Source organism: Erinaceus europaeus, chromosome 23, assembly GCF_950295315.1.
Source record: "Erinaceus europaeus chromosome 23, mEriEur2.1, whole genome shotgun sequence".
Classification (NCBI taxonomy): Eukaryota; Metazoa; Chordata; class Mammalia; order Eulipotyphla; family Erinaceidae; genus Erinaceus; species Erinaceus europaeus.
This window is the reverse complement of record NC_080184.1, coordinates 9110710-9181172: the sequence shown is the minus strand read 5'-3', so window position 1 is coordinate 9181172 and position 70463 is coordinate 9110710. Positions and strand designations below refer to the sequence as shown.

Here is a 70463-nt window from a genome sequence, read left to right as displayed (position 1 = left end):
AGTGTGGACACCATAGATAAGAAGCTAGCTCTGTTACATGTGTGACCAGGAAAGGCACCAAGCCTGCTTCTCCCCTATTAAGAAAAATGCCAGGCCTGCTATCAGGACCAATATGCCTAAGTGGTGGTCCTCTCATGACCCTCCCTCTGGAAACCCCAGACCACTCCTTGGAATTTCTCCATCAAAAATTAGTTAATTACTCCTGACATTCCCTTCTGTAATCAATGCTTACTGCAACCCCCATCCAGATTTAGGGCGTAAATCATCAGCAGGACCTCATACTTGAGAACCTGATGCCTTATTCACTGTGCCACCTCCCAGACCACAGTGACTTCTTCATAATGTTGTGAGAGCTAAAATAAGTTGAGGCTGGGCAGTGGAGCCCTTGGTATAGCACACACATTTATCATACACAAGGACCAAGCTCCAAATCCCTGATCCCTTCCTGCAGGATGGATACTTTATGAACAGTGAAATAATACTACTCTGGATACCTCTTATTTTATTTTATTTTATTTATTTAAGAAAGGAGACATTAACAAAACTGTAGGATAAGAGGGGTACAGCTCCACACATTTCCCACCACCTGATCTCCATATCCCATCCCCTCCCCTGATAGCATAGCTTTCCCATTCTCTATCCCTCTGGGAGTATGGACCCAGGGTCATTGTAGGTTGCAGAAGGTGGAAGGTCTGGCTTCTGTAATTGCTTCCCTGCTGAACATTGGCATTGACTGGTCAATCTATACTCCTAGTCTGCCTCTCTCTTTCCCTGGTAGGGTGAGTCTCTGGGGAAGTGGAGCTCCAGGACACATTGGTGGGGTCTTCAGTCCAGGGGAGTCTGGTCGGCATCATGCTGGCATCCGGAACCTGGTGGCTGAAAAGAGAGTTAACATACAAAGCCAAACAAATTGTAGAACAATCATGGACCTAAAGGCTGGAATAGTGCAGATGAAGTGTTTGGGGAGGGTACTCCCTGCAGACTCGTGTGTACTTCTGCTTTCAGGTATATATTTTTCCCTGGTTTATGGGCACATGTGAACATACGCTCTATCTCAGGGGACCTGGACTATATCTAGGTTTGGGGACTTTATTGGGGAGTGGACCACCTGGAATGGAATCAGAGAATACTATGAAAGGAAAGGTCTCACCCAAGTGATGAAGCTGAAGGGTTGTCATTCCACACCTGAAATCTCTGGACACAGTCTGAAGTGAAGCATGCTGGGGTGGCACTCATTGCGTTGATTAAGTTGTGATCCGCAGATACAATATTATTTGATTTGAATTGAGAGAAGCATGCAAGAAGGTGGGCCCCACCCTAAGGTTCCAGGACTGGGGGAAATATAGGCTCTATAGTGGAAATGCGAGGTTCCTGCTGTCTTAGGGTTCAAGAAGACAATGGATAGTTATTGTTATCATCACATTATTTGGTAATTGGGTTAACTTTGAAAAGTCCCTTTGTTAGGGTTTGCTGTATAATACCCAGCATCTTGTATATAGCTGTGCTTCTGTTCTCCCTGGTCTAGGCTTTTTTTTTTTTTTTTTAAGATTTTATTTATTTATTTATGAGAAAGGTAGGGGAGAGAGAGAAAGAACCAGACATCATTCTGGTACATGTGCTGCCAGGGACCGAACTCAGGACCTCATGCTTGAGAGTCTAGTGCCTTAGCCACTGCGCCACCTCCTGGACCACTGGTCTAGACTTTTGAGAGAGTCAACATATCAAAGACTCAGCCTATGTATTAAAAAGACTGTGTTTTAAAAAGTTCTAGACATATGATCAGATTTTCCCCTCTCATATTAATTAAATAGTGGTTTATATGACTACACTTTAATAGGAGTATACATAAACACCATTCCCACCACCAAAAGACTGTGTCCCATCCCACCCACACACACACCCACCCCCACGCCTGCTGCCCTGGGAAGCCGAATGTCCACCCTCCCCCTCATGACAGGGTTTTTACTTTGGTGCCCTATGGATACCTCTTTTTCTCTTTTCCTCTCTATCTCCCATTTTTCTCTCAATTTCTCTGACTCTATCCTAAACAGAAACAAGGAAGAAAAATAAAAGAAAATAAAATATCCACTCCTATTAGCTGATAACCTCATAAATCAATATTTAATCGATATGAAAGGCGGAAAATGGATCAAATGTCTCAAAATCTTTGATGCATAGGCCATGGCGTAAAAAGAAAACTTCTGGTCAACCTTGCAGAGCAAAGATGGAAACTTGGCTGATGGAGGTGAATGAGAAGGTCGTCATATTCCCAAGTAAATGAGAATGAGTAAAATGGGTAACTCAAATGAAAGGTTCAAAGGCCAAGGAGGAAGCCAGACCTTAAAAATGAAGTATGGGAAATTCTTTTTTTGCTAGATTATTTTTTGTCATTGCCAGGGTTTCACTGCTCCAGATGGGTTGCATTGGATCGACCTTCTCGTGGTGCATCCCGTGAGTACGCATTCATTGGGAAAACTGACGATCCTTCCTAGCCGACTGAATCCACATGGATCCCAGTCACTTTCAAAGCCAGCAACAAGCAGCTCCTGACAGCTTTGCTGTTGACTGGCTACGGAAGAAGGGCAAACGCTAGAAGAAGAAGAAACTGCTCCAGACTAAAATTCTCAGATACTGGGGCCGGGTGGTAGTGCAGTGGGTTAAGTGCACATGGCACGAAGCATAAGGACTGGCATAAGGATCCCAGTTCAAGCCCCCAGCTCTCCACCTACAGGGAGGTCACTTCACGGATGGTGAAGCAGGTCTTCAGGTGTCTGTCTTTCTCTCCTCCCTCTGTTTCCCCTCCTCTCTCCATTTCTCTCTGTCCTATCCAACAACAGTGGCAGCAATGACAATAACAATTCTGACAGGAGTGAAGTGGTATCTCATTGTTGTCTTTATTTGCATTTCTCTGACAATCAATGACTTGGAGCATTTTTTCATGTGTTTCTAGGCCTTTTGGATCTCTTCTGTGGTGAATATTCTGTCCATGTCCTCTTTGTGCTTTTGGATGAGGTCAAATGTTTTCTTGTTGTTGAGTTTGGCAAGCTCTTTATATATATATTTTAAAGATGTTCTTTTTAAAAAATCTTTATTTATTGGATAGACACAGAAATTGATAGGGAAGGGGGTTATAGAGAGGGAGAGCTATAGAGAGACACCTGCAGTCGTGCTTCACCACTTGTGAAACATTCCCTCTGCAGGTGGGGGCTGGGGACTGAAATCTGGCCCCTGGCACACTGTAACATGTGTGCCAAACCAGGTGTGCCACCATCCAGCCCCCCTTTTTTTAAACTTTTTTAAAAAATTATATTTATTTATTTATTTTCCCTTTTGTTGTCATTATTGTTGTAGTTACTACTGTTGTTATTGATGTCATTGTTGTTAGGACAGAGAGAAATGGAGAGAGGAGGGGAAGACAGAGGGGGAGAGAAAGATACACATGTAGATCTGTTTCACCACTTGTGAAACGACTCTCCTGCAGGTGGGGAGCTGGGGACTGGAACCGGGATCCTTAAGCCGGTCCTTGCACTTCGGGCCACACCACATGTGTTCAACCTGCTACACTATCGCCTGACTCCCCGCCTGGCCCCTCATTATATATTTTGGTTATTACAATCTTGTCTGATATATAATGTCTTTAAAATTTATGTGGAAAAGAATTCTGCCAATATTTTCCTCTAAGTATCTGATAGTTTCTGGTCTAACATCCAAGTCCTTGGTCCACTTAGAATTTGTTTGGTGAAATATAGGGGTACAATTTCATTCTTCTGCTTGTTTTGTGTTTGCATGTTTCAACCCATTTTTTCCAACATCATTTGTTGAAGAGACTGCTTTCCCATTTAATAGTCTCTGCTTCCCATTTAATACACTCTGCTTTCCCATTTAAAAAGGGCACCTTTGTCAAAGATTAGATGTCCATAGGTGTGTGGGCTTACTTCTGGGCTCTCAATTCTATTCCACTGGTCAGTGTGTCTATTCATGTTCCAGTAACAAGCAGTTTTGATTACAAATATAATACAATTTATAATACAATTTGAGGTCTGGGAGTGTGATGCCTCCAGTTTTGTTCTTTTTTCTCAAGATTGCTTTGGCAATTCTAGGTCTTTTCTGGTTCCAGATAAACATTTGTAGCATTTGTTCTATTCTGCTAAAAAGTGTGGTTGGGATCTTGATGGGTATAGCATTAAATTTGTATATGGCTCTGGGTAGTATATTATTTTTTTTCTTTTTAAAATTTTTTTTATCTTTTTAAATATTTATTTATTTCCTTTTGTTGCCCTTGTTTTTTATTGTTGTAGTTATTATTGTTGTTGTTCTTGATGTCATTGTTGTTGGATAGGACAGAGAGAAATGGAGAGAGGAAGGGAGACATAGAGGGGAGAGAAAGATAGACACCTGCAGACCTGTTTCACTGCAGATTCACAGATTTCAGTCCCCAGCCCCCACCTGCAGAGGGAATGTTTCACAAGTGGTGAAGCACGACTGCAGGTGTCTCTCTATAGCTCTCCCTCTCTATAACCCCCTTCCCTATCAATTTCTGTGTCTATCCAATAAATAAAGATTTTTTAAAAAGAACATCTTTAAAATATATATATAAAGAGCTTGCCAAACTCAACAACAAGAAAACATTTGACCTCATCCAAAAGCACAAAGAGGACATGGACAGAATATTCACCACAGAAGAGATCCAAAAGGCCTAGAAACACATGAAAAAATGCTCCAAGTCATTGATTGTCAGAGAAATGCAAATAAAGACAACAACAGGTGGGGAGCCAGGGGCTCAAACTGGGGTCCTTATGCCTGTCCATGGTAATAATTGATTCTTTCAACTGTTGCTTGTCTGAGAAGGTTTTTATGCCTCCATCTAGTCTGAATGACAGTCTAGCAGGATACAGTATTCTTGGTTGAAAGCCTTTTTCATTGAGCACTCAATAGATATCTTGCCATTCTCTTCTGGCCTGTCATGTTTGTGTGGAGAAGTCTGCTGCTAATCTTATGGGTTTTCCTCTGTAGGTGACTCTTTATTTTCCTCTTGCAGCCTTCAGGATCCTTTCTTTATCCCTATTCCTTTCCATTTTAAATATGATGTGTCTTGGTGTCTTTAAGTCTGGGTTAATTCTGTTTGGTACCCTCTGGGCTTCTTGAACCTTTATGTCTTTTTTTTTTTTTAGTTTCTTTTTTTTTTATAATAAATCACTTTTTTTATTGGGGAATTTATGTTTTACATTTAACAGTAGGTACAATAGTTTGTACATGCATAACATTCCCCAGTTTCCCATATAGCAATACAACCTTTATGTCTTTGATGTTGTCTAGATTAGAGAAGTTCTCGGCTATTTTGTCCTGAAGAATGCTTTCTTCCCCTCCCTCTCTTTCTTCCTCTGGTAAGCCAATAATGCATATATTGTTTATCTTGAAGTCATCCCATAGGTCTCTGTTATTGTTTTCAGAATCTTTTAATCTTTTCTTGAGATCGATTACTTTTCTTTCTCCTCCTATCTTTCTCATCAATCAATAAAGTCTTTTAAAAAGAGAAAGAAAGAAAGAAAGAAAGAAAGAAAGAAAGAAAGAAAGAAAGAAAAAAGGACGGACAGTAGTGCAGTAGACTAAGCGCCAGTGGCGCAAAGCACAAGAACCAGCATAAGGTTCCTGGTTCGAGCCCCCGGCTCCCCACCTACAGGGGAGTCTCTTAACAAGCAGTGAAGCAGGTCTGCAGGTGTCTATCTTTCTCTCCCCCTCTCTGTCTTCCCCTCCTCTCTCCATTTCTCTCTGTCCTATCCAACAATGACAACAACAAAAATAACTACAACAATAAAACAAGGTCAACAAAAGGGAATAAATAAATATATTTTTTAATTTCATGTCAGTATATGCAGCTAGTAGAAAGACCTTATAAGACAACATAAAGTTCATAATGAAATAGTGTCTTCTTAGACTTAGATATCCTCTTCACCTACTTCCTATTATACTTCCCTCAGTCACTCCAAAGCTAACATTATCAAAGTAAGAATTGGAAAAGTTGAATAAGAGCAAGAGACTGGCATATTCTAACGATGACTCTTTAGTCACTACCAGGCCACCCCATTAGCTGGTGCCCTAGTTGGGGAATCCTGAGATTCCCAAACAGACAGAATGAGCCTAGACCTTGAATAGATCCTTCTCTACATTGTTACTGGTCATCTCTATGAAGAACAACACAATAAACCCCTTTGTGGGCTCCCATAGGAGCTCCTTTGAGGGCAATGTGGATCAACAATGGTAGAGAATGTTCCATTCTTCATAGGGAGACTGGACAACATATTCTATGTTCCACCTGAGGAAGATAGGTTCTGATATTGGGGCAGCTTTAGAACGTTCCTACTCATGACCACAGAATGTGACGGATGCATAGGTCACATAGGCTCCTAAGCTGAATATGGACCCCAGATCACATCAAGTCAATGGGGGTTACAATCAACAATATTTATCCACCTTTCCTATTTGGGAGCTACTTTCTTCCCTGATCCAGCTTTCTGCTCCTTTTTCCAGCCGTCCTGTTTCCGACATTGTCTCCCTAGACAGTAACGTGGATCCACTTGCAGAACAGATTTCAGGCTCAGAAAAAAAAATAGTATAGTCATGGGCTCTTTGGAATATAACTAAAATAGGACTACTAACTATCTACAAAACAGAGACCCCCACCCCAATTCTTCATATGAACTACTCCAGCCTTTAGGTTCATTATTAGTCAACAGTTTGTTCGGCTTTCTATGTTAACTCTTTTTTCAACCACCAGGTTCCAGAGGCTAACATGATGCCAACCAGACTTCCCTGTACAGACAATTCCACCAATATGTCTTAGAGCTCTGCTTTTCCAGAGCCCTGCCCCACTAGGGAAAGAGAAAGACAGGCTGGGAGAATGGATTGACCTGTCAATGCCCATGTTGAGCAGGGAAGCAATTACAGAAGCCAGACCTTCAACCTTCTGCATCCCACAATGACCTTGGGTCCATACTCCCAGAGGGATAAAGAATAGGAAAGCTATCAAAGGAGGGCATGGGATGCAGAGTTCTGGTGGTGGAAATTGTGTGGAGTTGTACCCCTCTTATCCTATGGTTTTGTCAGTGTTTCTTTTTTATAAATAAAATTTTTAATTTATTAATTTATTTTTACCAGAGCACTGCTCAGCTCTGGCTTATGGCAGTGTGGGGGATTGAACCTAGGACTTGAGAGCCTCAAGTCTCTTTGTATACCCATTATGCTATACCCCCACCCAAATAAAAATTTTTAAAAATATATTTCATGTCATGGAAACAATGACAGATGGGAAAGAAACACAGTAGCATAAAATGTTTGATAAAGGAGGAACTAGGTGGTAGCACAGCAGGTTAAGCGCACATGGTGCAATGCACAAGGACCCGCACAAGGATCTCGATACCAACCCACGGCTCCCCACCTGCAAGGAGATTGCTTCACGAGAAGTGAAGCAGGCCTGCAGGTGTCTTTCTCTCCCCGTCTCTGTCTTCCCCTCCGCACTCGATTTCTCCAGTAAAAACAACAGGTAAACAAAAAGGACAAGGGAGTCAGGCGGTAGCACAGCAGGTTAAGCGTACATGGCACAAAGCGCAAGAACCGGTAAGGATCCCGGTTCCAGCCTCCAGCTCCCCACCTGCAGGGGAGTCGCGTCACAGGTGGTGAAGCAGGTCTGCAGGTGTCTGTCTTTCTCTCCCCCTCTCTCTTCCCCTCCTCTCTCCATTTCTCTCTGTCCTATCCAACAACAATGACAACAATAATAACTACAACAATAAAACAACAAGGGCAACAAAAAGGAAAATAAATAAATATAAAAAATTTTTTAAACCTATTTTTTTAAAAAAAAGGACAAAAGGGAAAAAAATAGCCTCCAGGAGCAGTGGATTCATAGTACAGGCACTGAGTATCAGTGATAACCTTGGAGGCCAAAATATATATACATGATAAGGAAAATGGTTCTTTTTTTGACACCACATTGCCATTTTATTAATATTAAAATAATATAAAAATATACTATAGCATATATTATTATATTATGATATTATATAATATAATTATATATAATATTTAATATAAAATAATAACTTGTATATAGGATAAGCCTTGCCAAGTCAAGTGTTTTATCCTGTAATGGTATATAAATATCTGTATGTGTCAAAGTTCCCTTGTTGAAAACATAAATGGATATATAAGTATGAAGATCTAGGGCTGGATCATCAAAAATCCAGCTCAATATGAATAGACCTAAAAACAAGTGTGTCCACTTGCAGTATATAGCCTTCTAAGGGATGTAGCCTTCTGTCTTGGGGTGTTTTTTTCCCTGTAACTATAGTCTTCTGGTTTTTCAGTCATTACAATTTTTAATATTTTGTTTATTTACTTATTTATTGATTGATTATAAAGAATTTATTTAGTCATGAGAGAGATAGGAGGAGAAAAAGAACCAGACATCACTCTGGTACATGCTGCCTGGGATAGAACTCAGGACCTTATGGTTGAGATTCCAATGCTTTATCCACTGTGCCACCTCCCGGACCACTATTTATTTATTAATGAGAAAGATAGGAGGAGAGAGAAAGAACCAGACATCACTCTGGCACATGTGCTGCCAGGGATCGAACTCAGGACCTCATGCTTGAGAGTCCAAAGCTTTATCACTGTGCCACCTCCCGGACCACTTTTACAATTTTTTTACTAAGTGAGTGATGTGAATTCATGCTACTAGCACATATGTGCAAGTGCCTATGGTGGTACATCATGAGTGACTCCAATATAGATAGCATCAGATAAAATAATATAATGGATTAATTTTTTTATTATTATTATTGGGGAAATAATGTTTTACATTCAACAGTAAGTACAATGGTTTGTACATGCATAACATTCCCCAGTTTCCCATATAACAATACAACCCCCACTAGGTCCTCTGAATCCTTCTTGGACCTGTATTCTTCCCACCCACCCACCCCAGAGTCATTTTACTTTGGTGCGATATGCCAATTCCATTTCAGGTTCTACCTCTGTTTTATTTTCTGATCTTTTTTTTCAACTTCTGCCTGAGGGTGAGATCATCCCATATTCATCTTTCTTTTTCTGATTTATTTCACTCAACATGATTTTTTCAAGGTCCATCCAAAATCAGCTGAAAACAGTGAAGTAACCATTGTTTACAGCTGAGTAGTATTCCATTGTGTATATATACCACAACTTGCTCAGCCACTCATCTGTTGTTGGACACCTGGGTTGCTTCCAGGTTTTGGCTATTACAAATTGTGCTACCAAGAACGTATGTGTACACAGATCTTTTTGGATGGATGTTTTGGGTTCCTTAGGATATATCCCCAGGAGAGGAATTGCAGGGTCATAGGGTAGGTCCATTTCTAGCCTTCTTAGAGTTCTCCAGTTCTCTTCTTAGAGTACACAGAGGCTGGACCAATTGACATTCCCACCAGCAGTGCAGGAGGGTTCCTTTGACCCCACACCCTCTCCAGCATTTGCTGCTCTTACCTTTTCTGATGTATGACATTGTCACAGGAGTGTTGTTGTCTTGATTTGCATTTCTCTGACAATCAGAGACTTGGAGCATTTTTTTATGTGTTTCTTCGCCTTTTGGATCTCTTCTGTGGTGAATATTCTGTCCATGTCCTCCCCCCATTTTTTCCCTTGCCTGGAGGCCATTTTCCCCCTTTTTGTTGCCCTTATTGTAGCCTCGTTGTGGTTATTATTATTGCCATTGTTGATGTTGTTCGTTGCTGGATAGGACAGAGAGAAATGGAGAGAGGAGGGGAAGACAGAGAAGGGGAGAGAAAGATAGACACCTGCAGACCTGCTTCACCGCCTGTGAATCCACTCCCCTGCAGGTGGGGAGCCGGGGGTCCCCCATTTTTAATGGGGTTATTTGTTGTCTTGTTGTTGAGTTTGGCAAGCTCTTTATATATATGTTGGTTATTAAATTCTTGTCTGATGTATGGCATGTAAAGATCTTCTCCCATTCTGTGAAGGGGTCTCTTGGTTTGGGTAGAGGATTCTCTTTTGCTATACAGAAGCTTTTTAATTTGATGTAGTCCCATAGGTTTATACTTGCCTTAGTCTTCTTTGTAATTGGATTCGTTTCATTGAAGATGTCTTTAAAATTTATGCAGAAAAGAGTTTTGCCAATATTTTCTTCTAAATATCTGATATTGGTCTAACATCCAAGTCCTTGATCCACTTGGAATTTACTTTTGTATTTGGTGAAATACAGTGGTTTAGTTTCATTCTTCTGCATGTTTCAACCCATTGTTTCCAACACCATTTGTTGAAGAGACTCTGCTTTCCCCATTTTATAGTCTGAGCCCCTTTGTCAAAGATTAGATGTCCATAAATGTGGGGGCTAATGGATTAATTTTGATGCAGACACACACATTTTATTTTTTAATTATTTTAATTTTATTTATTTTTTATTTTTTTGAGAGAGATGCAGAGAGAGACACACAGAGAAATACCAGAGCACTGCTCAGCTCTGGTTTATGGTGGTACAGGGGATCGAACCTGGGATTTAGGAGCCTCAGGCATTAGAGTCTGTTTGCATAAGTATTATGCTGTCTCCCCTACCCCACACACACTTTCTTTTTTTTTTTTTAAAGATTTTATTTATTTATTAATGACAAAGATAGGAGGAGAGAGAAAGAACCAGACGTCACTCTGGCATATGTGCTGCCGGGGATCGAACTCAGGACCTCATGCTTAAGAGACCAAAGTTTTATTACTGCTCCACCTCCCGGACCACCCACACACACTTTCTTCATTTTTTTCAATCTTTATTTGTTGGATAGAGACAGTCAGAAATTGAGAGGGACGGGGGTGTTAGAGAAGGAGAGAGACAGAGAGAGACACCTGCAGCACTGCTTCACCACTTTACCCCTGCAGGTGGGGACCAGGGGCTCAAAAAAAACCTGGGTCTTTGTGCACTGTAACATGTGCACTCAACAAGGTGCACCACCACCTGGCCCCCGGACACACATTTTCTAACCCTGAAGACCCTCAGAGTTCTGGTGTGCCTCAAAACTCCCCAGCTCATTGCACAGACATACATGAGATTACAGAATCACTTTCCTCAGGGTGTAATGGTCCCCGGAGCCTTGTTGGACACTGAAACAGATGAGCTCATATGTGGCAAGAGAGGAGAATCCAAACATGTTTTTCTAAAGTGTTTTTAACCAGGCTGAACATGGACAGGGGCAGGTGTAGAGCCCCAGGGCAGAGGGGATTCCCTAGAGTTTCTTAGTGGGATAATGCTGAGGCTATAAAAAGGTGGATAATTGAAAGTTCCTTTATCATAGTCACAGTGGCTGAAGTCTCTGCATTATGACTCTCATACAAATACCTCCATTCTACACAGAGCTGCTATTAGCCATGTATTTGTCCTGGACATCAGTCTGGCTCATATTCTACTGGTTCCACTGGCTGAAGGCAGAACAATAGTGCCTTAAACCTATACCACACACAGGGAGAACTACCTCTTCTTAAATATTAAGCAGCAGGTCCCTCAACTCCCTCTATCTCTGTGGCTCACCACAGATACAGACACTTGTACCTCCAGAGACAAACTCTGCCATGTCTTCCTCTCTGAGTTACCTGTTTCTTTTCCTTCAAACTGTATCTGTCCTATGCAATGTGGATATTTCTCAATGCCCTCTATTCATGAAGCCCAGTGTCTCCAGTGATGGGGACTTGCAACTAGATGGATTTATCCCTCTCTACTACTTGCAATTAGAAACAGATATGCAGAGATTTTCTTTTCTGCACAAGCCAGTACGAAGGTCACCTGAGGAGTAAGTGATGCATGTGTATGTGTGAAATATGATTTGCAAGTGTTTACTCACTTTATGACTTTATGGCCACTTGCCCATTCTTGTGATGTCTTTCAATATAGAAGTTCTAAAGTTCTATGAAATTTAACTTTTTTCCTTTTATGAATAGATTTATGGTGCTATACCAAAGGGTAATTTCTATACAGTAGCTCTTCACATTTTTCTACAGTTTATTATAAATATTGATTTAATGTGTATGTATATATTGTCAAAAGTTTCCTTTTTTATTTCTTTATTGGGGGATTAATGGTTTACAGCTGACAGTAAAATACAATAGTTTATACATGCATGACATTTCTCAGTTTGCCACATAACAATACAACCCCCAATATGGGTTACATCATGTTCCAAGACCTGAGATTTCCCTCTCGCCCTAAAATCTTTTACTTTGGTGCAATACAACAACTCCAGTCCAAGTTCTGCTGAGTGTTTTCTCTTCTGTTTTTGTTTTTCAACTTCTACTATCAGTGAGATCATTCTATATTCATCCTTCTCTTTCTGACTTATCTCACTTAACATGACTCCTTCAAGTTCCATCCAAGATGGGGTGAAGAAGGTAAAATCACCATTTTAATAGCTGAATAATATTCCATTGTGTATAGAGACTACAACTTTCTCAGCCATTCATCTGTTGTTGGACATATGGGTTGCTTACAGGTCTTGGATACTACAAATTGTACTACTATGAACATAGGTATACACAAATCTTTTTGGGTGGGTGTGTATGGTTCCTTAGGATAGCCCCCAGATAGGAATTACAGGGTTATATAGTAGGTCCACTTCTAGCCTTCTGAGAGTTCTCAGACTACTCTTTACATGGGTTGGATCTATTTACATTCCCACCGGTAGTGCAAAAGGGTTCCTTTGTCCCCAAAACTTCTCCTGCATTTGTTGCCGCTACTTTTTCTGATGTATGGCACTGTCACAGTAGTGAAGTTATATCTCATAGTTGTCTTTATTTACATTTCTCTGACAATGACTTGGAGTATTTTCTCCTATGTTTGTTGGTCTTTTGGATCTCTTCCTTGGTTAATATTCTGTTCATATCTTAGTCCCATTTTTGGATGGGGTCATTTGTTTTCTTGTTGCTGAGTCTGGTGAGTTCTTTATATATTTGATTATTAGCCTTCTGTCTGATATGTGGCATGTAAAGGTTTTCTCCCATTCTGTGAGGGGTCTCTTTGTTTGGGTGGTTGTTTCTTTTGCTGTGCAGAAGCTTTTCAATTTGATGTAGCCCCATTGGTTTATTCTTGCCTTAGTCTTCTTTGTAATTGGATTTGTATCATTAAAGATGCATTTAAAATTTATGTGGATAAGATTTTAGCCAATATTTTCCTCTAAGTTTTTGATAGTTTCCAGTCCTTGATTCATTTGGAATTTACTTTTGTATTTGGTGAAATATAGTGGTTTTTCTGCATGTTTCAACACAATTTTCCAACACCATTTGTTGAAGAGACTCTCCTTTCCCCCATTTAATAGTCTGGGCACTGTCATCAAAGATCAGATGTCCATAGGTGTGGGGGAAAAATGTGTATATATCAGTACACAGTATATTGGGAACACTGTTCAAATATTTCTTTTCTATGTTCACTAGATACTGCACTTTAGTCAAATGACAGTCATATGGGTATATTTGAGGACTTATTGTTCTCTTATATAAATCCATTTGTTTACCTTTATGAAAATTCTCTTCCATTATTATTGTGTATTTTTGTAACAATACTTTAATGACTATTAATGCCCACATTTGTTATTTTTCTCTAGTGCTCTAAGTTCTTCCAAATTTGATGTGAATGTTAAAACTGGATCATCAGTTTTCACTCCAGTAAAACTTGTTATTAAAGTGTCTACATATTCACTGAATTCATGAATAATTTTTTAATTTCTTTATTAGGGAATTAATGTTTTACATTTGACAGTAAATACAGTATTTTGAACATGCATAACATTTCCCAGTTTTCCATATAACAATATATCCCCCACTAGGTCCTCTGTCATCCTTTTTGGACCTATATTCTCCCCCTCACCCGCCCCAGAGTCTTTTACTTTGGTGCAATACACCAACTCATGAATACATTTTTTTTAAAGTGGCCTATTCAGAATTTTTAATTATTATGATATGAACAAAACATGCCAAATCTAGATTCCTTCATCTAGTTTGTGTTCTTAATTTGCATAACTTGAATATGTTTCAACATTTATGTTTGTTTTAATTTTGGTTGATAAATACAGATATTGGTACAGTGTAAAGTTTCTTATTTTTCTGCAAAACACTACTACCTCCAACCTAGATCCTCCTCCACCATCACACACCAAGATCTGAAAGCACATTTCCCACCCCCACCCCCCACCGAGTCTTTTACTTTGGTGCAATATACAAAACCCAGACCAAGATTTTTTTTTTTCCCTTTCTGTTCTTATTTCTCAATTTCTATCTAAAAATGAGATCATCCCATATTCATCCTTCACTTTATGGCTTATGTCACTTAACATGATTTCTTCAAACTTTATCCATCCACAATGAGCTGAAGGAGGTGAATTCATCATTCTTAATAGCTGGGTAGTATTACAACTTACTCAGTCACTCATATGTTGTTGAACACCTAGGTTACTTACTTACTTCCAGGTTTGGGCTATTAAAAATTGTGCTGTTATGAACATAGGTATATATAGATCCTTTTAGATGGGTGTTTTTTTGTTCCTTAGGCTATATCCCCATGAAAGAAATGGCTGGGCCATAAATTAGGTCCACTTCTAACCTTCTGAGAGTTCTCCAGACTGCTCTCCACAGGGGGTGTCACCAATTTACATTCCCACCAACAGTGCAGAAGGGTTCCTTTGCTCTCACAACCTCTCCAGCATTCATTGTCATTATGTTTTCTGATGTGGGACATTCTCCCAGGAGTGAAGTGGTATTTCATTGTTGTCCATAGTGATGACTGCCCCGGCCTACGGGGTTATCAACGGAAACCTAGGGTAGGGGACGAGAGAATGGAGGGGACAAGAGACACGAAGAATGAGAGCAAGTCATGAGATCCGATCAAGCTCTGAAAATTTTATTTTACAGCCGCATTTTAAGCACACACCATGAGGAAGTTCTGCTAAGGTAGTGGGGGCAGGGAGGTGGGTGAGCAACTTTCCAAACAGCTAGATGGTAATCTCAGTTCCAATGATCGGAATGTCCGCTCACCGGTTATGTGAGAGACTTAGATAATGTTTTGGCTCCCAGCAGATGACGGTTTATTTCTGGGCTCTCATTTCAATTCCACTGACGAATGTGTCTGTTTTTTTCCAGTATATATGGTATCTTATAACAATGGCCCTATAATATAGTTTAAGATGTGGAAGCATGATGTCTTCAGTTCTGCTCTTTTTTTCTCAAGATGGTATTAACAGTTCTAGGTATTTTCTGGTTCTGTATAAACCCTTTTAGCTTTTATTTCTGTTCTCTTAAGAGAAATTTGGGGGGGGGGGATTGAGTGGTAGGCAGTGGGTTAAGACCACGTGGCACCAAGTGCAAGGACAGGCATATGGATCCCATTTCGAACCCCCTTCCCACCTGCAGGGCATTCGCTTCGCAAGCAGTTCTTCTTCTAGTGTTTGCCCTTCTTCCATAGCCAGTCAACAGCGTCAGGTTGAGCCTGATGTAAAGTTTCGAGACCTCCTTTGAATCTGGAGAGGTGGCAGCAGTGAAGCAGGTCTTCAGGTGTTTCTCTCTCCCCAGCTCTGTCTCCCCTCCTCTCTCAATTTCTCTCTGTCCTATCCAACAACAACATCAATGGCAACAATAGTAACAAGGACAACAAAATGGGAGAAAAATGGTGGTGGGACCTCGGTGGGGACTGAATTAAATTTGTATAAATCTCTGGGATGAATAGTCATTTTGATTATGTTAATTTTTTCATTCCATGAACTTGGACTATCTTTACACTTCTTTGTATCATTTTTTTTATCTTCTTGAATAGTGACTCATAATTTTCATTCTATAAGGCTTTCACTTTTTAAAAACATTTATTATCTCTACTTATTGGACAGAAACATTCAGAAATCAAGAGGGTAAGGGGAATTACAGAGGGAGGGAGAGAAGGGAGGAGAGAGAGAGAGCCCACAAGATTTCTTTTTATTTGTATTTATTTACTTTTATCAGAGTACTATTCAGATCTGATTTATAGTGGTGCTAGGAATCAAACATTAAACATTGGAACCTCTACTTTAAAGACATTTTTGCATAATCATTGTGCTATCTCCCTATCCCACAATACAACTTTTTTAGCCACTCATCTGTTGTCGAACACCTGGATTTCTTCTAAGTTTGGGCTATTACAATTTGTGCTGCTACGGCCATTGGTTACATAGAACTCTTTAGATGGTTGTGTCTGTTTCCTTTGGCCATATTCCGAGGAGAATTTCCAGATCACATGGTATGTCCATTTGTAGCATTTGAATATTCTTCAGACTGCTCTCTTGTGAAGCAACCCCCCTGCAGGTGGTGAGCTGGGGCTTGAATCATGATCCTTATGCCTGTCCTTACACTTCGCACCACATATGCTTAACCCACTGTGCTACCACCTGGCCCCCATTTTGTGAAATCTTTAGAATAATTCTCCAGATTAACTCCCAGTTCACTACTAACCTCTCAGAGGTGTTATGGAAATTCTATCAGATAATAATCACAATAGTCAGCAAGATAATTAAATATTTACTTCAGTTTGTAATGTTAATCACCCTCAATTTCTTTTTAAAAATATTTTATTCATTTATTAATGAGAAAGATAGGAGGAGAAAGAGAATGAACCAGACAACACTCTGGTACATTGCTGCTGGGGATTGAACTCAGGACCTCATGCTCAGGAGTCCAATGCTTTGTCCACTGTGCCACCTCCAGGATAACAACCCTCAATTTCTTAAGACAACTAAGCAAGATTAATAAAGTGAGATCACAACAACTGTTAAGAATAAGTCATAAAAAAAGAAATAATGCTATGTGTAACTAATTATCCTAAGCTGTATTCACACAGGAATACGCTTATCTGGTTTGTGGCTCTTAAAATTTAAAACAAGTAAGATGTGTAGTACATTTTAAATGGCAGCTTAAAACATATCCCCGAGTTCAATGTCTTGATCAATGTCTCTAATACTGTGTCCTCTACTTAGGTGGGACTGGAGTAATTACCCATATGTTCTGGCCTTTCTCTTTGCCATTGAGGAGATCAACAAGAACACTCACCTGCTCCCCAATTTGACACTTGGTTTCAATATCTACAATGCCCTTCATTTACATCACAAAACCTTAGAGAACATCTTGTTTTGGTTCTCAGGAGGGAAACAAGCTGTCCCTAATTATCATTGCCAGAAACAGAAAAAATCTGTTGCCATTATTGCAGGAACCAGGATTGAATTTTTCACAGACATTGGACCACTTCTGGAACTCTACAAAACCCCACAGGTAAGAGAAGTGCACCATCTCCAGAGAGAACATTTAATATTTCCCCATAGATTTCCTTTTTTTTTTTAATATTTATTTATTCCCTTTTGTTACCTTTCTTGTTTTATTGTTGTACTTATTATTGATATCATTGTTGCTGGATAGGACAGAGAAATGGAGGGAGGAGGGGAAGACAGAGAGGGGGAGAGAAAGACACCTGTAGACCTGCTTCACTGCTTGTGAAGCGACTCCCGTGCAGGTGGGGAGCCGGGGGCTCGAACTGGGATCCTTCCACCGGTCCTTGTGCTTAGCACCACCTGCGCTAAACCCACTGCGCTACCGCCCGACTCACGATTTCTTTATTTTTTATCAAAGTGAACTTGTGAACATGGATAAGAGAAATTTCCTCAAGAAATTGTAAAAGTTCTCTGAGGATGATCTATACTTTTTTTAGTAAATTATGTAAGACAGAGAAAACAGAACACTGGTCAGTTCTGCCCCAGGGAGTACCTGGGATTAAATCTAGGGCTTTGGGAGTTGGGTGTTAGTGCAGCGGGTTAAGCGCAGGTGGTGCAAAGAACAAGGACCAGCATAAGGATCCCGGTGCCCCCTGCAGGAGAGTCGCTTCACAGGAGGTGAAGCAGGTCTGCGGGTATCTGTCTTTCTTTCTCTCTCTCTGTCTTCCCCTCCTAGAGAGGATCCAATTCTCTCTGTCCTATCCAACAACGATGACACAATAAAACAAGAGCAACAAAAGGGAATAAATAAATACTTTTTAAAAAGTCTAGGGCTTTGTGAATACAACAACTGAGACTATCTCAGATTAATATTAATATTGAATTTTTGCCTCCAGGTTTATTGCTAGGGCTTGGTACCTGCACTATGAATCCACTGCTCCTGTGGCCATTTTTAATTTTTTTGGGGGGCGGGCTAGGACAGAGAGAGATTGAGAGGGGAAGGGAAGATAGAGGAGAAAGACAAAAATAAGACTCATAAAATTATATGATTACAAGGCTAAACACACTGCGCCTACCAGCAAAGTTCTGTTAGATCTAATTTATATGATGTTGAATCAATAAAAATATTTTTATGATATTGAAAATCTTTGTAGTCCTTTCTGGCTGCTTGCATATGAAAATGTCTCCCCATTTTGGGCAGGGTGATTGGTGTGTTTTCTTCTTGTTCTTCTAAATATTTCTTCTTTTTAACATTTTTATTGTTCTGTTATCTTTATTTATTGATTAGAGACATCTAGAAATTGAAAGGAAGAGAGAGAGAGAGAGAGAGAGAGAGAGAGGCCTGCAGACCTGCACTCACGAAAGTTTTCCCCCTGCTCGTGTAGAAACATGGACTTGAACCCAGGTAACATGTGCAACATGTGTGCTCAATCAGGTGTGCCTCCACCCAGTCCCTTCTAAATATTTTCTTTAAATATTTTTCAAATGTTTTATTTATCTTTTTTAAGTTTTTATATTTATTTATTTTCCCTTTTGTTGCCCTTGTTTTTTAATTGTTGTTGTAGTTATTATTGTTGTTATTGATGTCGTCATTGTTGGATAGGACAGGGAGAAATGGAGAGAGGAGGGGAAGACAGAGAGGGGGAGAGAAAGACAGACACCTGCAGACCAGCTTTATCACCTGTGAAATGATCCCTCTGCGGGTGAGGAGCCGGGGGCTTGAACCAGGATCCTTATGCTGGTCCTTGTGCTTTGTGCTACATGCGCTTAACCCTGCCCGACTCCCTGTTCTATTTATCTTTTTAATTTTACTTATAAAATAAAAATATTGACAAGACTATAGGATAAGAGATAATTAGGATAAAAGATAAGAGATAATATAATAAGAGATAATTAGGATAAAAGATAAGAGATAATATAGGATAAAAGATAATTCCACACAATTTCCACCACCAGAGTCCCATATCCCATGCCCTCCACTGAAAGCTTCCCTATCCTTTCTCCGTCTGGGAGTATGGACCCAGGATCATTATGGGGTGCAGAAGGTGGAAGGTATGGTTTCTGTAATTGCTTCTCCACTGGACATGGGCATTAGAAGGTCAGTGCATACCCCCAGCCTGTCTCTATCTTTTCCTAGTGGGAGGACAGTGAAAAGGTAAGGTTCCAGGACACATTGGTTAGGTCATCTGCCCAAGGAAGTCAGGTTGGCATCATGGTAGCATCTGCAACTTGGTGGCTGAAAAGGCACTAATATATAAAGCAGAACAAATTGTTTAATAATCAGGAACCTAAATGCAAGAGTATAGCAGGTGAGATTTGGGGTCTCTGTTTTGGAAAAAGCTTGTAGGTCTATTTTAAGTATTTTCCAAGGGGCCCATAACTTTACTAATTTTTGCTTGATCCCAACAACTGTCATGCAGGTGGACCGAAGTTATTGTCTGGGGAGATGGTGTCAGAGTTGGGAATAGGACTAGAAAGCTGGATCAGGGCAGAGGGTAGCTCCCAAATATGGGGAAAGTATGTAAATATCGTTAACTCACTTACAAGATTCTAAGGGGCATAGTTGTAATAGGGAAATGTTTTTATTTCATTTCATTTTGGATAGAGGCAGAGAAATTGGGAAGGTAGAAAGTAGATAGAGTGATGAAAAAAGAAAAGAGAGAAAGGAGAGAGAGCAGCAGCAGCAGCACTGATTCACTGCTTGTGAAGCTTCCTCCTGAAGGCAGGGACCAAGAGTTTGAACCAAGGTCCTTGCACATTGTAACATGTGCAGACTCCCAAATGTGACAATACCAGGATCCTCCTCTAATTCTTTCTAACTACTCAAAGACTCTCAGATTTATGCTTGGCCTTTCTTAGTGTCCACCATGCTAGTAGTCAAATTTACCTCCTCAATATTCTCACTCTATGTGACGCATGATTAAACCCTGTAAATTTACCTTCAGATTTTTGTGTAATATCCACAGTCATCATTTTTAAAAATATTTATTGATTCCCTTTTGTTGCCCTTGTTGTTTTATTGTTGTAGTTATTATTGTTGTTTTGTCTTGTTGGATAGGACAGAAATGGAGAGATAAGGGGAAGACAGAGAGGGGGAGAGGAAGATAGACACCTGCAGACCTGCTTCACCACTTGTGAAGCGACCCCCCTGCAGGTGGGGAGCTGGGGGCTCGAACCGGGATCCTTATGCCGGTCCTTGTGCTTATGCACAGTCATCATATTTACACTTCAAAATATATTGTACTTATAACTTTTGTTTTGTTATGGTTTCACTGTTCCATAACTACTTTGTCAGATAGAAATAGTGAGATGGGGAGTTGGGCGGTAGTGCAGTGGGGTAAGCGCACATAGTGCCAAACTTAATGACCAATACAAGGATCCCCACCTGCTGGCGGGTCACTTCACAAGCGGTGAGGCAGGTCTGCAAATGTCTTTCTACCTCCTTTTCTGTCTTCCCCTCCTCTCTCAATTTCTCTGTATTATCCAACAAAAACAACAACAGCAGCAGCAGCAATAACAACAAAAGCAACAAAAATGGGGAAAATGGCCTCCAGGAGCAGTGGATTCATAGTGCAGGCACTGAGCCCCAGCAATAACCCTTGAGGGGAAAAATAAATAAATACATAAATAAAAATTAAAAAGAAAGAAAGAAATAAGAGAGACAGTAGGGCCAGCCAGTGTTGCACCTGGTTAAGTGCACACATCATAGTACGCAAAGACCCAAGTTCAAGCCCCTGGTCCCCACCTGCAGAGGGAAAGCTTCACAAGTGATGAAACGGTGCTGCAAATGTCTCTCTGCCTCTTTGCTCTCTCTCCTCAGTTTCTCTCTGTCTTTATCCAATAATAAATAAACATTTATATATATTTAAAAAGAAAGAGAGAGAAAGGCAGAAAAAGGCAAAGAAACCGTAGTACCTAATATTCAAAGTGATAGGAGCTGGTTTTAAACCCAGGTCTTGCACATGAGAAACAGCACATTATTCAAGTGAGTTACTTTATGACACTTGTATCTCCTCTTATGTAAAATGTTTGTTCATGTCCTTCTTCCCTAAAAGACTACATAAACTTTACCAGCCATAGTGGAAATTAAAACATTTGTATTTATAATTTAGGTCATATATGGTCCATTTGATTCTTTACTGAATGATAAAGATCACTTCCCATCAGTCTACCAAATGACTACTAAAGACAACTTCCTGGTCCCTGGAATGGTCTGGTTATTACAGCATTTTGACTGGACTTGGGTGGGGTTCATTGCCTCGGAAGGGATAAGAAGTAAGAAATTCTTCTTGGCATTGAAAGCACTGATGTTGAAGAAAGATATCTGTCTAGTCTTTACAATAATGCTATCGAACTCCTGGATAAGAAATGCAAATATATTTATACAGACAATAGACTGTCAAGCTATTTCAAAAGTAAATGTCACTATAGTATATGGTGATGCTGACATTTTTATGGGGATACACATCTTGGCAAAAACCTGTGGACTTTCAAGTAAGATGTGGATCATAGCTACAGAGGCATATATTGACTTGTATAAGATGAAGAATATAATGGATCTTTTCCATGGAAGTCTCTCATTTTCACCCACGAAGAGAGAACTGCCTGGCTTTGAAGACTTTGTGAGGACATTTAACCCTTCCAAATACCCAGAAGACTTTTATATCATTCAGCTGTGGCTTGACATGTTTAATTGTTCATTTGCTGGCTCACCGTGTGGGAATCTCAAAGTCTGTCCACCAAATTCTACATTAGAGTTTATACCGGGGACTATCGACCTGATGACCATGTCTGAATCCAGCTATATTATCTACAATGCTGTATATGTTGTTGTCCAAGCCCTCCATGAGATGTTCCTGGCAAAAATAGAAATAGAACTGACAAGTGAAGCAAAGCGACCAATGTTCCTCTCCTGGCAGGTAAATATCTAGATGAAGCATCTGTGCTGTGTTGAAAATCAGGACACACTAGAGAAAGATAGAAACAGGTTGTAGGTACAAATTGACCTGTAAATGTTTACATTTAGTGAAGAAGCATTTACATAAATGAGTCCTTCTACCTTCTGCACCCCTAAAAGAATTTTGGTTCATGCTCCCAGAGGGATAAAGAATAGGGAAGCTTTGGGAGTCAGGTGGTAGCACAGTGCAAAGTGCAAAGACCTAAGGATCCTAGTTTGAGCCCCTGGCTCCCCACCTGAGGCAGGGGAGTCGCTTTACAAGAGGTGAAGCAGGTCTGCAGGTGTCTATCTTTCTCTCCTCCTCTCTGTCTTCCCCTCCTCTCTCCATTTCTCTCTGTCCTATCTAACAATGATGACATCAATAACTATAATAACTACAACAATAATAAAAAACAAGGGCAACAAAAGGGAAAATAAATTTTAAAAATTAAAAAAAAAAGAATAGGAGGGAGTCCGGCGTTAGTGCAGTGGGTTAAGTGCACGTGGTGCAAAGTGCAAGGAGTGGCACAAGGATCTGGGTTCAAGCTCCCGGCTCCCCACCTCAGGGGAGTCGCTTTACAGATGGTGAAGCATGTCTGCAGGTGTCTCTCTTTCTCTCCTCCTGTCTGTCTTCCCCTCCTCTCTCCACTTCTCTCTGTCCTATCCAACAATGACAACATCAATAACAACAACAATAATAACTACAACAATAAAACAGCAAGGGCAACAAAAGGGAATAAATGAATAAATATTTTTTAAATAGGGAAACTTCATTGGAAGGGAATAAGATAACAGAACTCTGGTGGTGGGAACTGTAGGGAATTGTATTCCTGTTATCTTACCATCTTGTTAATCATTATTAAATCACTAATAAAGAAAAGAAAAACAGTACACATGAGGATTTTCTGTTGAAATATGGCATAATAAGTATAGCAATATCATCAGTCAAAATGAATGGAGAATTCATTTGTATTGCATGTCATTTGTGTTTAATTCAAGAATATCTACTTAGAAAACTATCTCCAGCAACATTTCAATTTCAGAATATTTATGTCTTTACATGACAATGTTTGGTTCAATGCCACTTTTCTTCACAGTGATGTGAAAAATAATGCTGAGGGGGCCAGGCGGTGGTGCACCTGGTTAAGTACACACCTTATAGTGCACACCAAAGATCCAGGTTCAAGCCTCTGGTCCCCACCTGCAGGCGGAAAGCTTCAGAAGTGGTGAAGCAGGGCTGCAGCTGTCTATCTCTCTCTCTCTCCCTCTCTGTCTCCCCCTTCCCTCTCAGTTTCTCTCTTTCTCTATCCAATAATAAATAAATAACTATTCAAAATAATGCTGAGTAACTGATCAAAATAACATTATTATAGAATATTTTCTAATTGGGAGTCGGCGTTAGTGCAGCGGGCTAAGTGCAGGTGTCACAAAGCACAAGGACCGGAGTAAGGATCCCGGTTCAAGCCCTCGGCTCCCCACCTGCAGAGGGTTCACTTCACAGGCGGTGAAGCAGGTCTGCAGGTGTCTCTTTCTCTCCCCCTCTCTGTCTTCCCCTCCTCTCTTCATTTCTCTCTGTCCTATGCAAAAACAACAACGTCAATAACAACAATAATAACTACACCAATAAAACCAGGGCAACAAAAGGGAATAAATAAATAAATAAATAAATACTTTAAAAGAATATTTTCTTATTATACATAACTTTGCTTAAACTCAGTTTCCATGAACATTTCAATGATGTTAAGTGATAAATATTTATCTGCTTTTTGAATTTGTAGTTTACTTTATCGCCATTGTAGGGTTTTCCCTAATGCCAGCTGATTTTTTTTTTAAATCAGATAGTGGGAAACAGATACATTCAAACAACACAGAGAGGAAAAGGTATCACAGCTTTGAAGCTTCCTCCAATGTTGCAGGGCCTGGATTTAATCCTGGGTCACACGCCTGGCAAAGAAGACACAGTAACCAGTTCAGTTACTTGCCACTCTTAACTGGGTGTATTTTTAAAAGTAATAGAAATGTTCTAAAAGTCTGAACAAAAGCTATAAGAGATGGCCAGACTGGAGCTAGGACCTGAGTCCAAACTCCAGTTGTAATAATGAAGTTTCACAAGTGGTGAATATTGCTATAGATGTCTCTCTCTCTCTCTTAGTTTTCCCTTCACCTAAGTTTTTCTTTGTCCTAGCACATGTAAGTAAATAAAAAATGGTCACCAGGACTGGGAGATTTGTAGCACAAGCACTGAGCCCAATAATATCCCTGGTGACAATACAGAAAAAAAAAAAAAAAAAGAAAGAAAGTGAGAGAGAAGGAAAGGAACCTAGCCAACACATGTCACAATATATATATAAAGAAAATGGATGGGGGAGGGCCAGGCGTTAGTGCAGTGGGTTAAACACAGGTGGCTGCAAAGCGCAAGGGCAGGAGTAAGGATCCCGGTGAGCCCCCAGCTCCCCACCTGCAGTGGGGTTGCTTCACAGGTGGTGAAGCCGGTCAGCAGGTGTCTTTATCTCCCCCTCTGTCTTCCCCTCCTCTCTCCATTTCTCTGTCCTATCCAACAACCACAATAACTACAACAACAATAAAAAAATAAAATAAAATAAAAATAAAAATAAAGAAAATGGATTGGGTGGGGTAGATAGCATAATGGTTATGCAAAGAGACTCTCATGCCGGGGGCTCTGAAGTCCCAGGTTCAATCCCCCGCACCATCATAAACCAGAGCTGAGCAGTGCTTTAGTTAAAATAAAATTAATTGTGGTCTGGGAGGTGGTGCAGTGCATAAAGCACTGGACTCTTAAGCATGAGGTCCTGAGTTCAATCCCCTGCTGCACATGTACCAGAGTGATGTCTGGTTCCTTCTCTCTCTTCTCCTATCTTTCTCATTAGTAAATAAGTAAAATATATATATAAAACAAAGACAAGGAGTCAGGTGGTAAGGCAGCTGGTTAAGCTCACGTGGCGCCACACAAAGCACAAGAACCAGTGTAAGGATCCTGGTTCAAGCCCCCCCCCCCACCATCTGCAGGGGAGTGGCTTCACAAGCGGTGAAGCAGGTCTGCAGATGTCTGTCTTTCTCACCCCCTCTCTGTCTTCCCCTCCTCTCTCCATTTTTCTCTGTCCTATACAGCAACAATGACATCAATAACAACAACAATAAAACAAGGGCAACAAAAAGGGAATAAATAAATAAATAATAATAAAGACAAGAGTTCATGCTAGCCAAAATTTAAATAAATTAAATTAAATTAAAAAAGAAAAAAATGGATCAAGGTTCAATCCCCTGCACCACCATATGCCAGAGCTAAAAAAAAAAAAACTAAAATATAAATAAAAATGTAAAATACTAAAAAATGGATCAAATCTCTATTCTTTTAAACTTCTACTCTATTCTATCCTAAGTTGGATTTATTTTTTTAATTTTAGTTTTTATTAGTGGTTTAACAATGATTAACAAACTGTAGGATAATAGGGGTACAATTCCATATAACTCCTACCACCAGAGTTCTGTATCCGATCCCCTCCATTGAATGCTTCCCTATTCTTTATCCATCTGGACCAAATATCTTTATGGAGTGCAGAAAGTGGGAGGTCTGGCTTCTATAATTGCTTCTTAGCTGGGCATGGATGTTGGCAGGTCAATCCATACCACCAGTCTGTTTATGTCTTTCCCTAGTGGGGTAGGGCTCTGGGGAGGTGATGTTTCAGGACACATTGGTCAGGTAGTCTGCCCAGGGAAATGAGGATGGTGTCATGGTAGTGTATGCAACTTGATGGTTATTTTTACTACTATTTTTGGAAGTTTGATAAGTACTTTACATATTTTAATGTTAATTTTTTATTGTTGTTGTAGTTATTATTATTGTTGTTATTGATGTCATCATTGTTGGATAAGATAGGGAGAAATGGAGAAAGGAGAAGACAGAGAGGGGGAGAGAAAGACAGACACCTGCAGACCTGCTTCACCGCCTGTGAAGCCACTCCCCTGCAGGTGGGGAGCCTGGGGCTTGAACCGGGATTCTTTTTTTTTTTTTTTAAAGGAGACATTAACAAAACCGTAGGATAAGAGGGGTACAACTCCACACAATTCCCACCACCAGATCTCTATATCCCATCCCCTCCCCTGATAGCTTTCCTATTCTTCATCCCTCTGGGAGTATGGACCCAAGGTCATTGTGGGTTGCAGAAGATGGAAGGTCTGGCTTCTGTAATTGCTTCCCGGCTGAACATGGCCGTTGACTGGTCGGTCCACACTCCCAGTCTGCCTCTCTCTTTCCCTAGTAGGGTGGGTCTCTGGGGAAGCGGAGCTCCAGGACACACTGGTGGGGTCGTCTGTCCAGGGAAGTCTGGTCGGCATCCTGCTGGCATCTGGAACCTGGTGGCTGAAAAGAGAGTTAACATACAAAGCCAGACAAATTGTTGAACAATGGAACCGGGATTCTTATGCTGGTCCTTACCCTTTTCGCCACGTGTGCTTAACCTGCTGCGCTACCGCCCAACTCATTTAAGTAATTTTATCACATCTTTTTTTTTAAAGATTTTATTTATTTATTAATGAGGAAGGAGGAGAGAGAGAAGGAACCAGACATCACTCTGGTACATGTGCTGCCGGGGATTGATGGACTCATGCTTGAGTCCAATGCTTGGGAGTCAGGTGGTAGTGCAGTGGTTTAAGCACACAGGGACCCGTGTAAGGGTCCCGGTTCAAGCCCCTTGCTCTCTACCTACATGGGTGTCGCTTCACTGGTGGTGAAGCAGGTCTACAGGTGTCTGTCTTTCTCTCCCCTTCTCTGTCTTCCCCTCCTCCATTTCTCTCTGTCCTACCCAACAACAACGACATCAATAATAACTATAACAATAAAAAACGGGCAACAAAAGGGAAAATAATTTTTTTTGAAAAAAGAGTCCAATGCTTTATCCACTGCACCACCTCCCAGACCACTCATATCTTTGTTTATTACTAATATTTTATTTCTTTATTTTGAGAGAGATAGCAGGAGAAAGAGAAAGAAAATCAGTCATCACTCTGGTACACGTGATGCCAAGGAGCAAAGTCAGCACCTCATGCTGAGAGTCCAATGCACAGTACCAGTTCCCATTTTTTGCATATGAGAATACTCATGATGAATGCAGCCTTCTCAAATCATACATGCTGGGAATTAACTGACTGGATCGTAAAATATCTGGATATTAGTTGTCTGGATCATCTATTGTATAAGGATTGGTTGCCAAATAGCCTGGCCTGATTTAATTGGTAAGTGTGCAAAAACCCATATCTAAGAAATGCCATAACTTCATTCATTAGTTGCTAGACTGATTTTATAGCTAGATAACAAATCCCTTCACTGGGACCCTAAGAGTTGAACAAAGAAAAGCTGAGACTGTAGAATTGGGAAGGGATATTGTGATGGGTATGAGACTTCCATTTCTAACTTGAATACACTCATCCTTTGCACACTTTCCTCTGTAGCTTCACCCCTTTCTGAGAAGTGTCGAATTCACTAACAACATGGGAGACCACATATACTTGGATGACAAAAGAAACACTGAAAAAAAGTATGATGTCTTGAACATTTCGCCATTTCCTGCAGCTCATGGTCTCCTGGTTAAAGTAGGAGAATTTGTCTCCAATGGTCAAAATAAAAACTTGGTCATCAATGAAGAGATAATAAATTGGCCTGTTGAATTGGAAGAGGTACTATATCATTTCATCACCATGTATACATATTATATAGATATCTAAAAAGAGGTACCAGGTAATAGTGCACCTGGTCGGTGAAGCAGGTCTGCAGGTGTCTATCTCTCCCCTATCAGTCTTCCCCTCCTCTCTCCATTTCTCTCTGTCCTATCCAACAACGAAGATAGACAATAATAATAACTGCAACAATAAAACAACAAGGGCAACAAAAAAGGAATAAATAAATAAATAAGTAAGTAAGATTTAAAAAAAAAAATAGTGCACCTTGTCAAGCACACACAATACAGTGTGCAAGGGCACAAGTTTACTCACCTAAAGAGGGGAAAACTTCATGCATGGTAAAGCAGTGTATCTCTGTCTCTCTCCCTCTCTTGTCACCCCCTCCTTTCTCAATTTCTGTCTTTATCCAATAATAAATAAAGATATAAATATCTGAATCAATAAAAATCACACATTAGCTTAAGTGTAAAATCTTCTGATCCATCACTAAAATCACACAATGTAACATGCTAGCTTTGTCCTACTGTCAAGTGTCAACCGTTACTGGCTGAAGGGGGGCTTGGGGAAGTGAGAGCTCTAGCTGGAAGAAAGCAAATGAAACCAACATTGGTGGAGCAAGCAAGTGTTGTGTTTGTTTTTAGCAGTCTTTCATCATGTAGGCTCAGATAATCTGTAGTTTGGACATCTGTAGTGAGATGTGTACTGCATAACAACATATATTAAGTGTGAAGTGTCAAAAGTATTGAATGTAGAAAGCACCCAGTGTAATACGGACTTTGAGCCACCAAAACATGATCTTGAGACAAGGTTACAAGTGGAAGTTAAGGCTATTATCTGGACTTTGACCCAGAGCATGTTCTAGCCTGTTCTTGGAACTTTAGCCCAGACTTTACATTTTAGGTATTTGTAAGTGTCTGTTGTTTTGTGTGGTAGAACAGATCAGAGACCTAGGTGCATAGGCTGCAAAGTAAATAAAGAGACTGGCAAAAAAGGGGGCGGGGCTATAGCAACATAAGGAGGTGAAACCAAGGTCCAGTGCCAATGCCGATTTCTCAGTTTTCTGCAAACCACTCAGCCTAGGTCTTCCCCTAACATGGTAACAATGTATTTCTTCTTCTGTTCTTATTTCTCAAATTCTATCCATGAGTTAGATCATCTCATATTAATCCTTCTCTTTCTGGCTTATCTTGCTTAACATGCTTTCTTCAATTGCCTTCCAAGATGAGGTTAAAAAGGTGAATTCAGGGAGTTGGGCGGTAGCAAAGCGGGTTAAGCGCCCGTGGCGGGAAATGCAAGGGCCAGCGTAAGGATCCCGGTTCGAGCCCCCAGTTCCCCACATGCAGGGAGTCGCTTCACAAGCGGTGAAGCAGGTCTGCAGGTGTCTGTCTTTCTTTCCTTCTCTCTATCTTCCCCTCCTCTCTCCATTTCTCTCTGTCCTATCCAACAACGATAACAATAGTAATAATAACTACAACAATAAAACAACAAGGGCAACAAAAGGGAATAAATATAATAAAATTAAAAGAATTTTGTAGATCAATACTAATCCACTAATAAAAATTAAAATAAATAAATGTATGTATCAAAGAAAACAACGGGGGAGGAATAAGTGACCTCTAAAATAGCAGCTAGCATTTCCAAATCATAAAAATAATAAGCTGCTATCAAGAGCAGATGAAAGATCCTCAGTGAAAGAAAAATCAAAATCAGTTATGTTTTACATATGTCAGAGTTCAAATAGATATTTTTGCTGTTCTTTTAAAAATTATTTTCAAATTATCATTATTTATTGGATAGAGACAGCCAGAAATCTAAGGGCGAGACAAGAGAGACACCTGCAACACTGCTTCACCACTCACAAAGCTTTCCCCCTGTATGTGGGGTCCAGGGGCTTGAACCTGGGTCCTTGTGCATGGTAGGCCCTTTCTTTCTAACAATGATGTGTGAATGGTTTTAGCAACAAAATGTTCAATATCATTAATTAGCATAGTGGTGGAAATCAAAATCACACTGAGATATTCTGACATTCTTTAAGATGGCTACTAAGAATTTCACTTTTTTATTTATTTTTATATTTATTTATTAATTTTTATATTTATTTTCCCTTTTGTTGCCTTTGGTTTTTTATTGTTGTAGTTATTACTGCTGTTGTTGTCATCGCTGTTGGATAGGACAGAGAGAAATGGAGAGTGGAAGGGAAGACAGAGAGGGGGAGAGAAAGATAGACACCTGCAGACCTGCTTCACCACTTGTGAAACGACTCCCCTGCAGATGGGGAGAATTTCACTTTTACAAGATGAAAATTTTCTGCAGGTCAGGTTCACAACAAAATGTGTATAATTCACAGTCCTGAACTGTATGCCACTCAAAATAACTATATTTACTTCAACACAAAAAGAAGTTCTCACATACTATGGTGGGAAAACCATCTATAACTTCAGAAATGTGTGAAATGATGACAAAAGTTTTATTTTCTACTTCAGCCTCCACAATCAGTTTGTACCCAGAGCTGTGGTCCAGGATTCAAGAAAGTTGCAAATGAAAAAGATATCTGTTGCTTTAGATGTGTCTTCTGTCCAAAGGGAGAGATTTCACATCAGAAAGGTATGACTATGGCTAATCCTTTGTACTCAATTTCAAAGTGAAAGCTAGACATTGGCAATTATATTCTAGTTCATCACTGTTCTCCATTCTTTTTTTTTTAAAGATATTTCTTTATTTATGAGAAAGATAGGAGGAGGGAGAGAAAGAGCCAGATATCACTCTGATACATGTGCTGCCAGGGATTGAACTCAGGACCTCATGCTTGAGAGTTCAAGGCTTTATCCAGTGCACCATCTCCCAGACCACCATTAATTCTTTGTTTTAGACACAGTGGTCCAGGAGGTGACGCAGTGGATAAAGCATTGGATTTTCAAGTATGAGGTTCCAAGTTCAATCTCTGGCAGCACATGTAACAGAGTGATGTCTGGTTCTTTCTCTCTCCTCCTATCTTTCTCATTAATAAATAAATAAATCCTTTAAAAAAAAAGAAAAAGAGAGAGACACACACATATAGCACTATTTCACTAATCATGAAGCTTCCTCCTGCAATTGGAGACAAGGGCTTGAACCCAGGTGCTTGTGCACTGTAACATGTACAGTCACATCGATAATAACAACAATAATAACTACAACAATAAAACAATAAGGGAAACAAAAGGAAATAAATATATAATTAATTAATTTTTAAAAAGACATGTACAGTCAACCAGGTGCAGCACTGCCTAGTTCCATTCATCCTTTGACTCATTAGTTTACCATGTTAACGTCTGCCTTAATTTTGTTGTTTTATTAGTGAAAAGAACTCATTTGGATGAGCTCTTTTTTGCAAAGGTGTTTTTAAAATATTTATTTATTTATTCCCTTTTGTTGCCCTTGTTGTTTTATTGTTGTAGTTATTATTGTTGCTGTGGTTGTTGGATAGGACAGAGAGAAATGGAGAGAGGAGGGGAAGACAGAGAGGGGGAGAGAAAGACAGACACCTGCAGACCTGCTTCACCACCTGTGTAGTGACTCCCCTGAAGGTGGGGAGCTGGGGGCTCGAACCAGGATCCTTACGCCGGTCCTTGAGTTTTGTGCCACGTGCGCTTAACGGCTGGGCTACCGCCCGACTCCCGTAATGGGTAATTTCTTTACTCTTCCCTCCTGGTTTCCACCCTGTGCCACACCTCTAAATATGCTGTCAGGATGCTTGCTGGTAAAAGTTTTAACCTGTATGCATTGACTGTGTCCTTGCACTTTGAGCCACGTGCGCTTAACCCGCTGCGCTACCACCCGACTCCCAGTAGAGGTGATTTTTTTCCCACTCATACCTGAGTACACTATTCTCTACAATGTGTATTATAAGATCTAAAATTCCATGTCCTGTTTTAACATAGCTGAATTTTGTGAGGTCCCACAGTTGGGCAGAAGTTCATCCACACATAGTTTCCCAGTGAGTGATGTTTTCCTCTATCATACAAGTAATATATGCATGTTATTTACTCTTTCTTTCCTTCCTTCCTTCTTTTTTTTCTTTATTGCCTCAAGGGTGGCTTGGGACCTGCACTAAGAAACCACTGCTCCTGGAGGCCATCTTTTTTCCATTGTTATTGTTGCTGCTACTATTGTTGGATAGGACAGAGAGAAATTAAGAGAGGAAGGGAAGACAGAGAAGGGAAGAGAAAGATAGACACCTGGAGACCTGCTTCACTACCTGTGAAGTGACCTCCCCACTCCTTGTAGGTAGAAAGCCAGGGGCTCCAACTGGGATCCTTGAGCCGGTCCTTGTACTTCATACTATGTACACTTAACCCAGTTCACTACCACCCAGCCCCAACATCATCACTCTTTTTTAAAAAAGGATTTTTCTTAATATTTATTTATTTATTTCCTTTTTGTTGCCCTTGTTTTATTGTTGTAGTTATTGATGTCATTGTTGTTGGATAGGACAGAGAGAAATGGAGAGAGGAGGGGAAAACAGAGAGGGGGAGAGAAAGATAGACATCTGCAGACCTGCTTCACCACCTGTGAGGTGACTCCCCTGCAGGTGGGGGACCAGGGGCTCGAACCGGGATCCTTATGCAGGGCTCAAACCGGGATCCTTATGCAGGTCCTTGTGCTTAGTGCCACCTGTGCTTAACCCGCTGTGCTAACACCTGACTCCCCATGAAGGTTTTGAGGGTAGTAGCAATGGAGACTCAGAGTTGCACTTGGTGAGTCTCTGGGGAGTCCTCTCCTCCTATAAGCTGTCCCCTTGTTGGTGGAGCAGACTGGAGGTGGTGTCTCAACTGATAAACTACTGAACTGTTAGCAGTCACTTAATCTCTCCTTAGGCTCCTCTCTCCTCTCTGTCACCAGCCACATGTGTTTGTACTCACAGGTGATTTACTGGGTTCCTGTGGTCATTCTAGTCCTGTCTTGTTTCTGTCCCGGGTGGTCTCCTTTGGTATTCCTAGTTGGTCCGGGAGAGGAGAGGAGAGGAGAGGAAAGTGATCTGCTGCTCGTAGCTCCGCCTCCGGAAGTCGAATCCCCTATGAAGGTTTTAAAGAATGTTCTGTAACATCAGTGTGACTTTGCTTATTTCTCCAGATGCACAGACGTGTACCCAATGTTCAGACCAAGAATATCCAAACCAAAATCAAACCTACTGCCTCCCCAAGTTGGTGACCTATTTGGACTTTGAAGATTCCTTGGGGATGGCTCTGGCCTGCACAGCTTTATGCTTCTCCATCATCACAATTGCCATTTTATGGGTTTTTGTGAAGAACCAAGACACCCCCATAGTCAAGGCCAATAACCGGACTCTCAGTTACATCCTGCTCATCTCCCTCCTCCTCTGCTTCCTCTGCTCCTTTCTCTTCATTGGTCGTCCAAACACAATCATTTGCATCTTCCAACAAATCACATTTGGACTTGTGTTTACTGTGGCTATTTCCACTGTGTTGGCAAAAACCATTACTGTGCTATTGGCATTTAAATCTGTGAAACCAGGAAGAACCATGAGGTGGCTGTTGGCATCAGGGGCTTCTAACTATGTCATTCCCATCTGCACTTTTGTCCAAGTAATTATCTGTGGCATCTGGCTGGGACTGTCTCCCCCCTTCATTGATGTAGACACACGCTCTGAGCCCAGGCACCTGCTCATTGTGTGTGACAAGGGCTCAGTCGCTGCCTTCTACTGTGTGCTGGGCTACCTGGGTTCCTTGGCCCTGGTCAGCTTCTCCTTGTCCTACCTTGTCCGCAACCTGCCTGATGCCTTCAATGAAGCCAAGTTCTTGACCTTCAGCATGCTGGTGTTCTGCAGCGTCTGGGTCACCTTTCTGCCTGTCTACCACAGTGCCCAGGGCAAGCTCATGGTGGCCTTGGAGATCTTCTCCATCTTGGCTTCCAGTGCTGGTCTCCTAGTGTGTATCTTTGCCCCCAAATGTTACATTATTTTGATAAGTTGTGATAAGAACTTTTCAAAAAGTTTACTGAATAAGACAGGCCACAGGAGAAATGCATGTTCTTAAGTTTTACTCCATATACCTGTCACATTTTAAAGAATTTGAACAAATGAATCAATCTGACTTTAACTTTTTTTTTTTTTTTGCCTCCAGGGTTATTGCTCAGGCTTGGTGCCTGCACTATGAATCCACTGCTTCTGGAGGCCATTTTTCCCATTTTGTTGCCCTTGTTGTTGTTATTATTATTGTGGTCATTGCTGCTGTTGTTGTTGTTGGATTGGACAGAGAGAAATGGAGAGAGGAGGGGAGACAGAGGGGAGGAGAGAAAGATAGACACTTGCAGACCTGCTTCACCGCCCATGAAGTGAACCCCCTACAGGTGGGGAACCGGAGGCTCGAACTGGGATCCTTAAGCAGGTACTTGCGCTTTGTGCCATGTGAGCTTAACCCGCCACTCTACCGCCTGACCCCCTGATTTTAACTTCAGTGTTACTATGTAAATGAAACTACCTTGTGAATTTCCCAGTAGTATCCTCCTCTGTTTCAAATTGAGTCATTGTGTGGAATTAACATCAGTTAACCATATAGGTTCATGAACACTTGTACTATCTCAGGTTCATCACACTTCTGAAACTGTTGGTTTCAAAATAACTTCTGTGTTCTAATTATCAGCTGACAGACATTATGGATATTCATATTTGACCAAATATCTAAATTATGCATTGCCTTACATTTTCTTATGACTCAGGAGTTTTTGTTTTAATGCTTGCTTTAAAATATATTTTCATGGGTGGGACTGGAAAAAGGTTCAACACATAAAATGCACATAAATCTTATCATTCGTGAGACCCTTGGCTTAATTCCTGGTACTCATGAGAACACCTTAAACAGCAGCATTTGGACTCCGTGTATGATAGAGCAGGTCTTTGATGTTTTTCTCAATGTATATTTAGATTTCTCCCTGGATTTAATAATTGCATATGTAATCTAAGCATACAATCTTCAGCTCACAAATTATTTATAAACCATCACTGTAGTCTTGAAATGCTATCTGCACCATAAAGTAAGATTTTCTGAATGAAAACAAGTCTTTCAAAATCTCATGTGCTGGGGCACAGGGTGGTCAATGGCTAGTGGTTAAACACACACCTAGATTAAGCATAAGGACCTTGGTTAAGCACACAGCTAATTTAAACACAAGGACCTAGTTTGAGCCCTCTGCTCCCCACCTACAGGGGGGAGAAGATTCAGAACTATGAAGCTAGAAGCAAATCTTATAGGAATACCTGTCTCCTTCTCTACCTCCCCTCTCCTTTCAGTTTATCTCTGTTCTGTCATATAAAGAAAAAAGAAAAAGACAATATAGCCACCGACAGTGATGGATTCATTATGCAGGCACCAAACCTCAGTGATAGCCCTAGTGGCAATAAAAAAGAATCAGTATTCCGTATCTTCGGCTGTCTATTGCTTTGTGATTTTAGTTTTGTGTGACCTTTTCTTTTGCCAGTACCAGAATTTAAATAATATCCTAAAATTCTAAAGTTTGAGAAGGAATTTCCACATTTTAGCTCCTGGATATGCTTAAGGTATAAGTGTGTATAGGTGTGTATATGATGGCATATGATTGTGATGCATTTATAAGAAGGCCTCAACACAGGACAGAAGAATTGAAAATATAATGAAGGGTTAAATTAAGAATGTGTAGAAGAACCAAGTATGTGCCAAGGTCTGAAGTGGTGCAGGTGGTTAGTACAGTGATGCAGGCTGGCCTTCACTGGGTGAGCAAGTGATAACAAAGTAGAGAGGTGACGGTCAAGCTGAGCTTTCTTGAGTGGACAGTGGGTAAGTAAAGATGAAAGTCCGGAGTCTGGAGGTAGCGCAGCAGGTTAAGCACAGGTGTCGCGAAGCGCAAGGACCACTGTAAGGATCCCAGTTCGAGCCCCTGGCTCCTCACCTGCAGGTGAGTCGCTTCACAAGCAGTGAAGCAGGTCTGCAGCTGTCTTTCTCTCTCCCTCTCTGTCTTGCCCTCCTCTCTCCATTTCTCTGTCCTATCCAACAACAATAGCATCAATAACAACAACAACAATAATAACTACAACAATAAAAAACAACAAGGGCAACAAAAGGGAAAATAAATATTAAAATTTTTTTGAAAAAGATGAAAGTCGGGAGTCTGGAGGTAGCGCAGCAGGTTAAGCGCACATGGCACAAAGCGAAAGGACCGCATAAGGATCCCGATTCAAGCCCGCCCGGCTCCCCACCTGCAGGGGATTCGCTTCACAAGCGGTGAGGCAGGTCTGCAGGTGTCTATCTTTCTCTCCCCTCTGTCTTTCCCATTTTCTCTCTGTCCTGTCTAACAACGACGACATCAATAACACCAACAATAATAACTACAACAACAATAAAAAAACAAGGGCAACAAAAGGGAAAATAAATATAAATTAAAAAACAGTAAAATATGAAGAGGCAAAAAAATACCTTTAAAAAGAAAAGATGAAAGTCAAAGAAATGTTTTATGGAATGTGCCTAATTATGTCTATAGCTAATTGCCATGTGTTCCTTTATATTTCCTGCCTGATTGTTTACAATAACTACAAGCCATGTCAGCTTCTGTAACCCTGCCTACTTGTGTGTTTGTAGAAAAGGTATATATAAACTGAAACTATACTTAATTCAGGGCCCGGAAATTCTCAAATGGAGCTGAACTTTTGGCCCACGTATAATAAATTTTCTCTCTTCCTTCACCCATCTCGGCTTCAGGTGACTTGATTATTAGTAGGTTGTTTTTGTTTGTTTGTTTGTTGCCTCCAGGGTTATCGCTGGGATTTGGTGCTTGCACTAGGAATCCACTGCTCCTAGAGGCCATTTTTCCTATTTGTGTTGCCCTGGTTGCTGTTATTGTTATTGTTGTTATAGCGATTGTTGTTGTTGGATAGGACAGAGAGAAACTGAGAGAAATGGGGAAGACAGAGAGGGGGAGAGAAAGATAGACACTTGTAGACCTGCTTCACCGCTTGTGAGGCGACCCCCATGCAGGTGGGGAGTCGGGGGCTCAAACTGGGATCCTTATTCTGGTCCTTGCACTTCTCGCCATGTGCACTTGAACATCTTTATTTATTTATTGAATAGAGGCAGTAAGAAATTTAGAAGGAAGGGAGTGATCGAAAGGGAGCGAGACAGAGAGAAGCCTGCAGTCCTGCTTCACCACTCATGAAGCTTTCCCCCTGCAGGTAGGGACTGGGGGCTCAAGCCGGGGTAACCTGTGTGCTGTCAGATGCACCACCGCCCAGCCCCTGTGCACAAATTTCTGTGAACAGCTATGTATGTGTTTGAATATGTACTCTAAATGGCATTATGCAGGGGCCAGGCATTATCACACCTGGTTAAGCACACACATTACGGTGCACAAGGACCCAGATTCAAGCCCCTGGTCCCCACCTGCAGGGGGAAATAAGTGGTGAAGCAAGGCTGCAGATGTCTCTCTGCCTCTCTCCCCATCTTCTCCTCCCTTCTCCATTTCTCTCTCTATTCAATAATAAATCAAAATACTTTTTAAAATTCCATGATGCATACACCGAGGAGTGAAATTTCCTTTTTTTTTTCTCTCTCTCTCTCTCTCCAGCTACTTTAAACTTTATTTGGGAAAATTCGGAACATTCACATGTTAGAACATGAGAGAGTAAGACACACAGAATGAGAGAGAAGAGAAGAGAAAAAAGCCAAACTACTACTTACATGATGGTCTGGGCAGAGAGAGACAGCATGGCAAACACTTACATGATCTAACAAACAGAGAGCAAACCTAGGAGTGAAATTTCATGTCAATTATTTAATTTTATGAGAAGTAACCATTTTTTTCTAACACCGACAGCATCATTTTACTTCTCAAAAATAATATCCACGTAATTACAAATGTTTTTTAAAATATTTATATTTTGATAGAGATAAACCGAGAATGGAAAGGGATATAAGGAAGACAGAAGATCCCTACAGTACTGCTTCACACATCTTATGAAGCTTCATCCCTGCAGGTGGGGAGCAGGGACTTTAACCTGGGTTCCAAGCATTGTATTATTAATGAAAGGCCTGTGTCGAGAGAGGGAGAAAGAACCTTTGATGATGCCAGGGATCAAACCTGCACTCTATTGATCTACCTTTCTAACTCCCAAAACTTAAGTGTTAATAAAGATTCATTTTGGGGGCTGAGTGGTGGTGTACCTGGTGCACATTATCACCGTGTGCAAAGACCCAGGTTCAAGCTGCTGTTTCCCATTTGTGGGGGAAAGCTTCACAAAAACTGGTTTGCAGGTGTCTCTCTTCCTCTGTTTTCCCCTTTCCCCTCTTGATTTCTGTCTTTCTTTACCCAATAAATAAAGATAAAAAAATAACGAAGATTCATTTTTTTAAATTTTTTTTAATATTTATTTTATTTATTTATTCCCTTTTGTTACCCTTGTTGTTTTATTGTTGTAGTTATTATTGTTGTTGTCGTTGTTGGATAGGACAGAGAGAAATGGAGAGAGGAGGGGAAGACAGAGAGGAGGAGAGAAAGACAGACACCTGCAGACCTGCTTCACCGCCTGTGAAGCGACTCCCCTGCAGGTGGGGAGCCGGGGTTCGAACCCGGATCCTTATGCCGGTCCTTGTGCTTTACGCCACCTGCACTTAACCCGGGGCGCTACAGCCCGACTCCCCGAAGATTCATTTTTTATTGAGAGAGGGCGAGAGAACTAGGGCATCACTCTGACACATATGATCACGGGACTCAAACTTGAGACTTTATGTTTCAGAGTCCACTGCTTCACATCTCGGGCCACTTAATTCTTATCCATAGTTAACCATTTTAAGAGTCCATCTTTGAAACATGAAGTGACAAAAAATTTAGACAATGTATAATTTACAAAATCTTTTCTTTGTACTTTATTTGTTTTGGATAGAGACCGAGAAAAATTGAGAGGGAACGGAGAGACAGGTAGACAGAGAAACCTGCAGCACTACTTCACCACTCGTTAAGTTTTCCCTGCAGGTGTGGGGAGGAATGGCTTACCAAGTGTGCTAAGGCCTAGAAAAACAAGGTTGCCACACAATATGGCTCAGTGACTCGGAGTTGGGTGGTAGCGCAGCAGGTTAAGCCAGTGTTAAGAACCCTGTTTGAGGGGGTCGGGCGGTGGCGCAGTGTGTTGAGCGCATGTGGCGCAAAGCGCAGGGACCAGCGTAAAGATCCCGGTTCGAGCCCCCGGCTCCCCACCTGCAGGGGAGTCCTTTCACAGGCGGTGAAGCAGGTCTGCAGGTGTCTGTCTTTTCCCCTTCTCTGTCTTCCCCTCCTCTCTCCATTTCTCTCTGTCCTATCCAACAACGAACTGCATCAACAAGGGCAATAATAATAACCACAACGAAGCTACAAGGGCAACAAAAGGGGGGAAAAAATGGCCTCCAGGAGCGGTGGATTCATGGTGCAGGCACCGAGCCCAGCAATAACCCTGGAGGAGGGGAAAAAAAAAAAAAAAGAACCCCGTTTGAGCCCCCAACTCCCCACCTGCAGGGGTGTCACTTCACAGGTGGTGAAGCAGGTCTGCAGGTGTCTGTCTTTTCCCCCTCTCTGTCTTCCCTTCCTCTCTCTATTTCTCTCTGTCCTATCCAACAACAATGATATCAATAATAATTACAACAGTAAAACAACAATCACAACAAAAGAGAATAAATAAAATTAAAAAAAAAATACCGAGATTATACTCATGACTCCTCCACAGGCAGAGAACTCCATGAGTGTGATGACCAGGAAAATCAGGGTGATGTCCTTGGTGCTCCCCTCCAGTGTTAGAAGGTCATCATATTCACCCTCTAAGCATCCACAGATCCTCAATAATAATGACCATAATTACAATATGAACAAGCTCCCATATGTCAGTTAATTGGGTATTGGGCTGACTGCAGAGATGGCCCCTGTGTCTTCTGCTACCCACACACATCTTCCCATGAGCCCTCCTTCTGGAGGAAACCTCCATTTCCCCACCCTTGATCCTGAAGTAGACCTGTGGCCTGCTTCAGTCAAAGGCCACTGAGCACATAGTGGAGATGCAACCTACAAAGCCACCCCTGCTCTCCCAAAATGTGGCTCAAGCCTTCCCTGGGAAGAAATCAAGTCTTCCCTCCTTCCTCAGAGGAAGACAAAAGTTTCAGAGCATCTCTGGAGGATCCAGCCCTGATGTGCCAGACCCAAGGACAGGGCTGCTATGGACACCCAGCCCCTGCCCACACTGACCTCTAGGTGAGGCCAGGTCAGACCTGTAGAATGATCCCTCCACCTCACGACCACCAGAAAGCAGCCATTGTTCTACACTTTTAAATGATGGGGTTTATTTTCTGCAGTGCCAAAGACTGCAGGTGAGACATGGAGAGATATGTGGTGCCTGTTCAGAGTGGGAGCAACTCTTCCTGTCAGCCTCTGACAGTAATGGTAATTGCCACAATTGACCAAGAACCCTGATGCTTTTAAGTTAAAAAAAATGTTCCTACCACCACAAAATGAAGCATCCAATTCAAACCATACAATATACTGACATCTATTTGGCCTTCTGGGGAGCCATCTTCATTGCCATGATTACATTTATGAATGGAAATAAGGGAAGGTACTGTTACTGTCCAAGCTAGGCAGTTAGGTTTGTGTTCCTAAATGGAAAGCAATGTTTTGTTAATTTTTGGATTTTCAGAGAAATAATACTGTGGGTGCCACGCTCTTCTCAAATCCAGAACGATGGGTCTGACAGGGTCAGCACCCAGGAAAACTCTCTTCAAGGAAGAATTCTGGGAGTGGGTCTTGGCATCCTGAGCAGATCTAAACTGGAAACTCTGATTATTGTTTTCATTATGTACATGGTAATGATGCTGTGTAATCAGGGACAAACAGCCCCTGTTCCCAGATTAGATACAGATGAACAGGAAATGAGGTAGACAAAGTTATGGGTCATCAAATACATAAAGTTTTAGGAAAAATTCTTAATGATACTTACCTCCTCTTATGAAATATGTTAAAACTCTATGTAAAATACTATCTGCTAAGCCTATTACTCAGAAATGCATCACCCCATGAAGTACGACATTACTGTGTAAAACGGCAAGGCCATCTAATCAAGAAATGAGCTTTACTTTTTGTTCCAGATATTGTTTATGTAAGACTGAAAGATATATAAACTCTCATTTGCTAAATAAAACTTGAGTTCAGATTCACCCTCCAACAGAGTGTGTTGTATTCTGTTCTCCTCCTGACCCACCAGGTGGTCACCTGCAGAGTTCCCTGATCCTTCCTGCTGCTCCTCCACCTGAGCGGTCCATCGCATGTGGGGATGGACAAAGCAAATCAGAGGTATATATAGTTTGGCAATAAATATGTACACATATAATGTCATACTCATATGACAGAGGAACAATTCAAAATATATTGTGAAGTGATTTTATGCCACTTTTATTTGTGATTAATAGTGGAATATCAGTAAAGTTACAGGGTATGGTTCCACATCACATCCAATACCAAAGTTCTTTGTCCCCAGTTTCTCAAAGATAGCCATTACATTTCTCATAATGTATTAGAAACAGTCTTTTCGCTTCTGTTCTTTTTTTCTTCCATTTTGGCAAGTTCATGTGCATCATCTCTATGATATTCTATGAGTGAAGTTGTTTGGCAGTTGTCTTGCATCTCTTTGATTAGTGAAATGACTTTTATAGTTATTGAGGTGAGATTGCCTTTAAAAGGCTGTTTTAGGGGGCCGGGCAGTAGCTCAGTGGGTTAAGTGCACATGGCGTGAAGCACAAGGACCAGTGATCAGCCCGCGGCTCACCACATACAGGGGCGGGGGGGTCACTTCACAGGCAGTGAAACAGGTCTACAGATGTCTTTCTCTCCCCCTCTCTGTCTTCCCCTACTCTCTTGCTTTCTCTCTGTCCTATCCAGCGATGATGACAGCAATAACAATGGTAAACAAGGGCAACAAAAGGGAAAAAATAGCCCCCAGAAGCAGTGGATTCATAGTGTAGGCACTGGGCCCCAGCAATAACCCTGGAGGCAAAACAAAGGCAAAAAAAAAAAAAAAAAGGCTGTGTTTAATCTAATGTCCCTCTTCCTGACATGTGTACCCATATCATGCCCATGCTAAGGTACAAATTGTCACCACCACAATTCATTGGGCCTGTTCTATCCCCTACAAACCATGTGCATCCCCTCAAGTGACCTCAGTTCTGCTTCAGAATCTAAGGACTTATCTCCCTATGACTTTGCTTCTGTGATTTGCTGTTATATATCCATATTGCTAACTGTAAACCCTATGAATTTGATCTGGGGATCTGATTTAGTGCAGGAGCCTGAGTATGCATCCCTGTAGGCCTATTTCATTTCCCTCAGTCACTCTAAAGCTAAGCTTTTAAGGACTACAAAAGCTGGTAAGTACAAGAGACCAGCATACTTTAATGACAACTCTTGTTGTCAACCCATCATCTAGGGCCCTAGTCAGGGAATCCTGGGATTCCCACACATTTATGTTGGGCCTAGACCTCTAACAAATCCTCTCTCCACTGTCACTGATCATCTCCATCAAGAACAACATAGTGGACTTTCTTGTTGGCCTCTGAAGGGAAGTTGGGTCAACATACTCTGCCACAGAAACAGGTCCCAGAGAGTGCAGCCTAGATGTTCCTAGCTATAACAACAGAATGTGACTGAGACCTACAGGGATGCAGAGGTTACACAGGCTCCTGTGCTCAATAGGGGCTCCAGATCAAATTCATGGGGTTTACAGTTAACAATACTTATATACTTTTCTCATACTTGGGAGCTAATCTCTGTTCTGATCCAGCTTTCTAGTCCTGTTTACAACTCTGACACCATCTCAGTTTGATGATGATTGATGATCATTAGATGACTGATGATCATTAGGTTACAAATAAAAGTAATGATACCAATTTATACATCCAAGAATGTTGGACAAAAGACAGAAACACTAACTATTGGAGAGGCTGTGGGTGAAAAAGACCGGTTTATATATTGCTGGGTAGAATCTAGTTTGATTAATCTCCTGTGGAAAACAGTATGGAAACTCAACAGAATGCTAGAAATAGACTTACCCTATAACTGGGTAATTCCTTTGTAGATATATATTGACAGGACTCAAAGGCAGATATTTGAAGTGATGTATATATGCTTATTCACAGCATCATAATTTGTACTATCTCAACCTTCAAAGAAACCTAGATGCCCAATGACAGGAGTGACTAAGAAAGTGTGGTTTATATACACAGTGGAATACTTTAGTGTTTAAAAACAATGTCATCTTCTTTTTTCATATTTTAGATGGAAATTGGAGGTATCATGCTGAGTGATAAAAGCCGGAAAGGGTAAATACCAAATGGGTAGAGGCTAAGAAACAAGGGCAGTGAAAGAAAGCATAAGGTGAAATGTGGACTGAGTCTGGCGTATTGATCTAAAGTAAAGGGTTCTGGGAAATAAGGAAAAGGATTGAGATGGAACTGTACAGGACTCATGGTATATGATTTCAGGAAAGGACTTAGTCTGGGGAAGAGAATGCCTTGTGGGCACCAATGACAGGGTGTTGAGAGGTTGTACATATGTATTGCTATTACCTCAATGTTCTATATATAAAATAACTATCTTGGACATGATTCACCAGGCACTAGAAAATATGAAGTATCTTTCAAGTTTTGTTTTACTAAGAGAAACATATAAATCAGGTTATGGGTTCAATGCTCTAGTGCCCACCCTGTGAGAAAGCTTCATAAGTGGTGAAGCAGTGCTGCAAGTGTCTGTTTATCTCACTATATCCTTCTTCATCTCGAAATTACTGTCTCTATCCTATAAAGACTATAGAAAAGAGAAATATAGATAAATGCAGAACTACTTTACTGCTTAGGAAGCACCTATCTGCAAGTGGAGAACCAGAGGTTTGAATCCTGATTCTTGTTCAGGTTCTTGTACTTTTTACTATGTGTGCTTAACATGGTGTGCCACAATCCAGCTCCCTCTCTGATATCTTATTTATATATGAAACAAAGTCTTACACCCAGTGCTTCATGGATGCTTCTGGCACCACTCATAACATGTTTGGCTTCAGAGGTCTCTAATAGTCTCACAGATAATTGAGATCATTTGATATTTGTCCTTTTATTTTTGTCTTATCTCACTCAACAGGTCATCAGCTTTAATTTTTAATATTTATTTTTAATTATTAGATAAAAAGTCAGATCAAGAAGAAGGGGGTGATACAGAGGGAGAAAGACAGCCACTTGCAGGCCTGCATCACCACTCGGGAAGTTTTCCCCCTGCAGGTAGGGACCAGGGGCTTGAAGCCAGGTCCATGTGCACTGTAAGATTTGCACTCAACCAGGTGCATCACCACCCAGCCTCAGGTCATCAATCTTCATCCAAAAGGATTTAATGAAGACAACTTTATCATATTTAACAGTTGAGTAGTAAACCATCATGTATATATACCACAATTTTTAGCCAATCAACCTGTTGTTGTACATCTCGGCTGCTTTTAGATTCAGATAATTACAAACCGTGCTGATATAAACATAGGATATACAGATCTTTTCTGATAGGTGTTACATATTGATAACATTTTCCCAAAGATAATATTATACTAATAATGAAAATGATAAACACAATCAGTTGTTTCATTCTTTTTTAAAGATTTACAAATTTTATTTTATGACTACATCAAATTGAAAAGCTTCTGCACAGCCAAAAAACTATCAAACAAAGAGACCCCTCACTGAATGGGAGATCTTCACATGCCATATATCAGACAAGAGACTAATAACCAAAATATTCAAAGAGTTCAGCAAACTTAGCACCAAAAAAGCAAATGACCCCATTCAAAAATGGGCAGAGGATATAAACAAAACATTTTCAGGGAAGATCCAAAAGGCTAACAAACATGAAAAACTGCTCCAGGACACTGATTGTCAGAGAAATGCAAATAAAGACAGCATAGAGATACCACCTCACTCCTGTGAGAATGGCATACATCAAAAAGGACAGCAGCAACAAATGTTGGAGAGGCTGTGGGGACAGAGGAACCCTTCTGCACTGCTGGTGGGAATGTAAATTGGTCCAGCCTCTGTGGAGAGCAGTCTGGAAAACTCTCACAAGGATAGACATGGACCCTTCCATATGACCCAGTAATTCCTCTCCTGGAGATATACCCCAAGGATTCCATAAGGCCCAATCAAAAAGTTATGTGTACACCTATGTTCATAGCAACACAATTCATAATAGCTAAAACCTGGAAGGAACCCAGGTGGCCAACAGCAGATGAGTGGCTGAGAAAGCTATGGTATATATACACAATGGAATACTATGCAGCTATTAAGAACAATGAACCCACCTTCTCTGACCCATCTTGGATGGAGCTAGAAGGAATTATGTTAAGTGAGCTAAGTCAGAAAGAAAGATGAGTATGGAATGATCCTACTCATCAACAGAAGTTGAGAAAGAACAGAAAGGGAAACTAAAAGCAGGATCTGACTAAACTGAGAGTACGGCACCAAGGTAAAAACCCTTTGGTGAGGAAGGACATTTGGCTTCCCGGGGCAGCGGGGGGTGGGTGGGTGGGATGGGACACAAGTCTTTTGGTGATGGGAATGGTGTTTATTTTATGTACACACCTATTAAATTGTAGTAACATAAATCACTAATATGAGAGGGGAAAATTGTATGTCTCGAACTTCTTAAAACACAGACTGAGTCTTTTTAATACATAGGCTGAGTCTTTGATATGTTGACTCTCTCAAAAGCCTAGACCAGGGAGAACAGAAGCAACCGGTGGCACAACTATATACAAGATGTTGCGTATTATACAGCAAACCCTAACAAAGGGACTTTTCAAAGTTAACCTAATAACCAAATAATGTGATGATAACAATAACTATCCATTGTCTTCTTAAACCCTAAGACAGCAGGAACCTCACATTTCCACTATAGAGCCTATAATTCCCCAGTCCTGGAACCTTAGGGTGGGGCCCACTTTCCTGCATGCTTCTCTCAATTCATATCAAATAATATTGCATCCGCCAATCACAACCTAATCAACGCAAGAGTGCCACCCCAGTATGCTTCACATCAGACTGTGTCCAGAGACTTCAGGTGTGGAATGACAGCCTTTCAGCTTCATCACTCAGGTGAGACCTTTCCTTTCATAGTATTCTCTAATTCCATTCCAGGTGGTTCACTTTCTAACAAAGTCCCAAAACCTAGATACAGACCAGGTCCCCTGAGATAGAGCATATGTTCACACGTATCCATAAACAAGGGCAAAATATATACCTGAAAGCAGAAGTACACAAGTCTGCAGTGAGTACCTCCCAACACTTCATCTCCACTATTCCAACCTTTGGGTCCATGACTGTTCAACAATTTGTTTGGCTTTGCATGTTAACTCTCTTTTCAGCCACCAGGTTCCAGATGTCATCAGGATGCCGGCCAGGTTTCCCTGGACAGATGACCCCACCAATGTGTCCTGGAGCTCAGCTTCCCCAGAGACCCACCCTACTAGGGAAAGAGAGAGGCAGGCTGAGAGTATGAATCAACCAGTCAACACCCATGAAGAGCGGAGAAGCAATTACAGAAGCCAGACCTTCCACCTTCTGCAACCCACAATGACCTTGGGTCCATATTCCCAGAGAGATAGAGAATGGGAAAGCTACCAGGATGGGATATAGAGATCTGGTGATGGGAATTGTGTGGAGTTGTACCCCTCCTATCCTATGGTCCTGTTAATGTCACCTTTTTTAAATTAAATTTTTTTTTATTATTATTTCACACCAGAACACTGCTCAGTTCTGGCGTATAGTGGGGCTGGGGATTAAACTTGGGACCTCAGAGCCACAGGCTTGAAAGGCTTTTGCATAACCATTATGCTGTCTCCCCAGCCCTTGTTTCATTCCTTTTAAAGATTTTTTTAAATTTCTTTATTGGGGAATTAATGTTTTACATTAGACAGTAAATACAACAGTTTGTACATGCATAACATTTCCCAGTTTTCCACATAATAATACAAACCCCACTAGGTCCTTAAAAGAGGATTTTTAAAAAGTTTTTTTTTAATATATATTTATTAGAGACAGCCATAAATTTAGAGGGAAGGAGGTAGTATAGAGGAATAGAGGCAAAGAGATACTTGGCATACTGCTTGACCACTTACTTGCAAAGCTTTACTCCTGAAGGAGGGAACTGTGTGCTTGAACCAAATCATTACTTATAACATATGCCTGCAATATACTCAACCAGCCAGCCATCATCAGCTATATTCTTTATAACATAAATTAATATTCCTAAGTCACATTAAAATTTAGATAATTTTCTATAATTACTGAAGTTTATATGCTACTACTATGTAGAAGGTCACATATTTTTTTTTTTTTTTTTTTTTTACCAGAGCACTGCTCAGCTTGGCTTATGGCGCTATGGGGAATTGACCCTGAGACTTGAGAGCCTCAGGAATGAAAGTCTCTTTGCATAACCCCCACCCTATTTGCTTTTTAAAAAATAAGAGTATGAGAAAGAACCAGAGAATCATTCTGGCATAGACTGACAGTCCAACAAGTTATTAACTGCTTCACCTCCCAAGACAGTACACATCTGTATTTTTCTTTTATTTTGTAAGGACATCAGTTTTACAGTCTAAATTTTAATGCACAGGAACAACCAGATCTAAATAACTATTGATTCTGTCCCTTTTCCTCCTTGCCAACAGTTTTTGGAGACCTACACCACACCTACTTCAAGATTCACCTTAATTTATCCTTGACTGTTTTTTTTATTTCCATCCTTAGGTGAGACCATTTGGTATTGGTCTTTATCTGCTTAGTCTCACTCAACAGGATGCTTTCAGGCTGTGACAATGTTATAGCAAAGGTGATGCTCATCATTTTTACAAGCTGCATAGTACTGCATTAGGCTTATGTAGCAGACATTGCATAGCAATTCATCTGCTATCTGGTTATCATGGATAGCATCCAAATTTGGGACATTAGACTATTGCTGTAAACATTGATATACATAGGTACTTTTATTTTCCCTACGTAAATCCCTAGGAGAGATTGGGAGGTGATAAAATAGGTGTATTTCTAGTGTTCTGATGAATCTCCAGTATGTTTTGCATAGGAGTTGGACTAACTTCCAAACTGATTTGAAATGTGAGTCCCTTTCCACCCACATCATCTGAAACAGTTGATGTTAACAGGGCTTCCCTATGAGTTCTTTCATGTTTCTGAAGATAACTCAATCGACTGAATGCTTTACTACATAGCTTACATTCATAGGGTTTCTCTCCACTGTGAGTTCTTTTATGTCTCCAAAGATGACCAGACTGACTGAATGTTTTACTACATAGTTTACATTCATAGGGTTTCTCTCCACTGTGAGTTCTTTCATGTGCCCGAAGAGAACTGGAATATCTGAATGTTTTACTACATAGTTTACATTCATAGGGTTTCTCTCCACTGTGAGTTCTTTCATGTGCCCAAAGAGTACTGGAATAACTGAATGTTTTATTACATTGTTTACATTCATAGGGTTTCTCTCCACTGTGAGTTCGTTCATGTATCCTAAGATAACTGGCCTGACTGAATGTTTTACCACATTGTTTACATTCATAGGGTTTCTCTCCACTATGAGTTCGTTCATGTACCCTAAGAGAACCAGGCTGACTGAATGTTTTACTACATTGTTTGCATTTATAAGGTTTCTCTCCACTGTGAGTTCTTTGATGTGCCCAAAGATAACTGGAATAACTGAATGTTTTACCACATTGTTTGCATTCATAGGGTTTCTCTCCACTATGAGTTCTTTCATGTACCCGAAGATAACTGGAGTAACTGAATGTTTTACTACATTGTTTGCATTCATAGGGTTTCTCTCCACTATGAGTTCTTTCATGTGCCCGAAGATAACTGGAATAACTGAATGTTTTACTACAGTGTTTACATTCATAGGGTTTCTCTCCACTGTGAGTTCTTTCATGTATCCGAAGAGAACTAGAACGACTGAATGTTTTCCTACATTGCTTACATTCATAAGATTTCTCTCCATTATGAGTTCTTTCACCTCTATGATGATGACTGAATGTTTTACAACACTGTTTCCGGTCATAATATTTCTCTGCAATGTGAATTCTTTTGTGGTTTAGAAGGTGAGTAGAACAAGTAAATACTTTGTTGTATACATCACCTTCTTCAGTTTTTCTTCTTTTGTTGACCTCTGTGATTTTGACAATATTACTGTAAAACAGTGAGAAGCTAGTTAATGATATTTCAATGAAAACAAAACTCAATTTTATTAGGAAAATGCAGCTCATTATTATAAACAACCAAAAAAAATAGATAACTAAATCTCTTTAAATAATACATAAATGCATTAAGCTACAACTAATAATTTATTTACAAGTATTTTGTCATTTTTCAATGAACTAACTTTTGTTAATAGTACATTATGCCTGTTTTGAAAATTTTCATTTTCATATTATAAAATTATACATATTAATTCACAGGAGTTAATGCTTACTTTTTTCAACCATACTATCTCATAAACACTGAGTTTCTATGTCCTATTTCTTAAAGTTTTCATTTATTATTTATAGGAGAAATTTTTCTATGAAGTGGAGAAAAGAAATAATCCAGAAAATCACTGTGGTATATGTGTTGCCAGTGATTAAAATGAGAACCATAGCAAAATGCAAGGACTGGCATAAGGATCCCAATTCCAGCCCCTGGCTCCCCACCTGCAGGGAGTTGCTTCACAAGTGGTGAAGCAGGTCTGTAGGTATCTATCTTTCTCCCTCTCTGTCTTCCCCTATCTCAATTTCTCTCTATCCTATCAAACAACAATGACATCAATACCAATAACAATAATAACTACAACAATAAAAAACAATGGCAACAAAGGGAATAATTTTTTTTTAATGAGAAGCTAAGACATGCCTGTCATATCCATTACTATTTGAGTCACTTGCCCAACTACTCAATAAAACGCTCATGCATCAATTTTTATGAAACAGCTTAAGAATTATCTATTGGTAGCAGTGATTATAAACTATGTTTACTTTAAAAAGATTGTATTATAAAAGTTACTCAAACCTTTGTTTACATTCTTGGTGGTTAAGCTGCTGCTTACTGGAGTAATAGTCCTCTTGTAATTTTCCTAAAAATACAAAAAGTATTAGACAATATATATTGAATTTACATAGGTGAACAAAAAATGTCTCCTAATTGGTGAATAAATTATTATAATTACCTATTGTGAGAATGTTATTAAAATTTTCCCACATCACATCTCTGTAGAGTTTCTTCTCTGAAGGATTTAATAGTGTCCACTCCTCTTGAGTGAATATCACAGTTACATCTTCATAGGTCACTGAGCACTAAAATATATGAAGTATATTTTTGTCAGAAAACACTTCACATTGACAACATATTAGACATTCACTCTCAATTTTATGAAATCACTGACTGAATCATCTCCAAACATAAATTGTTCATAAAATACTGCACTCTCATGGCCTACAAGGTACAGTTACTATAACACAGGACTCTGGAGTATGAGCTCCAGATTAGATTCCAGTATAGATTCCAAATCTAGCATCTTTTTTAGGAAGAAAAAGGGAAAGAAGGAATGAAAGAAAGAAAGAAAGAAAGAAAGAAAGAAAAACACCCCAGCGCTGAAGCTGTATTTTTAAAAAATTTTTATCAGTGGCGCAAAGCACAAGGACCAGCGGAAGGATCCTGGTTCAAGGCCCCAGCTCCCTGCCTGCAGGGGAGCTGCCTTCACAGAAGGTGAAGCAGGTCTGCAGGTATCTATCTTTCTCTCACCCCTCTGTCTTGTACTCCTCTCTGGATTTCTCTCTGTCCTATCCAACAACAACAGCTATAACAATAAAAACAACCACAACAAGGGCAACAAAATGGCAAAAAACAATTGAAAATGAAGATAAAAGTCTGCACTAGAAGAATGATGTAGAACACAGGCCAGATTATTTGCATTTCTATACTTAATTTAAAACGATCACTGTAGATTTGCTGATAATTCTCAACACTTTGTTCATAATGTTACTATGGACAGTACCAGCATGAATTCCTGGGACTCCTAAAAAGTTTGTCAACAAAACAATTTCAGACAGTTCATCAGGAGTTAAGAAAGGAATTGCAGATGTGTAAACATATATGAAATAATCAGTAAATACTAAAGCCATATAGAAGAAATTTTAAGAAATCCTACTGGTGAATTACAGCAACGTTGAAGGGGAGGGAGCAGACGACAACAATAGTAACTACAACAATAAAAAAACAAGGGCTACAAAAGGGAATAAATAAATACATTTTTAAAAATTATGAGGGGGCTAGGCACTGGTTCACCCATTACCAAGGCCCAGCTCTTTGCCTGCAGGGGGATGCTTCCTGGTGAAGGAGGTTTCTACTCTATTCTATCTCTCCTCCCAATTTCTCTCTATTCTATTTAATAAAAACATACATAGTGGTCTGGGAGGTGGGAAAGTAGATAAAACATTGGACTCTCAATGAGATCTCAAGTTCACTTTCCAGCAGTACATGTATCATAGTGATGTCTTGTTGGGTAGTTGCCATCTCCCCCTGGCTTCTTCTTATCCATATGCCTATATAGGGATTTACTGATCCAAAGGTTTGGTCTATTTACATAAATCACTTTTACATAAAGCACTCCAGGGCATTGGTGGTTCAGTTATAGGATTCTCGCCTGTTCCGCCCCCTCCTTGTCACACTCTGATTTTCACCAGTCACTTTTCTCTCCACCCTCTCTATATCACATCCTGTTTCCACCCTACTTGGAGAGTATAAAAACAGCTGCTCTTCTGATTAAAGACACTTGGAAATTGCTTTCCGGCTCCGAGAGTTCCAGAGTGTATCTCCTGCGGAAGTTGGTGCAGCACGCGTTCCTGATCCCTCTCCCACACAGCAGCCTAGATCAGCTCCAGTTGAGTTCTCTCCAACCCAGAGAGCACTAGCTCGGGAAGAAGTACCCTCAGGCTATCCCGGCATCTGGCGCCCGGAACAGGGACCCGTAAGCAGCAGATTTACAAGAAGACATCTTAGATAAGTACACACCTTTTGGGTATCTGCAATATAGTGTTAAGGCACTGTGATTTTTTTTTCTTTTTTATTGTTTTCTGGAGATCTTTCCACCATGGAAAATCTTTTCCAAATCCTGCATTCTTTTTCCAGTATACAATTTTTATATATCTGGGACATTTTTCTCGGGGCTTCACCTTATATCCTATTGATCATCATAGCAGCTTTTAAGGGATATATAGGGCAACCTCTCAAAAGGCTTAAGAAACTAGAGGCTGAGGTCCAAGAGATAAAGGAAGTAATCATAGAACTTAACCAGCACCTTAAAAACAAGAAGAAGCAAAGGCCTGTCGTGATCTTGACCCACCCTAATTCCTCTGCATCTTGCCCTGAGGCCCCTATTTTGGCATCTTGCCCTGAGGCCCCTATTTTGGCAGACACGTGTCCGAATTCTCCTTTGGACTCCACAGCCACTTCTTCGGCCACCCCCATTTTGGCAGAAACGTGTCCGGAACCTCCTGCTGCCTCCACGGCTGCTTCTTCACCCCACCCTGTTTTGATAGACACATGTCCGAATTCTCCTGTAGCCTCCAAAACCACTTCTTCGGCCACTTGTCCAGAAGCTTCCACTTCGATGACTCCTCCTACCGCTACACACTTATCAGAGCAAGTCCACACATTTCCGGTCAATGTTGCCCCCAATAGACAAAAACCTCAGGCCTGGTATCCATATTCCGCCACAGACCTGAAGGAACTACGCCAGGCTATCAAAGATGACGGTGTTCATGCCCCATGGACCAGGTCCATTTTACAAGGCCTGCTTCAGAACCTTAATACCCCTCAAGATTGGAGAGATGTGACACATGCTACGCTCCCAGGCCCCCTCTTCCTGCAATGGGAGGCATTCTTTCGCGACGAATGTTTACAACAATCGCGGAAAAATATTCAAAATCAGCCAGAGGGTAATTTTGATGCATTGTTTGGAACAGGCCAATTAGAAACAGGGATTCAACAGGCGGAAGCCAAGTTTCCAGCGGGGTATTTTGATCAAGTACGCCTGTGTGCATTAAAAGCATGGGAGCGATTAACACCACCCATGGGAGCAGCCTCAGCCCCCATTCTCTCCCTGCAACAAGAACCTGATGAATCCCTCGCTAAATTCATTGCCAGGGTCCAGTGGAGTTTGGAAAGGAAGATTTATAATCCTGACGCTCGTTTTCTCCTTCTGTGATCCATAGTCTGGGATGGAATGCTTCCGCATTTTCGACAGGCCTGTATCACTCTTAAAAACGAACACCCAGATACTTGGATTCTAGCTACACAGGATCTCAGATCAAGCTCTTTTCAAGGACCTATGTTACAGGCCTATGCAGCTACCTTACATAAGCAAAAAGGAGCTTGCTTTCAGTGCGGTCGCCAAGGGCATTGGCGTAACCAATGTCCAGAAAATAGACCGCGACCCCGCCTCCAGTCAGGGCGACCCCACCTCCAATCAGGGCAACCCCGCCTCCAGATAGGGAATCAGAGACCACGAATGCCTTGTCCCAGATGCCAGAAAGGATTTCACTGGAGGAGAGATTGTTGGTCAAGGTTCCATAGGAACGGCACGCCTCTGCCAAATGTAAACAGGGATTTAAACTAGGTATGGGGCTTCCCTTAGCCCCGCCCCCAAGAGGGAAGGAAGCAGGTCGCCCGCTTGGTGCTGTGCCCTTCTTCCACAAACAGAAGCCCAGCTTGGGACCCAATCCGTCGCTATACCCACCACGCCAAGTAACAATAACAGAGGGTGAGCAGAAGGAGGAACCCGTGGTATGTGGGAACTTCCAGCATAGAAATAACCGGCTGGAGCAAGAGAACAGCTCGAATTCAGAGCCTGAGATTTTATGGACCACCCCTGTTTTAGAAAGGGGTCACCCAACTATGACAGTAAAGATTGGTAATATTCCTTTTAAATGTTTGATTGACACGGGAGCAGATAAGACAATATTAAGACAAGCAGAGGTTCCCCAGAGTTGGAAACTCCTCCCAGGACCACGCTTACATGGTGTTGGAGGATTGACTCAGGCATTCCGCACACGAGATTCCCTTGTGTGGGAAGATCCAGAAGGGACTACCGGACGCTTTCAGCCTTTAATAGCTGATATAAGCACCAATTTATTGGGAAGAGACTTGCTGGAATCTTTAGATGTAGTGATATCCTCAGACACCTCTGTAGGACACCACACTCACTCCTGTGAGACTGCTAGACCCAACCAGCACCCCCAATACTAACTGCCACTGTTCGTAACAGAACTCCCCGCTTAGATTGGCTTTCTAATGAGCCTGTCTGGGTGGAACAGTGGCCTTTGCCTAGGGAGAAGCTAGAAATTTTAAAAAAACTCGTCCAAGAGCAGTTATCGTTGGGACACATTCGTCATTCTCGGAGCCCATGGAATACTCCAGTCTTTGTAATTAAAAAGCGCTCAGGAAAATGGCGCCTCCTCCAAGATCTTCGTGCAGTTAATAAAACCATGCAGGTTTGGGGCTCCCCCCAAAGGGGTTTACCTCTTGCTTCCGCAATTCCCACAGGAATTCCAATCATAGCTATTGATATACAGGATTGTTTTTTCTCTATTCCCTTACACCCACAAGATTGTAAACGTTTTGCTTTCTCTGTTCCTTCTATTAATAATGCCAGCCCTGCCGATAGATTTGAATGGGTGGTACTGCCCCAGGGCATGGCTAATAGTCCTACTATTTGTCAAGAGGTTGTTAAATCTGCCCTTTTTCCATATATTCATAAGGGCCTTAAGGTTTTTCATTATATGGATGACGTGTTAATATGGGGAGAATTAGATACAGATCTCTCCGCCCTACGTGATTTTCTAATCCCTGCCTTAAAGAGAAGTGGACTTAATGTAGCTCCTGAGAAGATACAGCTAATCCCTCCAATATCTTTCTTAGGCTCAGAGATTTCCCTAACGCAGATTCGTCCTTTAAAACCTTGTGTTACTTTTCCTTCTAATCTCACTCTTGCTTCTTTACAAAGTTTTCTTGGAAATTTGAATTGGCTTAGGCAGTATCTTTATCTGCCTACGAGCTGCCTGCAACCACTGTTCGATCTGTTAAAAGGAAACAAACAGCCCTCCTCAAAGCGTATGTTAACCCCCGAAGCATCCTTGGCTCTGGAAAAAGTTAACCAGGCTCTCCAGGACATGCACCTCGTTCGATTCTCCCCCTCCTCTCCAGTAAATCTTCTAATCTTTAACTCCACCCCCACGGTAGTGGGGGCATTGTGGCAGAAACATGGCGTTCTTGAATGGCTTCATACACCAGTAGGTGGAGCTCCAAGACTCCTTACCGAGATTGATGCCTTAGCATTTATGGTTCGCCAAGGAAGAAACAGATCGGTTCAGGTCTTAGGAAGGGAACCAGATTCAATCATTCTTCCCTTTTCTCTCACTGATACAGAATGGCTCATACGCCACCATTCTCGTTTTGCCATAAGTTTAATGGGTTTTCCAGGACAATTAGATAATCATTTTCCCTCTAATAATTTGATAGCTTCTTTACCTCTGTTGCCTCTACTAGTACCTAAACTTTTCTCTCGAGATCCCATCCCCTCTGCTCCTACAGTGTTCACTGATGGTGGAAAAAAGGGAGCTGCTGCCCTTATATATTATCCAGACCAGCAATACCCCAAACCTCTCTTTACTGAACTTCCTGATAATTCCCCTCAGTACAAAGAACTTTATGCTGTTTTCCTTGCATTAAAAGCTGTACCAGAATCCTTCAACCTTTTTTCTGACAGTGTGTATACTGTTAACTTACTTCCATGGCTTGCTCGATCTTATGTAAGAATTGATGACAACCCACTTTCTCCTCTTTTAATTCAAATTGCCTCTATGCTCTGTTCTCGAACCCATCCACTGTATGTTCAGCACCTACGTTCCCACAGCCCTCTTCCTGGTCCCCTGTCCGAAGGGAATGCTGCAGCTGACCGCCTTGCCTCCACAGGAATTCTCCTAGCCTCTGTCTCTAATCCTGCTGACTTTCATTCCCTAACCCATGTTAATCTTAAAGGTCTTCGAGCTCGATTTCCTGATATTCCTCTGCCACAGTTAAAACGTATTCTTGCTACATGTTCCTCCTGTGCAGGTCTAATCAAAACACCTGCTATTCAGACTCTAGGGGTTAATCCCCGAGGTTTAAAAGCCAACGCTCTTTGGCAAATTGATGTTACCCACATACCTAACTTTGGCAAACAAAAATATGTGTTCGTCTCAATTGATACCTTCTCTAAGTTTATGTGGGCTACAGCTCAAACTGGAGAAAACTCAAAAAAGCTTATAAGCCATATGCTCTCCTGTTTTGCTGTAATGGGCTTACCTCTTCAACTTAAAACGGATAATGGACCTGCTTTTACCAGCAAACAATTTAAAGATTTTTGTTCCCTCTGGAATATTACTCATACTACAGGCATTCCGTATAATCCACAGGGACAAGGCATTGTTGAGAGGGCCCATCAAACTCTTAAGGCTCAATTAAATAAAGAAAAAGGGGAAATGTACCCCCCTAATATCCAGCTGGCAAAAGCCTTAACTACATTAAATCTCTTTAATATTTACAAAAACTCAGACCAACCTCCTATAATTCTTCATTGGCAAACACCACCCACCCTCCCAGCTATTAAAGTCAAATGGAAAGACCCACTTGATAAAATTTGGAAAGGACCTGACCCCCTGTTGACTATGGGGAGGGGTTTCGCATGTATTTTTCCACAAAATTACTCCAAGCCTGTTTGGGTTCCTGCCCGCCATGTCCGGCAATACACACATGATGGCGCTGATATCCCTGAAGAACAAGAAACATTGCAAGAAGACTGGCTGCAAGAGGACTGGCTACAGGATGCACCCCAGGATCCATAATACAGCATGGCAGAATCAAAAAAAAAAAAAAAAAAAAAATCTGATTCACAGAACTCTTCCCCCCCCCCCCGAATGAATGTCTTATGCTATGACTGGCCAGTTGTGTTTTGTGAGTGAGTGAAAAAAAAAAAAATTGAGTGAGTTGAGTGACCAAAATTTTTGTATGACCCATTGTGCTCAGAGTACTCTGAAAGTTAACTGACTTTATATCAAACGGCTGGACGCAGCCATGGTTTCTGGAGACGTCCAGAAACAGTCCAAAAATTGTTCATTCCCCCTTTTGATTTCTTTTTTAAGTCTTGATATCAATATGAAATGTTTAGTCTTAAACTGTGTGAGTAAAGATGGTTCAACTATGACAGTAGTTCTAAATTCACATTTGAAATGATATATCTTATTTACAAGTTTTTCTCCTCCTGTGTGTTATAAACTATATGTTTAATATGCGTGTTTCAAGTTTGGTAAACATTAACTTGACAGTTAAATTGTAACTTCGAAGTTACATTTTTACGAGAAGAGGTAAAATCAATTCATTTAAGTAACTGAGTGTTTAAGGTAAAACTCTAAATATTCAATGTGACAATTCATCATCTCCTAAGTTAAAATACAAATTCTCTATACAGGACATTTTTGGAGGGCCCCCAAAAATGTCCTGTAAGCTATCTTGTGGAAATTAATCCACAACAAATTTGGCATCAATCTGATATTGTAAATGTACCAAAAAAAAAAAAAAATTGTCACTAAAATGTGTTAACTCTAGTAACCTGAGTTTGCTTAAAAACCCAATGTAAAAATAGTTAAGAATCAATATATGTAACTTAAATTCGGTATGAAAACTTTGCTATATAAAGACTGCTACATGAGGTCACGTAAGATGACCTTTACACGAAATTATAAAGATACCTAAACCAGTTATAATCATTGAGTTATCAATTGTAGTAAACTTCTAATTTGTTACAAAGTTTTTTCATAAGTAATTGACTACAGCTATGACAAGCCTTCGCATAAAGAAGCATCTGCTCATATAGAATCCCCAGAAATCCATCTTGGACCCCTGACCTCTGACATCACCCACAATTACAGCCATCCCCCGAAACCCATGATGTGACCTGACACGATCTGGAGAACCTGATTCACAGACTCCAAAGGACAAGACTTTCCTACTGCCTTTCTTTCAACCATCGGTGTCTGCTCTTCCTGCTTCTGTTTCGCCCATCATGTTTTGGCAGTTCCAGGTCACTCTCTACAGAGAAGAAAAGTTCCGATGGCCGTCCTCCTCCATCAAGATAGACGTGTGGCATTTATTTCCTGGCCGTTGACATTGGACTGATGCTTCTATAGAACTTGCTGGACACTCCTTTTATACTCCTGGACTTCTTGAAGAATGACTGTAGCAGTTCATAGAACTTACCGCCAGCTGACTCGGGATTTTGCAATGCCAGATCACCCCTCTAGCCCCTCGGCTTATCAGGCCCCCACTCCTCCACCCATCAGGCTCACTCTGTCTCTTGCTACTCTTACTTATCCCTCCCTGTCTTGTGCTAGTTATTTTTGAAGACACTTACACACTATCATTCTGCTTTCTTCCCAACAGGTTTCCGTTCACCCTACACTGCTATTCCCTTACAGAGATGAAGCCTTTTACAGACATTGACCCAGTTATATATGGCCATTAAGTAAGAGGAAGATGTTGGGGAATTGTGAGGATATGGTTGAGCTTGGAAGGGCTTGAGCCTGAGGGGTGTGTCAATCCTGTTAGTCTCTCTCTCCACGGAGAGGTTGAGCAAGGAGGGACAGTAGAACCCCAAAAAAGGTGTGCCTCTTATCAGTCTCCCTGCCTCACAAAGTGCCCCACACTCCTGATACTATGGCAAAAAGTTAAAAAGAAAGGGGGAGATGTTGGGTAGTTGCCATCTCCCCCTGGCTTCTTCTTATCCATATGCCTATATAGGGATTTACTGATCCAAAGGTTTGGTCTATTTACATAAATCACTTTTACATAAAGCACTCCAGGGCATTGGTGGTTCAGTTATAGGATTCTCGCCTGTTCCGCCCCCTCCTTGTCACACTCTGATTTTCACCAGTCACTTTTCTCTCCACCCTCTCTATATCACATCCTGTTTCCACCCTACTTGGAGAGTATAAAAACAGCTGCTCTTCTGATTAAAGACACTTGGAAATTGCTTTCCGGCTCCGAGAGTTCCAGAGTGTATCTCCTGCGGAAGTTGGTGCAGCACGCGTTCCTGATCCCTCTCCCACACAGCAGCCTAGATCAGCTCCAGTTGAGTTCTCTCCAACCCAGAGAGCACTAGCTCGGGAAGAAGTACCCTCAGGCTATCCCGGCATCGTCTGGTTCTCTTTCTACTATATTTCTCATTAATAAATAATTAAAACCTTATAAAAAGAGAGAGAGGGGCAGTGATAGTTTTATTATTCCTCTCTCCCTCTTCTTTCCTCTTTTTTATTTTCTAATTTTTATTCTTATTGGATAGAGAGCCAGAAATTGAGAGGAATGGGGAGACTGGGAGAGACAGAGAGACACCTGCAACCCTGCTTCACCAGTCGTGAAGCTTTCCCTTTGCAGAAGGGGACTGGGGGCTTGAACCCAGGACCTTGTGCACTGTAACATCTGTGCTTAACCAGGTGTGCTACTCCCATCCCCCTTTTCCTTCCCTTCTGCACCACTCTATCTGTATAGAATGAATTTTAAAAAAGAAAATATAAATACTATATACATGAAAAACCAAATGACTCCACCAATGGCAAAAAGACTAGAAATAATCATTGAAAAAAAAGCTCCGTTTTTTTTCTTTTCATATAACACTCTCTCCTTTTAAACAAAAAGGTGACCAAGTTTAGATGAATTACAGTCAGACTTATTTACTAAAGAAATAGACCACTGCAGGAATTCTCCAAAATCTACTCCAGTGTTGTTTATAGGAAAAGAAACGAAGTTTGAGAAATGTAGCTAACCAACATTTTGGGGAAGATATATAATGAAAATTTCAAATTTTAAATCTTGAACTCATTTTGTAGGTATTGCTGTTATAAAAGTTGGGGGTGGGGGCCGGGAGATAGTGCAGCAGGTTAAGCGCACATGGCGCGAAGCGCAAAGACAGGCTAAGGATTCTGGTTGGAGCCCTCAGCTTACTTCCTGCGGGGGAGTGGGGGGTGGTGGTCACTTCAAAGGCAGTGAAGCAGGTCTGCAGCGGTCTATCTCTCCCCTTGGCCTTTCCCTCCACTCTCCATTTCTTTCTGTTCTATCCAACAACAGTGACAGCAAATAACAACAATACTAACAACAACGGTAAACAATAAGGACAACAAAAGGAGGGAAAATAGCATCCAGGGGCAGTGGATTTGTAGCGCAGGCACCGAGGCCCAGCAATAACCCTGGGATGGGGGGGTGTCAGGTGGTAGCGCAGCAGGATAAGCACACATGGCACCAAGTGCAAGGACCTGCCTAAGGATCCCAGTTCAATGCTCCGGCTCCCCAACTGCAGGAGAGTCGCTTCACAAGCGGTGAAGCAGGTCTGCAGGTATCTTTTTCTCATGTCTTCCCCTCTTCTCTCAATTTCTCTCTGTCCTATCCAACAATGACAGCAACAATAATAATAACAACAATAAATAACAAAGGCAACAGAAGAGGAAAAAATAACTTCCAAGAACAGTGGATTCGTAGTGCAGGCACTGAGTCCCAGCAATAACCCTGGAGGAAAAAAAAAAAACCCTGAAGGCAAAAAAAGGGGGGTGGGGTGGACAATGGAAATAAATGTACCCAAATGTCATATATATATCTATACATGTCTATATTCAATATTAGACTGTGCCGTGAATATATATCTCCTCAAAAAGGAAAAGCTCCTTGGACTATACCTAAAATAGACCTACTAGCTTTATCTAAAACAGAGACCTCAAGTCTTTACCTGCAATATTCTTGCCTTTAGGCTCATGATTAGTCAACAATTTGTACTGCTTTACATCACAACTCTTTTCAGCCACCAGGTTCCAGATTTTGCCATGATGCCAACCTTATTTCCTTGGGTAGATGACCCCACCAATGTGTCCTGGAGACCCAACTCCCCAGACCCCTGCCCCACTAGGGAGAGAGACAGGCTAGGAATATGGATTGACCTGCCAATGCCCATGTTCTGTGGGGAAGCAACTACAGAAGTCAGACCTTCCACCTTTTGCACCCCATAATGATATTGGGTCCATATTTCCAGAGGAATAAAGAATAGAGAAGCTATCAAGGGAGGGAATGGGGTATGGAATTCTTGTGGTTGGTATTTTGTGGAATTGTACCTCTCACACCCTATGGTCTTATCAACATTTCCATTGTATAAATAAAATCAATGTGACAATTTTTTCTCTTCCTTTTTACTTTTAAAAATATTTTATATTATTATTTAGTATTGAATTGAGAAAGAGATACATTGAGAGGGGAGGAGGAAATAGGGGGGAAAGACATAAAAAGACACCTATAGTCCTGTTTCTACTCATGAAGTTTTAACCCCTGCAGGTGGGGACAGGGGCTTTAACCCTGGCCCTTGAGGCCTGTAATGTGAACACTTAACCAGGTGTGCCACCTCCTGTCTTCCACATGATATTTTTTCCCTATACACCAAGAAGTTCCTTTTTTATTTTTTAAAGGAGCTATTTTTTATTTTTTCATATTATTTTTATTTCATTGTTTTTTCAAATTATTTCATGGGAGATTGTACCTGTGATTTAGGAATCTATGTCATGAGTCTATTTACATAGCCATTATACTATCTACCCTAACCCAAGAAGTCCCTATTTAATCACAGAAAAAAAAACTCCAAGGTATACATCTCAAAAACTTAAATAACTATTAAGATAAATGAAAGTCACAAGGCAAGAAATATTGATTTCTCACAAAATAGAAAAATTTTCAGCACTAAATGATCATTTCAAAACATTTATATAAAAAAAAATAATGGGATGGAGGGTAGACAGCATAAAGGTTATGCAAACAAACCCTTGTGCCTGGGGGTCTAAAGTCGCAGGTTCAATCACAGCTGAACAATGTGCTGGTAAAAACAAACAAACAAACAGAGATGCTATACAATCTATATCAAAATCAGTATAAACATCTTTAAAGTAACCAAATGAATTCTGAGTATTAAATGGTGAAGTTTCCATAGTAAATGGTGTTTACTATGTATGTTCATCACATGTTAAAGGAACAAAGAGGACTAATACATGATACTATGTGTAAACTAAAGATAGATAAAACACTGATGATAGACTGGTAACTATAAAATACTGGAAAAATCAGTAGAAGCACAGTACATAATGTCTGATTTGGGAATGTCTTCACAGATTTGAGCTCAACAGCAAGAATAACAAAAGGAAAAAAATGAACCACTGGGACTAAATCTAACTTCAAATATTTGCTTTTAAAAAAAAAAAGGATAGGGCACCAAAGTAAAAACCCTGTGGTGAGGGGTAGACATGCAGCTTCCTGGGCCAGTGGGGGTGGGAGTGGGTGGGAGGGATGGGTCACAGTCTTTTGGTGGTGGGAATGGTGTTTATGTACACTCCTAGTAAAATGTAGTCATATAAATCACTAATTAATATGAGAGGGAGGAAAATTAATTGTATGTCTCGAAGTTTTTTAAAACAGACTGAATCTTTTTAATATATAGGCTGTGTATTTGATAAGCGGACTCTCTCAAAAGCCTAGACCAAGTAGATCAGAAGCAACCAATAGCACAGCTATATACAAGATACTGGGTACTGTACAGCAAACCATAACAAAAGGACTTTTCAAAGTTAACCCAATTACCAAATAATGTGATGATAACATTAACTATCCATTGTCTTTTTGAACCCTAAGACAGCAGGAACCTCACATCTCCACTATAGAGCCTCTACTTCCCCTAGTCCTGGAAACCTTGGATAGGGCCCACTTTCCCGTATGCCTGTCCCAATCCATATAAAATAATACTCCATCTACCGATCACAGCCTAATCAACGCAACGATGGCCACCTCAACATGCTTTACTTCAGACTGTGTCCAGAGACTTCACGTGTGGAATGACAACCCTTCAGCTTCATTACTCGGGTGAGACCTTTCCTTTCATAGTATACTCTAATTCAATCGCAGGTGGTTCACTTTCTAACAAAGTCCCAAAACCTAGATATACACCAGGTTCTGTGAGAGAGAGCATATGTTCACACATATCCATAAACTACTGCAAAATATATACCTGAAAGCAGAAGTACACTAGAGTTTGCAGTGAGTATCCCCCTAACACTTCTTCTCCACTATTCCAAGGTTGGGTCCATGATTGCTCAACAATTTGTTTGGCTTTGTATGTTAACTCTCTTTTCAGTCACCAGGTTCCAGATATCATCAGGATGCCGGCCAGGGTTTCCTGGACTGAAGACCCCACCAATGTGGCCTGGAGCTCCGCTTCCCCAGAGACCCACCATACTAGGGAAAGAGAGAGGCAGACTGGGAGTATGGACCGACCAGTCAACGCCCATGTTCAGTGGGGAACCAATTACAGAAGTCAGACCTTACACCTTCTACAACCCACAATGACCCTGGGTCCATGCTCCCAGAGAGATAGGGAGTGGGAAAGCTATCATGGGAGGCGGTGGGCTATGGAGATTGGGTGGTGGGAATTGTGTGGAGTTGTACCCCTCCTACCCTATGGTTTTTTTAATTTATCCTTTCTTAAATAAAAAATTTTAAAAAAGAAGTCATTAGCAAGACAGAGAGACACAGTACCATATGAGAAAACATATTTACATGTCAGAAATCAGACAAAGGGTTAATAACAAATATATGCACTCACAGAATTCAGTGGAGTAAATGAACAACCATATCAAAAGGGGGACAAAGAAATGAATACTCTCCTCAACCTAGAAATATTCAAATTAAATGATGTTCACTGCGCCACCCTGTCACGACCACCAGAGAGACTGACAAAGTCATCTCCTCTGGACCTGCATTCAGACTTCAAAGAAGCTGGGCAGAAGGACGGGAATGGGTCGACACATTCTACCCCCGTTATTGCTACAAACAATTATACTGTCACAATTGATTAATAATGCTTTGGCAGCAGTGCCTGGTGGGAATGGAGAGTCAGAAGCACCCCCTCTCCCTTACACAGGAGCATATTTGAAAGTTACATTATGAAAGTGGAGATGGTGGGTCAACATAGACGGACAAAACAAGTCATGTTATGACTTGCCCCTCACAGAAACAATACAGAGATTGAGGCCTCCCTGGTACAAGTTGACGTACTGAAACAAAGAAAGATTAATAGTTAAACTGTACCAGACCTAGATGAGCAGTGGTCCACGACTAGGCAAAGCTCTGTATGCCCCCATAGAAGATTAATGGTAGAGATAGCCCTCAGCAAAAGTCTAAAACAATTCTGGGTATGACCTCCCCTGGCAACAGAACGATACAAAGTATTGTACCCATTCTTTACAGTTATAGGGGAGTAACATGTAGCTTGCCAAAGCCACAAGACTATTGTTACTTCTTTATGAGCTGGTTGCTTAGGCAACCTGAATGTAACCTGAAAAAAGTATAAAAGCTAATGCAGTTTCACTATTAAAACGAGTCCAGATTCACCCTCCAATAGAGTGTGGTGTCTATCTGTTCTCCCTCGCCAACTCCTGACCCACCTGGGAGGTTGCCTTCAAGACCCCTGACCCTCCTGCTGCTCATCCACTGAGTGGTCCGCGGCAGTTCACAATCAGTGACTGTCAGCATATGAGAACAAAAAAAAATCTTTAAAAAAAGCAGTCATTACGGATTATTATGTACAGATTTATTCATTTTCATTCTATTGTAGACAGAGATTATGGAAAACCAACATGGAATTTAAGCAGATTATTATCTCTATGATATCTCAGGACAGATGCCTTCCTCAATAGGATACTGAATTAATAGCCTTACTTCAAACTGAAAAGTAAAGCATTTTAAGAGTTGCATGCCACAGTTCAATTTTTTTCCCTTGCCATTAGGGTTATTGCTGAGAATCAGTGCCAGCTATACAAATTTATGGTTTTATGCAGCAATTTTTCCCTATTTTCAGTTTAATAAGACAGATAAGTTGAGAGGGAAAGGGGCAGATAGGGAGAAAGAGAAACTCCTACTATACTTGCTCTACTGCTTGTTAAGTATTCCCCATGCAGGTGAAGAATGGGGCTTGAAATTGGGTCACTGTGCATGGCAACTTGTGTGCTTATTAGCTGGGTGTACTATCACTCAGCCCTCAAGATAAGAATCCATCACACATAGAATGCCTGGGCAGAGAGGACTAGAAGGCTTTGGGGATAAAAAATTATGTTCTAATGAACATTTCTCCTGGTGGAATAATTTTACTAATTCCCTATAGAGCATGACATAAAGACAGAGGAATGAAACCAGCGTACTACTCATGATGTCTCCCTCTTGATGACCCTATGTGGTGCCAGGGGTTGAAACTGGATATCTGTCTATATCTACTCAAAAATTCTTTAATAGGATCTTCACGGTGGCACACACATATATCAACATTTGTGAGATTCCAGGTTCAAGGCCCATCTCCCCAACATCTGCAGGGAGAAGTTTCACAAATGGAGTAACAGTGCTGCAGGTATTTCTGCTTAACTTTCTCTCCCTCCCCTCCTCTTTCACTCATTATTTATCCATATCTGTATCTGTAGTATATAACAGCAGCAAAAAATGTGCAGACACTGAGTCCCATTGATAAACCTGAAACAATAAGATATTTAAGAGTAGGTGGAAAGATAAAGATGCAGGCAAATAAGAAGCACTGAAATAAACATAAAATAAAAGACATTTACAAATTTAAATACAACTGATTTAGAAGAAAAAAGACAGAATCAGATGTAGAGCATTTCACTTACCTGAGAAGTTGCCATTTCTTCCTCCTCTTAATTCAGGGCAGAAAATGAAGGGAAATCACAGTAGTTTGAGACTATGATTTAAATCCACCAGCAAAGTCGTTTTGTTTGACAGCACTGCACCTACAAGAAAAACACTGCAATGCATAAAAGGTCCAGTAACCTAGCCTTTCAATATGAAGAGTAAGGATTCGGGCAGTAGCACATGGCACAAACTGCAAGAACCAGCATAAGGATCCCAGTTGAAGTCCTTGGCTACCCACCTGCAGGGGAGTCACTTCACAGGCGGTGAAGCAGGGCTGCAGGTGTCTATCTTTCCCCATTTCTGTCTTCCCCACCTCTCTCCATTTCTCTCTGCCCTATCCAACAACAACAACATCAATAACAACAATAAAACAACAAGGGCAACAAAAGGGAAAATAAGTAAATATTTTTTAAAAAAAGAAAGAAAAACAGTCATCTACAGAGGAGAACCCGTAAGTTTGGGAGCAGACTTCTCCACATAAACACTACAGACCAGAAGAGAATGGCAAGATATCTATGTAGTGCTCAATGAGAAAGTCTTTCAATCAAGACTACGGTAACCTGCTAGAATATTATTCAGACTATATGGAGGCATAAAAGCCTTCTCACACAAGCTACAGTTGAAAGAATCAACTATCACCAAGCCTGCCCTGAAAGAAGATCTGAAAGGTCTCCTATACACAGATAAATATGCCATATATCAGAACACTCTAAAATATACAAGAATGATGTTAAAATATCTTCAATCGTTGATATCAATAAATGCCAATGGTATGAATTCACCTGTTAAAAGACACAGAGTAGGAAGATGGATCAGAAAACACAACCCAACAATATGCTGTCTACAGGAAACCCACCTACCTCAACAAAACAAACACAGACTTAAACTGAAAGGATGGAAAACTATCATACAAGCCAATGGCCCACAAAAAAGGGCCAGAACAGCTATGCTATTCTCATATCTGACACAATAGACTTTAAATACTACTTAATGCTCAGAGGATCAGTAAATCAAGAGGACTTAACAATTATTAACATCTATGAACCCAATGAGAAGCCATCTAAAAACGCCAAACATCTACTGAAAGAACTACAGCAATATATTAGCTGCAACTCAGTCATAGTAGGGGACTTCAATACCCCACTCTCTCAACTTGACAGATCATCCAGGCAGAAAATCAACAAAGAAATGAGGGCGGTAAATGAGGAAATAGATAAACTAGAACTATTGGACATTTTCAGAGTCATTCATCCCAAGAAACTGGAATATACATTTTACTCAAGTCCACATGAGTCATTCTCAAGGATAGACCCTATGTTAGGCCACAAAGACAGCATCAGAAAATTGAAGAGCATTGAAATCATCCCAAGCATCTTCTCAGACCACAGTGGAATTCAACTAACACTTCACAATCACAAAAGATTAGTAACAGTCCCAAAATGTGGAAGCTCAACAGTACACTTCTTAACAACTTCTGGGTCAAAGAGGAAATAAAGGAAGAAATCAAAATGTTCCGAGAGTTCAATGAAAATTATGACACAGGCTATCAAGATATTTGGGACACAGCTAAGGCACTACTGAAAGGGAAGTTCACAGCCATACAAGCACACATTAGGAAACAAGAAAAAGCACAATAAAAACAACCTGATTGTACATCTTAAAGAACTAGAAGAACCACAAAGGAACCCTAAAGCATCCAGAAGGACAGAAATCACTAAAGTTAGGGCAGAAATAAATGACACTAAAAATAAGAAACCCATACAGAAGATCAACGAAAGTAAATGTTGGTTTTTTGAAAAAGTGAACAAAATCGACAAACTTTTAGCCAAATTCACAAAGCAAAAAAAGGAGAAGACCCAAATAAATCAGATCATAAATGAAAGAGGAGATATCACAACAGTCACTACAGATATTCAACATATCATGCAAGGTTTCTACGAACCTGGAATAGAAGATTTCCTAGATACCTATGTACTTCCAAAATTAAGTAAAGAGGAACTAGATAATAGGAACAGGCCCATCACAGCTAATGTAATTGAAACAGTTATCAAAAACCTCCCCCAAAATAAAAATCCTGGACCAGTTGGTTTTACAAATGAATTCCACAAAACCTTCAAAGAAGAACTAACACCTCTATTTTTAAAAAGATTAAAGACACTAGAATGCTCCCTTCTAGCTTATATGAACACAACATCACTCTGATACCAAAAGCACACAGGGACACAACCAAAAGAGAAAATTATAGATAAGTATCTCTGATGAACATAGATACTAAAATATTGAACAAAATTCTAACCAACCGGACACAGCAGTCTATTAAAAAGATCGTTCATCTTGACCAAGTTGGGTTTATCCCAGGCATGCAAGGTTGGTTTAATATACGTAAATCAATCAATGTGATCCACCACATCAACAAAAGCAAGACCAAAAACCACATGGTCATATCAATAGATGCAGAGAAAGCCTTTGACAAAATACAACATCCCTTTATGATCAAAACACTACAAAAAATGGGAATAGATGGAAAATTCCTCAAGATAGTGGAGTCTATTTATAGCAAACCTACAGCCAACATCATACTCAATGGTGAAAAACTGGAAGCATTTCCACTCAGATCAGGTACTAGAAAGGGATGCCCACTATCACCATTACTGTTCAACATAGTGTTGGAAGTTCTTGCCATAGCAATCAGGCAGGAACAACGAATTAAAGGGATACAGATTGAAAGAGAAGAAGTCAAACTGTCCTTATTTGCAGATGACATGATAGTATACATGGAAAAATGTAAAAAATCCAGCAAGAAGTTTTTGGAAATCATCAGGCAATACAGTAAGGTGTCAGGCTACAAAATTAACATTCGAAAGTCAGTGGCATTCCTCTATGCAAACACTAAGTTAGAAGAGATTGAAATCAAGAAATCAATTCCTTTTACTATAGCAACTAAAACAATAAAATATCTAGGAGTAAACCTAACCAAAGAAATGAAAGACTTGTATACTGAAAATTATGAGTCACTACTCAAAGAAATTGAAAAAGACACAAAGAAGTGGAAAGATATTCCATGCTCATGGGTTGGAAGAATTAACATCATCAAAATGAACATATTACCCAGAACCATCTACAAATTTAATGCTATCCCCATCAAGATCCCAAGCACATTTTTTAGGAGAATAGAACAAATGCTACAAATGTTTATCTGGAACCAGAAAAGACCTAGAATTGCCAAAACAATCTTGAGAAAAAAGAACAGAACTGGAGGCATCACACTCCCAGATCTCAAACTGTATTATAGGGCCATTGTCATCAAAACTGCTTGGTACTGGAACATGAACAGACACACTGACCAGTGGAATAGAATTGAGAGCCCAGAAATGAGGCCCCACACCTATGGACATCTAATCTTTGACAAAGGGGCCCAGACTATTACATGGGGAAAGCAGAGTCTCTTCAACAAGTGGTATTGGAAACAATGGGTTGAAACATGCAGAAGAATGAAACTGAATCACTGTATTTCACCAAATACAAAAGTAAATTCCAAGTGGATCAAGGACTTGGATGTTAGACCACAAACTATAAAATACTTAGAGGAAAATATTGGCAGAACTCTTTTCTGCATAAATTTTAAAGACATTTTCAATGAAACGAATCCAATTACAAAGACGACTAAGGCAAGTATAAACCTATGGGACGACATCAAATTAAAAAGCTTCTTCACAGCAAAAGAAACCACTACCCAAACCAAGAGACCCCTCACAGAATGGGAGAAGATGTTTACATGCCATACATCAGATAAGAGTTTAATAACCAACATATATAAAGAGCTTGCCAGACTCAACAACAAGACAACAAATAACCCCATCCAAAAATGGGGGGAGGACTTGGACAGAATATTCACCACAGAAGAGGTCAAAAAGGCCGAGAAACACATGAAAAAATGCTCCAAGTCTCTGATTGTCAGAGAAATGCAAATCAAGACAACAATGAGATACCACTTCACTCCTGTGAGAATGTCATACATCAGAAAAGGTAACAGCAGCAAATGCTGGAGAGGGTGTGTGGTCAAAGGAACCCTCCTACACTGCTGGTGGGAATGTCAATTGGTCCAGCCTCTGTGGAGAAAAGTCTGGAGAACTCTCAGAAGGCTAGAAATGGACCTACCCTATGATCCTGCAATTCCTCTCCTGGGGATATATCCTAAGGAACCCAACGCATTCATCCAAAAAGATCTGTGTACACATATGTTCTTGGTAGCACAATTTGTAATAGCCAAAACCTGGAAGCAACTCAGGTGTCCAACAACAGATGAGTGAGTGGCTGAGCAAGTTGTGGTATATATACACAATGGAATACTACTTAACTGTAAAAAATGGTGACTTCACTATTTTCAGCCGATCTTGGATGGACCTTGAAAAAATCATGTTGAGTGAAATAAGTCAGAAACAGAAGGATGAATATGGGATGATCTCACTCTCAGACAGAAGTTGAACAACAAGATCAGAAAAGAAAACACAAGTAAAACCTGAAATGGAATTGGCATATTGCACCCAAGTAAAAGACTCTGGGGTGGGTAGGTGGGTGGGGAGAATACAGGTCCATGAAGGATGATAAATGACATAGTGGGGGTTGTACTGTTAAATGGGAAACTGGGGAATGTTATGCTTGTACAAACTATTGTAT

The 70463-nt window shown here is 40.7% G+C and overlaps 2 protein-coding genes across 2 annotated transcripts in view; one reads left to right on the top strand and one right to left on the bottom strand.

The window, feature by feature from the left end:
* The first annotated feature begins 11694 nt into the window (after nucleotides 1-11694).
* Nucleotides 11695-33914, top strand: LOC103127017 (vomeronasal type-2 receptor 116-like). The gene is made up of 8 exons (XM_016194713.2): nucleotides 11695-11825; nucleotides 13629-13689; nucleotides 16221-16285; nucleotides 17019-17310; nucleotides 21359-22165; nucleotides 27652-27876; nucleotides 30363-30483; nucleotides 32992-33914. Exons 1-8 carry the CDS (start codon nucleotides 11695-11697, stop codon nucleotides 33912-33914), a joined length of 2625 nt encoding a protein of 874 aa, XP_016050199.2.
* Nucleotides 33915-47491: 13577 nt separating this feature from the next.
* LOC132535591 (zinc finger protein 709-like) overlaps nucleotides 47492-70463 on the bottom strand; it is a 42608-nt gene continuing 19636 nt past the window's right edge. Inside the window, exons 3-6 of the mRNA XM_060182166.1 lie at nucleotides 65765-65884; nucleotides 50149-50275; nucleotides 49992-50055; nucleotides 47492-49136 (exon numbers count right to left, since the gene is read on the bottom strand). Of these exons, the coding sequence (XP_060038149.1) occupies nucleotides 47948-49136; nucleotides 49992-50055; nucleotides 50149-50275; nucleotides 65765-65779 (1395 nt within the window). The 5' untranslated portion in view covers nucleotides 65780-65884 and the 3' untranslated portion in view covers nucleotides 47492-47947. The remainder of the gene's footprint in view (nucleotides 49137-49991; nucleotides 50056-50148; nucleotides 50276-65764; nucleotides 65885-70463) is intronic.

Coding starts and splice junctions, on each gene's coding strand:
- LOC103127017 (XM_016194713.2), top strand. CDS start 11,695: ATGAAGCCCAGTGTCTCCAGTGATGGGGACTTGCAACTAGATGGATTT. Junction 22,166..27,651: donor CAATGTTCCTCTCCTGGCAG/GTAAATATCTAG, acceptor TTTCCTCTGTAG/CTTCACCCCTTTCTGAGAAG. Junction 30,484..32,991: donor AGAGATTTCACATCAGAAAG/GTATGACTATGG, acceptor TTATTTCTCCAG/ATGCACAGACGTGTACCCAA.